The 71,898-nt window shown below is 46.6% G+C and overlaps 1 protein-coding gene across 1 annotated transcript; it reads left to right on the top strand.

Annotated features, from left to right (window-relative positions):
- Positions 1-31,741: 31,741 nt before the first annotated feature.
- Positions 31,742-54,908, top strand: CXCL12 (C-X-C motif chemokine ligand 12). Its single transcript, XM_050960391.1, has 4 exons — positions 31,742-31,853; positions 39,921-40,038; positions 43,170-43,256; positions 51,272-54,908. The coding sequence occupies exons 1-4, from the start codon at positions 31,793-31,795 to the stop codon at positions 51,285-51,287; spliced, it is 282 nt and encodes a 93-aa protein (XP_050816348.1). The 5' UTR covers positions 31,742-31,792; the 3' UTR covers positions 51,288-54,908.
- Positions 54,909-71,898: the final 16,990 nt, after the last annotated feature.

Raw genomic sequence — 71,898 nt, 5'->3', positions numbered from 1 at the left:
GTCAGTCCTGGCCTTTGTTCTTAGCAAGTGATACCAACTGATGCTCTTGGTTGCTGGCTGACGGGTCCAGGAGCCAGGCTTATGGAGGAACAAGACAGCAGAGGTTCAGGTGTTCTGGTCTGTATCAGATCCTGAAACATTTCAGCCTTGAGTTGCAGACAGTTTCCTATGATGTCTGGGAAGGAATCGTTCATGGTTTCTGGGCACTACCCCCTCTGGAATTACCAGGCTCCTCCCAGTGGAGTTCCCCGAGCCAGCTGGAATGAGAAATTGGCCCAGCTCATTCCTTGTGAGGACTATGGCAGCTTGCATGAGTGCTCTTTTCTGGGCTAACGGTTTCTGTCCTACAAAGTGTTCCACAGATTTTCCGCTCCCCTTTCTGCCCTGCCCTCCCCTCCTGTCCCTGTCTAGAGAACCAGGGTGAAGCTGAGCACATCATTTTTGTCATTCTGAATTTTCTGGGACATTTTTCATTTTTATGTCCCCCAGAATTAAAATCTCACCCAGCCCTAGCTGGGATGCTGCACGTGAAGGATGTGTAGGATCAACCCTTGAAGCAAAAGCCCCTAATTACCCCCAAACAATGCCTGTTTGAGTCACATCCCGCAGGCTCAGTAAGTCAGGCTGAACACCTGAAGTTTGACTGAACCCATCGCTACTCCCAAGGTGGCCCCTGTATGCCCTGCAGGGCCATAAAAGCCCCTTAGCCAGCTGTGAGACAATTCTCCTGGTGCGGCCATTGCATAGGGCAGTCACTCCCCTTCCCAGGCCTCCTCTCTGGTCCTGGAGGTGTTAGGAATAGGGTGTTCCTGTAGCCCACACGTCTGTGAGGATTCCTGGCTGCTGCAGCAGGATGCCCATGGATGACTGGGGCTGGGGAGCATCCTAAATTAGAGCAGTTCTTAGCAACACCTGGGGCTGCACTGGCCCATAGCAATGTAAAGCTGACAGAGCCACAGCACAAAATCTCAGCCAGTGGCTTTGCCAGAGTGTCTCCTGATTGGTGCTGGTGTAAATGGAGTGAGGATCGGGCACTCTGTGTGTCTTCAGTGAGTGCCCAGTGGCAGGCCACCATTGCAACGCCACGTGAATAAATACAAATGGAGAAAAAGGTCTGCAATTGACATGCCCAGCTCCCCTAGCTCAGACCTCAGAGGCCGTGTAACCCAGCTAGAAGCCATCGGCTGGGAACAGTGGTGCTGGGAGTCTGGTTAACATTTACAACAACTTATATGTGTGCGTTGTGGGAGATCTTTCCTTCCTGAACAAGTGCCCATGTCAAGGTCACCAACTTCCTGGGTCGTTGCTGTTTATCCCAAACATTAGAGGCCAAATTCTCTTCTCACTTACGCTGGTGTGCAAATTCAGCGTTAACGTCCTTGAGTTCAGGCAGGCTATTCTGGATTTACCCTGCTGTAACAGTGTGGGATTTTCTCCAGTGTCCCTGTTTCTGCTCTCACACTGGTGTAAATCAGAAGGGACACCAAATAAATTAGTGGAGCTACCCCAGTGTAAAATAGTTGTAAATGAGATCAAAGTTGGTACCTCAAACGTTTTCCTTGCACTGCCACAGATCATAGACGGGAGAGGTTGGAAGCAGACAAAATCTGACCGGAGGTTACTGGAACATCTGGAGTAAAAACAAATGCTTCTTATGTAGAATAACACTTAGCAAAGATGCCGAGGGAATGTAAAAACGGGTCCAATCCTGCTCCATGGAAATCAGTGACAATCTTTCCACTGGACTTCAGTAGGAGCTGGATTGTTCCCATCTGATGGTGATACAGTACAAATGTTGTGTCTCAATTATATCCCACAGCCATTAGAATTTTAAAAGCTTTCTCTGCGTCTTCCTGCTGGGTTGGCTTTGCCAAGCACTTGAAAATGGTTTTCGGACAGTCCCCGAATGACAGGCAGAGTTAGATGCACTATCATGCGGATTATTTAGGGGTCAGTTTTCAAAGGGACAGACAGCGCTTATGACAGTCAATGAGTGGGCGTTCAGGTCCTAACTTTCCATTGTGCCTTTGAAAATCTCCTCCTTGCAGCTTGTGATTTATACTGTACTACTCTTCTCTAGAGCCGTTCATCTGTGAATGCTGTGCCAGAGTGTAGGGAGGCCAACTTGCACACCAGCATAAGGCACGCCCACTCCATGTGGTGCTCTGTATCCCTTCAGTGGCCTTGAGCCACACCTTGAAGGGAGCCTGCTGCAGCCTGGGTGAACAGAGGTGGGTCTCTTAATTCAGACAGTAGCGACTTGTGCCCAGAGGTCCCAGGTTCAGTGCCTGCTGCCAGTGAGTGACTCAGGGTGAGCTGTACGCTAATGATACACAGAAGTTCTTGTGCAGAAACATGGCATCCGGACTGAGAAGACCCAAGGATCTTGGAGCCACTGAATGCTAAATCTGTGCATGTTGCACTGCTTTGCTGCTCACAAGGGTTTTCTGGCCAGCTGACACCCCACAGTGGCTTTCCCTGCTGCTACATCTGTGCTGAATTTGGCCCTACCCCTGGGTGCTTTAAGGAAGTTTCTATAATCCCATGGTTTGTTGGCTTGAGACAAGCAACCATCATCCCCATGTGGCTCAGTTATTTCATGATAGAAGCCACGTGTGGAGGCCAATAATCCCAAATATATTTTTGGTTTTGCTCCTTTTAAGGGTGTTGCCATTCATTGTGATGTACCTTACAGATTCCCTCTGTGAGAATCATCTGATGCGGAAATGCAGCCATCTCTGGGGTGGTGGGCAGTAGCAACACAGTGCAGAGCACGTCATGCAAGAATGGTGGGGAAGAGTAAATATGGTTAAGGTTATTGGGAAAGACCTGCTCCTACAAAAGCTGCTAAGTGACCTTTATGGTCCATGTAGGGCAGGGAAGACCTCAGTTTGAAGGTGCAAACTGCGCACAAGCAATCAACTTCATGCAATTCAGTTGATCTATCTCAGAAGGGTGAAGGGTAATGCTCATTCTGCTGGAATTCATACCCGAGATTCCAGAGAGCATAGCTATTTCAAACCGCCTCATAGGCCCTTTATGCAGCCCATTCCTGCTTTGCTACACCCATTTAGGTGCACAGATAATTACAAAACAGAGACAAGCTCCAGTTATGATATTTGGGCTGAGTTGAAGAGTGTTCTCTACTTGGATGTTCATTCAGCCCATTATTGTGGTGTATGCATCTGTTACGACCCGTTTTCTGAGTATGGCATCTTTAAAGGGAAGGAAGTCCCTAATTCGACCCCATTTTGTTTTCAGATGCAGCCTTCTCCAGAAGGGCCATGCACACATGGTGCTCTCCATCACTGGGCAATGGCTTTGCTTTGAAATCTGCTGATTATTAATCCCACAGAGAAGGGCCATTTGCCAACTTCGGCTCTGGACATGGGTCCAGATTGAGCTCTGGAGTAGCTGGATCTTGCATGAAGGGTTTCAGCTCCTCTCTGTTTACATGACTGGCAATTTTAAAGTGAAGATTGGATGTTTTCTAAAAGATCTGCTCTGGTTCAAAGAGAAAGTATTTTGGGGCAGTTCTCTGGCCTGTGTTATACAGGTAAGACTAGATGATCACAGTGATCCCTTGTGGCCTTAGAAACTATGAAAATATCTACAATTAAAGCCTAAGTAGGCTGAATAGGGAGTCGGCAGGATACACATGTTTTATACAATATGTGTCAGTCGCTAAGTGCTATTAAGTGCCTTGATTGGACACCCTGTAGCTCTCTGGTAGGTCTTTGCTAATAGCTCAGAATTAGTTTCCCCTTTGCATTGGAGATATTTCTCCGTTATTTATTTTTGCGTGAGAAAACATGTTTCCATTCCAATCCTCTAACTATTGCCTGAGCGACCCTTGACCTCTCCCTGCCGGCCCTGCCCCCGTGACTGACCAGATGAAGGAATGTGAATGAAGGAAGTGCTATAAAGGAGAAATATTGCTGCCTTGTAAATTCCCTGTAGCACAAAAAGAGATTTCAAAATAAACAGCTGCAGCCTAGGAAAGCATAACTCAGTCATGCAAAATTCATCACCAGCTAATACAGAGGAGAGAGGTTTGAAACTGACATGAAAGCTCCTAATTATTCCTTTTCTGCAGAGGCTCCTGTCAGAAAGCATGGCAATTGCTGCTGCCCAATTTAGGGTGACCAGATGTCCCGATTTTATAGGGACAGTCCCAATATTTGGGGCATTTTTTAAATGGATGCCTATTACCCCTCACCCCCTGTCCCGATTTTTCATGCTTGCTATCTGGTCACCCTAGCCCAAATCCTGGTGGCTGAGCTATTTTACACCCCGAAGTATGTTCCCTTTGGACTCTTTTGATACCTGTTTTCCAGCACTAGTGACCTGTTATTGACACCAGTGTTGCCCCTCTGCTGTGTAGGAGAAGATACACAAGTCAGTTTCCCAGTGGAGAAGAAATCAATGATATAAAGTCTAGGAATATTCCTGGGGTAACTTGCTTAATTTACAGTGTAGACACCAGTCCTGGAACAGACATGGCCATAAACAACATGCAGGAAATCCCATCGCTCAGGAATCTCAGGCCACCACCGCTGCCCAATTTCCAGCAAGCAACTCTGCTTAAAGAACTGACTCTCATTCAGAGAGGGAAAGGCAGAGTGCAAACCCTCCCACTGATGACCACAGTTCCCCCCAAAAGAATGTGCAGCAACACAGAATGTAAGCAAGTTTTTAGTCTTTGAAGAAGTGCTAAGAAAAAGAACTTGTGAGCCTGTGTAAAAGAGCCACGAGCTCACACCTGTCATAATAACATGATGCACACTGTATCCAAGGCCCTAACTTCTGCATCAAGACCCTTGGGTTTTGTGGCACTCTGATTACATAGTTTGTAACTTGACGATGTCCCTCCAAACTGAAGCTTGTGAATATAAAGGTCTCCCCTATCTATGTGTTTGAATGTGATTTCCATAGCAGCTGCAGAGCTTTGGGATCCCCTCCAACTCAGTTCAGCTTCATTTTAGCACTGGAATCAGAGAGACCCACCTTGCTCTGCCACAGGAGCCAAAAGAGCAAAGCGCCTGTTCCTGATCAGAGGCCTTTTCTGTCCCTTCCTGTGGGTGGTGAAAGGCCTTCACTTCACACTCAGGCTTACCTGTATGGAGCAGGACAGGTTAGGAGGCCTCCCAGAGACCTGAGAAAGAGTGGGGGGTTGGTGCACAGCAACGCATCTGGCTTGCTCCAGGCGCCACCCCACTGTCAGACCCTCCACGTAGCATGAGGCACTCTTTGGAGAGCCAGGGGGCTTTCTCCTAGTCTCAGACCTGGCCCCCCTGTGGAGGGGTCAGGCAATAAGGAGCTCTCTCCTTGTGCAGTCTCAGGCACTGAGTGTGGAGTGAGATCCCTCTTGTATGAAGCGACCCCATGGAGAGAGGCAGGTTTCATTGGGTTGACAGTCAGGTTTTATGACATGGCCTGGAGGGCCATTTTTCCCACCCCCAAAATGTTGCAGATTTGCACTGTCAAAGGCAAGACTGGAACATTCCCACTGGACTCCCCTGGAGGAGAAAACCCTTCCTGTGCTTTCTGTCAGCAGGGCTATCTGCAAGCAAGAAGGCCAGGGCCTCTAATCAATCAGACCCTCTCCCTGGCTCTCGTGCTTAGCCATGCAATTAGCTTCCCTGGTTTGTGGGGAGAGGGAGGGGTGAGAACGGAGCAGAGAGGCACAGCTGAGTACCCTGATGCTTTCAAAGAAGGCAGACACAGCCTCTGTGATCTCTCCTCCTGAGTCCCTCAGCTGGTCCCTTGTTCAGACACAAGCAACTGCCAAAGAACTTGGGTGACACATAGAATGGAGATCAATAGGGTATTTTAATCCCAAACTTCTCTTCCATGTCACACACATCACATGTATCTCTTCTATATAACATGCATCATCTAACATGACTGGCCACAGGTCCCTGCTTGTGGCTGGTAGGTATATTCATATTATTGATAATATTAATCATAAATATTTGGTTGAAAAATAGGAACAAATTTGATTTTTTTGGTTGAAATTTGAGGTTTAGAAATATTGCTGAACTTCAGAAAAAATATAATGAGCTCTAGAACTGTGTGGAAAATGGGGTTGGGTGGGAATTCATGGAACATTTTCCTTTTTGTTGATAACCTGTAAAACTATTATTGTTTTTATTAATTTTATTTTATTATTTTGATTTTGGGCTGAAAACGTTTGAATTTTAGTTTTTCAATGAAAAAATAAAAAATTTTCAAGGAAAGCTGACACTCCACAAAAATGTTTGGTTTGTCAAAACCCCAATTTTCCACTGAAAAAAAGTTTTAATGGATTTTTTTTTTAACCAGCCCTGTTGAAAAACTGGGCCCGGGGAGGCGGGAATCACTAAAATGTCTCATTGAAATTCACACAACAGAATCCCCTTGACATCAGGGATATCAGGTAGAAGTTGGGGATACGGGGGGTGGGGTGGGGGAGGAGATCCCTTAATATGAGTGCCTTCCTCTCATTACTCCTGAATTCTGCCAACCACTGCAAATTCTGAGCTTCCACTAAAACAAAAAGGATTTTCTCCACTGTGAAGCCAATGTAAAAGAATATGTTATTGTTGTCCTGTTAGCCCTGCTTTGCAGAAAATGAAGCAGCAACGAAGATGGGGACTTACTCCATATACCAAAATGAAGTGTAATCTTCCAGAGTTTCACTAGGATCATCTGGATGACCTCATAAGTGTAGTTGGACAATGAAGCTTGACTGTCAAAATTGCATCAAGGGGTCTTAGCTTATTGCCCCTCTGCGACGTCTATATTAGCTGTGCCTTTTTTACAAGTACAAAGCTGTTTGTAACTACTGATCCTGCAAAATCTCTTTGGGTTCTAAAACGCCAGCTATGTTTTTTCTGGCTCCCGTATCACAACCAGGATCCTGACTCAGCAGGGCACATTAGGATAGGCCTAAATTTAAGCACCCCGAACAGCTACACTTAAATTATTCTTAAATTAAGCACATGTTTAGAATCACTATCTCAAAGTACAAGCAAGTTCCCTTTTTCCCCTTCATTTCTTTAAATGAAATGATATCAAAACACTCAGAAGTGACGATTTTTACAATACTGTCAACGTGCCTGTATTTTGCATCCCATATATTTTAAGCTGGACATTTAGCCTCCTCAACAAAAATACCTAAAGCTGCACATTTAGTAAGAAAAAGACTCTTCCAGTGGTGCAGTGCGGCCAATGGAACCGTGTTCCAGCTGCTTTAACTTTGTTGCCTCCTGACACCTATTTATCTGCACAGCCTTAATACTGGACTGGCATGGGGGGGGTTATAAACTTTTTTCTCATGGGGACTGTGAGCGCGCCATGGAGAAGCTGAGAAGGTCTGATGCTCAAGCTGTGAATAGAGTGATGCTCTGGTAGGATGGGGAGGCTCCCAAAGATTGGACAGCACAGTGGGTGGAAAGCTCCTCCTTCACAACAGGAGTTGGCCATGTGGACAGATGGGCCCATGCTGTACGGGTGCAGGGTCATTGTACTGAGCCAAATGGGATGTAGTTGGCAGAATCCCATCAGAGGTCAGACTGTTCTTGGCCAAGGACAGCAATGCTACCTGCATGTGCCTGCCATGCCGTGGAGGGCCCAGTCTACTGGCAGGTGCCACCAGTGGAGTTTGGGTCACTGGGGGAAGAGAGACAATGCAGTGCCAGGTGTCTGACAGGCTCCAGGATGGGGAGGTGCAGAAGAGGAGTGAAAGGTGCAGGACAGGGTGAAAGAGGGAAAAGGAACAATAGAGCAAGACAGGACAGGAAGGAGAGGGAGAGGGGAAAAGGAGTGAAGGGGAGAACGGAGAGGTGTACAGGGCAGAAGAGGTGAAGGGAGAAGGAGAAGCAGAACAGAGGGAGTTTGAGTGAATGGGGGAGGAGAGAGACTGTGAGGAGGCAAGAGGCAAAGCAGGGGGAGGAGGCGGAGAGATGTGGAGGGAGGGTGGGTCAGGACAGCATCAGCGAGGGCCTGACCTTGTGAAGTGCTGAGCATCTCCTGTGAGATGCTGCAGGCTCTCAAACCCCACTGCAGTTGGTTGAAATCAAGGATCGCAGCACCAGGTGGCACCTGACGGCTCTGCTGCCCCATTTGTGTCTCTGTCCTCAAGCAGGGCCTTTTGTCACTGCTCTGAACCTGGTGTTACTCTCACAGCCTGAGGAGCAAACATGGCTGGAAAACTCCTATTCCTCTGACTCTGCAGCATCTGGTGTTAAGGCTGAGTACAGCCACTCTGGCTGGGAGGTTTTGGAAAGAAGTCATATTTTCACTGGGCCTTTAGCCAGTGAAATAATCCTTTTGACACTGACCCTGCTAGAGATGGCAGTCCCAGGCCACCAAGGATCTGCTAGCCTTGAACTCTTAATAGCTAGAGTTACATTCGATGCTTTAGAATTTTGATTTCTTCCCAGCATTTCCTTCCTAGACACCAGTGCACCCTGGGCAGTACAGACCCTGCAGTACAGCTATCTAGAAATAAAACAGCAATAAGTAACCACTGGAACTAGACAGCAATCAATATAAATTAGAAGTTATGAGGTGCAGAAAACTGATAAGGGAAACAAAAGATATCTGGGAAAAATTCATGGCTGGGATGCCTAAGGACAATAAGGAGTTTAAGTATATGAGGCAAAAAAGAAATCCTAGCAATGGTATAGGTCCATTACTACATGGTAAAATTATGAATAATGATGCAGGAGTGTTCAACAAATATTGCTTGTCGGTATTTGGAAAGAAGTAGCATGATGTTCTCATAGTACATAAGGATAATGAAGTACTTTCCAAGTCATTAGTAACTGAAGAGGATATAAGAGAAAGGGATAGTCATTTTTAAATTATCAAGCACAGATAACTTGCATCTAAGAGTCCTAAAAGAGTTGGCTAAGGAGAAATTTGGCCTAGTGCTGTTAATTTTTAATAAATATTGGAAGACCAGGGAAATTGCAGAAGACTGAGAGAGTGCTAATGTGCCACTCTTCCAAAAGGGCATGCAAGATGACCTGGGTAGCTATAGGTCTGTTAGCCTGACATCAATCCTGGGCAAAATAATTGAAGAACTGGCATGGGATTCAGTGGATAAAGAATTAAATGATGGAGATATAATGAATGCCGGTCAACAGGACTTTATGGAAAATAGGTCTTGTCAAAGAAACCTAGGAGAGTTCCTCACAGATTGGTTTTAGGACCAGTCTTATTCAATTTTCGAATTAATGCCCTTTGCACAAAGTAGGAGTATGCTAATGAAATTTGCTGATGATGCAAAGTTGGGATGCATCGTTAATACAAAGGAGATGATCAGAATGTTATACAGGAACATCTGGCTGATCTTGAAGACTGGAATGACAGAAATGAGATGAAATGCAATAGTACAAAGCACAAGGTCATGCATCTAGAGTTTAATAAGAAGAATTTCTGCTACAAGTTTGAGGTCTATAGGTTGGAAGTGACAGAGGAGGAGCGAGACCTCAGTGTGCAAGTCCTCACAAGATGATGATGAGCCACCATTGTGATGTGGCTGCAAAAAAGGCAAGTGCAATTGGTAAGACTGCAATACTGTATCTGGTTTTGGTGTCCACATTTTAAAAGGGTGTTGAAAAATCGGTAAAGGGGAGGATAACATACCTGAGAGCGAGAGACTTAAGGAGCTCAATCTCTTTAGCTCATCCAAAAGAAGACTGAGAGGTGATTAAGGTTGCCAGGTGTCCAGTTTTCGATGAGAATGCCTGGTCAAAAAGGGACCCTGGCTGCTCCAGTCAGCACCACTGACCAGGGCATTAAAAGTCTGGTCGTCAGTGCAGCAAGGCTAAGGAAGGCTCCCTGCCTGCCCTAGCTCTGCGCAGCTCCCGGAAGTGGTCAGTATTCCGGCTTCTAGGCACATGGGCAGCCAAGGAAGCTCTGCACACTACCCTCACCCCGAGTACTGGCTCTGCAGTTCCCATTGGCCAGGAACCATAACTAATGGGAGCTGTGGGGGTGGTGCTTGCAAGCGTGGAGCCACCAGGCTGCCCCTTGTAACTAGGAACCAGGCCAGACATGCTGACTGCTTCCAGGAGCCACACGGAGCCAGGGCAGTCAGGGGGCCTGCCTTAGCCCTGCTGTGCCACTGACTGGGAGCCACCTGAGGTAAGTGCTGCCTGGCTGGAGGCTGCACACCGAACTCCCTCCCACACTCCAACCACCGGCCCCAGGTCGGAACCTCTCCCACACTCTAAGTCCCTCCCAGAGCCCGCAACCCAAGACCCTGCCCCAGCCCTGATCCCCGTCCCAGATCCTGCACCCCGCACCTCCTCCAGCACCTCAACTCTCTTCCCCAGCCCTGAGCCCCCTCCTGCTCCCAAAATCCCTCCTGGAGCTCAGATCTCGAACCACATCCTGTACCCCAATCCCTTGCCTCCACCCCAGAGCCCACACCCCTAGCCGGAGTCCTCAATCCCTCCCGCACCCCAGCCCAGTGAAAGTGAGTGAGGGTGAGGAAAAGCGAGTGATGGAGGGATGGGGGATGGAGTGAGTGGGCGCAGGGCCTTTAAGGAGGGGTATGGCAGGAGCGTGGACTTGGGGAAGGGGTGGAGGAAGGGTGTTCAGTTTTGTGCAATTAGAAAGCTGGCAGTCCTAGGAGTGACTTGATTACAGTGTGAGTAACTTCATGGGAGAAAATACTGGGTACTAACGGGCTCTTTAATTTAGCACAGAAAGGCAGAACACATGGCTGGAAACTGAAGCCAGACATGTGCAAATTAGAAATAAGGCCCAAATGTTTACCAGTGAGGGTGACTAACCACTGGAACAACCCCCCTAGGGCACTGGTGGTTTCTCCATCTCTTTATGGCTTCAGATCCAGACTGGAGTCTTTCTGGAAGATGCTTTAGCCAGACACAAGTTACTGGGCTCAATACAGGGGGAGCTGGGTGAAATCCTCCGGCCTGTGCTATCCAGTTCAGACTAGGTGATGGAATGGACATTCTGGCCTTGAACTCTATGACTCCATACGTATTTGTCTGTATTTTCTCAATTAAAAGTATCATACAATCGTAATTGTATCATTCAAGACACATAATACTGTGCTATGTGGTTCAGCTACCATGAGTCATACAGTCACTGACTTGTCTAGTACTATCAGAATTTTAGCTTAGCACTGTGCAGCCAGGAGGAAATTGTAAGTGCAGTGTGTGTGTAATGTCTAAAGCACACTGCTGTTAAATGTTGTTTGCTGTGCTGTGTTGTATGTGTGTGCAGGGCCGGTGCAACCATTTAGGCAAACTAGGCGGTCGCCTAGGGCGCTAGGATTTAGGGGGCGGCATTTTCTTTGGCAGCGACCGTGGCGGCCGGATCTTTGGTTGCCCCAGTCGCTGCTGGCATTTAGGTGGAGGGAGCTGGGGCAGGGGAGCACAGGGAGGGCTGCCTGCAGCAAGTAAGGGGGGGGGGCGGCACGCAGGGGAACTCCCCCTCCAGCTCACCCCTGCTCCGCCTCCTCCCCGAGCACGCTGTCGCCCTGAGGCACCCTCCCCCAGCTCACCCCTGCTCTGCCTCCTTCCCGAGCACCAATCAGTTTAGGCGCTGCAAGCCTGGGAGGCAGGAGAAGCGGAGCAGCGACCGGGGTGGAGGTGGAGCAGGGGTGAGCTGGGGGAGGGTGCCTCAGAGCAGAGGGTGGGGAGCTGCCACGGGGGGGACACCTCAGGGTGGAGGGGGGGAGCTGCCGTGGAGGGGGTGTCTCAGGGCTGGGGCTCGGGAACCGGGGAGGGCGCAAGATGGAAGTTTCGGCTAGGGCACGAAACATCCTTGCACTGGCCCTGTGTGTGTATGCAGTGTGCACTACACTTAAATGCATAGCACAGCATGTCTGTATGTGTGCATTCATGTATTGTGCAGTGTATTTGTGTGTGTGCACGTCCTGTGCAGTATGTGTGTACATGCATGTACTGTGCTGAGTGTGTGTGCAATGTGCTGAGTGTGTGTCTGCACATGTATGTACTATGCAGTGTGTGTGTGCTATGTGCTGTGTGTCCATGCACATGTATGTACTGTGCAGTGTGTGTGTATGTAATGTGCTGAGAGCACACACGTGTGCATGTATGCACTGTGTAGTGAGTGTGTGTATGTGTGTGTGTGAACATGCAGTGTCATTTGAAGTATCTCAAGCCCTGGACCCTCACAAGGGGTAAGTTCCATACTGGAGGGGGTGTGAAGATGGTCTAGTCTGGTGGTTTTCAATTTTTTTTCATTTGCGGACACCTAAAAATGTCAAATGAAGGTGCAGACCTCCTTGGAAATCAAGACATAGTCTGCGAGCCCCTAGGAGTCTGCAGACCACAGTGGTAAAGGAGGTGGGCTTCCATGCCTTGGAAGTGAGGTCTAGCCTGGCCTTTGCCACAGACTTTCTGGGTAACGCTGGGTGAGTCACTTAAACCAAAATTTCCACAAGTGGCCAGTAGTGCTGTGTTCCTTGTTTCTTTGAGAGTCCTGGAGCTTGTTTTCATTCACACTTGGAACTGGGGTCCGTGGAAACTATGGGTGCTCAGCCTCTCTGAAAAGTCAGGCCCTGGGTCACTCAAGCTGGGCACCCAGAATTAGCGGACAGTTTTGCAAATTTTGTCCTCAGTGCCTCAGTTGCCCATCTGTGCAATGGGGAATAATAACCCTGCCTCCCAGGGGCGTGTGAGGATAAATATATGGATATCCATGAAGAGCTCAGACCCTGCAGGTACAATCCTGATAGAACCAGTCAGGTGGACATGAAAAATTACATATTTTGTGCCGGGTGCAGACGGTGGGTGGTGAATGAGGCAGGGGCTGCACAATGGAGGAGGAGGAGGATATAAAAAGCAACATTGAGCAGCTGCTGTATCCCTGAGCACCATCCATTCTGTGCACTGAATGAAGCAAGGCCCTGTGGAGTGAATAGTATGTAATCAGGTCATTAAAGGCATGGTATATGCACAGACTGAAGGTTGTATGGTGGTGGTAGCCATGGGAGCATCTAACCAGATATCTGTCCAAGAATGAACCCAGTGATTAGCCACACATTAAAAACAGGGCTCAGGTTCTTTTGCTGCCATGTTATATCAATCTTCGCTGGGCCCAGGCTACTCGACTTCTCCCACCTCTGGAGCTGCCCAGGTGAAGCACTATTCATCTGGTTTTGTGCTAGCGTAGACAAGCCCTGAGTGGGTTTGATTCAGCTCTCACTTACCAGGGCCGACTCCAGCTTTTTTGCCACCCCAAGCAGCGGAAAAAAACAAAGAAACAAAAATGGTTGAGCTCTCGCCGAAGTGCTGCAGAAGAAGAAGAGATGGAGTGAAGGATCCACCGCTGAACTGCCACCGAAGACCCGGAAGTGCCGCCCCAATACCGGACGGAGTGCTGCCCCTTTCTGTTGACCACCCCAGGCACCTGCTTCCTTCACTGGTGCCTGGAGCTGGTCCTGTCACATACACACGTCAGTGGGGAAAGCATCTGCCACCTGCTTTGTTTGCAAGTGAAGACGAGACCTGATGGATTTTTATGACCTTTAAAACAATCATTCTATCCCCTGCATCCCAGCTGCAGGCAGCTCACCTGGCCAAGGTATTTGCATTAAAGGAACAAACTACCTTCCGAGGGAGATCTAAAAGGCTTTTGTTTCACTGCTTCCACTCAAGGTCACCTGTTTGACAGCATCTGAGAACTGGCAAAGAGAATGATATGTCCCCACAGACCCGACGAGGCTGTAAATCATGTCAACGAAGACCTTACCCTGGCGTTTATGAGGCCATCATATACTTGCCTCCCTTGTGCAAAACGGACCAGTACAAACACATCCCTAATAACACCGGCGCATGGAGCTTTTGCAGTGTGGCTGCTCTGAGAACATGTCCTGCAAGGGAACAAAATAGAGCACAACAGTGACTCTCTGGTGAGCCCCAGTGCATTCTTCTTGACAGATGAGTGGAAAAAGGCTTCTCAGATATACTCTGTCCTGGGCACAGAGGGATTTGGCCTAAAACTATTTTGCATTCTGGGCCCAATCCTGCAACCCAGCCTTTCCAGGCTGTCATATGTTTGCCTTTCTATTAAATTTTAACCTTCATTCTGAATTTCATAAGTTTCTGACACTTGCCTTTTTAATAACTACCACCAGCATGTAAGGGTCTATACCCAGAAGTGACTCATGCACTCTCAGCCTTACTTCTGGCTTAGCAAAGGTTGTGTTTTGTTTTGTTTTTCCTGGCGCTATTATAGCAGGATCCTGTTATAACTAAGGTTGCAAATCAGGCTTCATTATAACGTTAGACCATCACAGTTTTCGGAAGCCCCTAACTTTCCAAGCTGTTCACCCTTAGGGTTGAAATTTTTGGTGCTGCATTTCCGCCTAGCTTCATTTCACAGAAGTCTGACCCTTCTGCTGTTTTGGAGCTGGGAGGGGTGGGAAAAGGGGTTTTTTACACTGGGACAAAAATAATCGCCCTCCTCGGAAGTGTTTCTTTTCCCAGGGGGATAGCACAGAAACAAAAGGAGCTTTAAGGATTAGATTCTCTGCCTCGTGCAACTTCTGTTGGGGGAAGAGGGTACAGGAGAGGCAATCATAGCTCCTAGATCATAGGAGTTGCTGTCATGTATGTTGGCGGGTTACATTCCCCAAATGGCCATCCACCAGCCTGAAACAGCCGGAGCATGGCATGCTCCGGCCACACCCCCTCCCTGACCTTGACACACCCCCTATGCTGGGAATCACAGCAGGGTGATATGGACACTCGCTATACTACCTCTACGCTTGCCATGCACTCCTCCACCCTTGGGCATTCCCAGCTGCATCTAAGATCTAAGAAACTTCTGCCCTCTTTGTGCTTCAGGAACTGCACAAAGGGGCTAGAGCGGGCCAAGCAGCTGGCCCTAAATCTTCGCAGTCCTTTTTGTACAGCATGTGCTTCGCTAAGTTTTAAAAAATCAATTGCAAATCAACTGAGATATAAATGTTGGGAAAAGCGCTGATAATTATATACAATGGAAAATTGTGAATGGGACATAGCTGGGAAATACGCCAGTTTTAAACACCTACTCCACTAATTCACTGCCACTGGGTTGATGTTCTTTAAACATGACTTAATGTTTAGATGAAGAAACTAGATTAGTTTAAAGTTTCTAGCCGGAGCAGTCTGGCACTTTTTTGACTGCAAACATTCTGAGTTAAGTACCTTTTCTGAGAACATGCCAAAGAAATGTAAACTTGCAGAACCCCAGCCAATATTCTTCAAACACACTTTATGTTTAGATCTCGACAAGTTTCACAAAACAAGCCATGTCTGAGGTTTCTAATACAGCAGGCATGTCATAATGTGAATGCAGATTTTCTGAGTGAAACAACTTTTAGCTGACCAAAGCCCCTAAAATTAAGCTTGCAAAGCAGATTCCATTCTAACTCCCTCTTTTCAGACGTTCATAAATTCCTAAAACTTTAATCTTTGGGGATGCATTTTCCATGCTTGTTTTGCTGCCCAAAGGTGATTTTTTTTCTAGCAAACTTTGAACAAAATCCCTCTGTCAATTTTGGAATTTTACACGGTGGGGAAAAAAACTCTCACTTTTCCCACTGAAAAAACAAAAGACCTCAAAAAGTTGTATGGTCATATTTCATTCTGGATTCTTAACATGAAATTTATCATGGATTAGTTCTTCGTGTGCAGGATGTGCTTTGCCAAATTAAAAAGTAAAAACAACAAAAACCTGATGGGTGGGGGAATATTTTGTATAGGCCCAACTTCTGTTGGTGAGAGAGATAAGCTTCTGAGCTTCACAGAGCTCTTCTTCAGGTCTGGGAAAAGTACTCAGGCTTTGGGTTTGGCTACACTTGCAGCCATACAGCGATACCGCGGGAGCGCTCTCGCGGCAGCGCATTGAAGTGCGACTGTGTTCGCAGCGCCAGCACTGGGAGAGAGCTCTCCCAGCGCTGCAGGTACTCCACCTCCCCATGAGGATTAGCTTGCAGCGCTGGGAGCGCAATCCCAGGGCTGGAGCAGTATTTACATTGGTGATTTGCAGCGCTGTAACTTTCTGCGCTCAGGGGTGTGTTTTTTCAGATCCCTGAGCGAGAAAGTTGCAGAGCTGTAAAGCGCCAGTGTAGCCAAGGCCTTTGTCTACGCTGGCACTGACCAATGGAAGTTTCTCCAACAAAAGTGCTGGAGTGGACAGCGCTATGACAGCGGGAGATGCTCTCCTGCTAACAAAGCTACTGCTGCTCATTGGGGGTAGTTTAATTATGCCAGTGGGAGCGCTCTCTCCTGCTTGCGTAGAGTGGCTAGATGGGAAATCTTACATTGTACAGTGGTGCCGCGCTAAGCTCCGTAGTGTAGACATAGCCTAAATACAAGGTCGAACAGATAGTTTAGCATAAGTAGTTAGCACATATTCTAAAGGACCATTGACGGTGAAGTGACCCATTAACACCCCTGCAGTCATAGGACAAAAAGGGGCGTTAGTGGGTTACACATTGTTGTAATGAGCCATAAATCCAGTGTCTTTATTAAGACCAGGATTTTTAGCATCTAGGAAAGTTATGAATCCACTGCACTAAATGCCCCAATAGCAACAATGGGGGTGAAACCAGACAATCCCTATGCTCTGGAATGAACTCACACCAGGAAATGATAAAAGACAAAAACACCCCATCACCTGTGGGTGATTACTTCTCACAGAGACCACTCTAGATCATTGAATCGTAGGACTCGAAGGGACCCCAAGAGGTCTTCTAGTCTGTCCCCTGCACTCATGGCAGGGCTAAGTATTAGCTAGACCATCCATGACAGATCTTAGTGAGATAGACAATCAGTTCTCAGCCTCAAAGGAAACCTGCACAACGCTTTCAAAAGACGAGCCTGGGAGCTTCAATTCATAACTCTGCTAGATGCTAAAACTCATGGACTGAACAGAGACACTGGATTTATGGATTATTACAACAATCTGTAACCCACTAACCCCCTTTTTGTCCTATGACTACGGGGTGTTAACAGGCCACTTCACCTTGAATGGTCTCAGACTATGGGCTAACTCCTTACGTTAAACTATCTGTTCACCCTTGTATTTAGCTGTGACACTCTGAGACCTTTCCCAGACCCGAAGAAGAGTTTTGTGTAGCTCAAAAGCATCTCTCCTTCATCCCAAGAAAGTTGGGCCAATAAAAGATTTTACCTCACCCACCTTGTGTCTCTCATATCCTGGGATTGACCCGACTATAACAACACTGCAAACTAAAACCTGATGATCAGGTAACCTCGTTATGAACTCTAGAAATGGTCTGTCCATGTTTGTACGCTGAGACACAGCAGGAACAATACCAATTGTTGGGGGCTGGCTGGAGGGAGTGACCTAATAGGGAAACGAAATGACTGATACATCTATAGCTCAGCTGAGTGGTTCCTAAGGTGAAACACAAAAGTCCAGGGAGAGGAATTATTAGGGTAGGGTAGTTAGGAGTAACGGAATCAAATGAATAGAGGGAAAATTAGGTTGAGTATAAGGACAACCTTCGTGACAGTGAGCTCTGCTGAACTGTGGAATAGCACTGCATGGAAGAGGGAGAAGCCAAGTGTCCCGAGACATTTTAAACCAGCCTGGACAAAACAGTAATGAATCTTCACTAGGGAACTAACCTGTATGCCAAAGAAATGCACTAGATGACCTCACCATTCTTCTCCATCTCCAGGGGTCTGTGACTGAGTGACTTTTTGGGGTACTTTTCTGTTGGTTTCAGTTTTGTAAGGGGTTTGGGCTGCAGAGGGTTACAAGATGCTGTATAACTATACAGTGTTATTACCCATTTTGATTTTACTACTATTTGAATTTGTAACCATTAGTACGAATAGACAGTATAAGTAGAGTGGCCTACGATTGATCATCAGATGCAATTTTTGGAGAAATTAGGAAGAGATGCTACAGCATAAAGGAAAGCTGCTCAGTACTGTGACCATTGTCACTCCACTGACAGAGCTACACACTGATCTATCCCAGATGAGCAGTTGGCCTTCTGTTTTCATGCCCTTTGGAATAATGTATTCCTGTCTTTGTACTTCTCAGCCTTATCTCTATGCAGAATTGCCCCCAGGCCATGCAAAATTTCAGGAGCTGATCTAACTCATGCAAATAGTCATTAGTTACATCAGCAAGTCAACTGGGTTACTTATGTGAGTAGAGATTACTTTTGTGGGTAAGAGGATGGCAGGCTTTGGCCCTTGCTACTCCATACCCAATGAACTCAATGCTATCCTGCAGCTATCCCTCGATGCAAGGATGAGTTCTGCCAAGGGGGTTCACTGGTGGGCAATGCTATAAGACACGTATGTAACTAGTGTACGACTGACTTGAATGTAAAGTGATGTTAATAATAGTTTATTGAAAAGGAAACATTTCTACCATCTGGCAACTTTGGCTGACAGATGTCAGAACATTTCCAGCAGATGAAATATTTCTACCCCAGTAAACAAACTATTGTCCCGATCCTGCGTCAGTCTGAGATTCATACAGCTGCTTGCAGTCTTGACCACAAGTTTTGCTGAAAGTGATTTAAAAAATAGATCATATTTATATTGTCTGCCTCATTGGTCCCTCCGGTACCTAGTGTATACAATACACTGGTGCTAATTCCTTTCTCCTGGCATATAACATACGTAACACAGCCCTGTACTTAGATTTAGCTAATGTGAATAGAGGAGCAACCGCTGGGAGTAATAATGCTTTCCCTCTCCCCAGAGATGTGATCCCCTCCCTATGGCTAGTGGGAGAGGAAAGAGAAAGGAGTCTTCTCTCTTTCTCCAAGACAAGCCCTCACCATATTCTCCATTCTGTGCTACTCTAGCCTAGAGCTGGGGGAAGCACAGAATTTTTCAGTTCTTTGGCAGTTTTGAAAAAAAAGTGTGCTGGGTTGGACAGAGACAAAAAATGTGGAAATTTTCAGTGAACCAAAAACTTGGGGAGGGGGGGCAGGAATGGGGGAAATTCATTCCAGGTGGAATGACCTGTTTCATTCTGACAAAACGGAAGTGTTATCTTTCCTATGTTGGTGGGTTTTAATGGTTTTGAATTTTTTTTAAATAAAATTCCAGGACATTTTGAACCGAAAGGTCATTTCAACCCCATCAGATGGAAGTTTCATAGTGGAAACGTTGAAGTGAAATATTCCAGTATTTTCCCCCCACGATGAACAAATTGGTGAAATCGACATGAAATCTGTGAAGGGTTTTGATGTCACTGAAGCTGCTTTGTTTTGCTTAAAAATCTCACTCCACTCTATTCTGGCCTGAACCATTCTTTGTCTCTTCCCTGCCGTACCTCCTGTTGGTGTCAGCTGGCTCTGGGCTGCTGTACCTGGCAGAGACTGTGGTCCAGGGAGGGCATAGACAATGCAGCATTTCCTCCCACCCTGCAAGAGGCTCCACTCCTCCCCAGGGGATACTGGGTACACTGAGCACAGGATAGCTGTGAGAAGACAAGGACTCAGTGCAAAGGAGGATGCTGGCAGGAGACAGAGCACAGGGGAGACAAGATGACACTGAACACAAAACTCGCAAACTCACCTTTCTTGGGCATTAATCAAATTTTGAAATTCAGCCTAGGTTTGTCATAAGTCCAGGGAGGTTTGGGGCTGTGTGAATGAACCTGGGCTGCTGTCAGGCCCATCCCAGTCTGGGGAATTTGCACAGCATCAACTAGAGATGGGCTCCAACGAAAGCCCTGGATCCAAACCACCACTCCTGAGCTGCAGGAAACGTCACGCCCATGGCCAAACTTTGCAGCTGGCCCCTGTGCCCCTAACCAGTGCAGCTGAGTTCCCAGAGCCAAACACCCCGGTGTCTGGGAAAACTCAGAGCTAGTTCTGCACTTTATGGCTCTGGCCGACCTCTGGATTCATGAGTTTTGTTCAGAATCTGGGGCCTCTGGCTCTAGAGATGGGATATGTGTCTGTGTGGGGTCACAGTGTCACCCTCTGTGAATTGAAACACCTAGTCTGACACACACGGCGCTGCAGGAAATGGGACACCTCCACCCCTCAACCACAAGCTCTCAACTCCCCAGAGATGAGACGCAGAAAGGGTTCCCTATCCTGCTTCTAGAGGGAGCCAGCAACTCCCCTCATTCCTTCTGTCTCTCTCAGGTACTAACTGCCTTGTGCAGACACCGGTTGCTGGGTACAGTACATGCAGGCAGCACTGAGAAGTGACTCAGGCCTTCTGGCTCTAGGAACATGTCTCCAGCACTAGAGCTGAAGGAAAATCTCTATTAGCTTTTAACTGCTGATGGCCTTTCGCACAGGGATCAGTTCTTGACCCTACGCTAGTCAACGCTTTATCCGTGACCTGGAAGAAAACATAAAGTCATCATTGATCCAGTTTACAGATGACAGAAAAATTGGAGGAGTGGTCAATAACGAAGAGGACAGGTCACTTATACAGAGCGATCTGGGCGGCTTGGTAAACTGGACGCAAGCAAACAATATGTGTTTGAGTATGGCTAAATGTAAATATGCACATCTGGGAACACAGAACACAGGCCAAATTTACAGGCTGGGGGACTCTATCCTGGGAAGCAGTGACTCTGACAAGGATTTAGGGGTCATGGGGGTTAATCAGCTGAACATGAGCTCCCAGCGTGACATTGTGGCCAAAAGGGCTAATGCAGTGCTGGGATGCACAAAAAGGGGATACTTGAGTCAGAGTAAAAATGTGATTTTTACCTCAGTATTTGGCACTGGGGCCACTGCTGCTGGAATCTTGTGTCCAGTTCTGGTGCCCACAGTTCAAGAAGGATAATGATAAATTGGAGAGGGTTCAGAGAAAAGCCATGAGAATGCCTTGAGGATTAGAAAACCTGCCTGATCGTGATAGATTCAAAGTGCTTAATCTGTTTACCTTAATAAAGAGAAGGTTAAGGGGTGACTTGATTACAGTTTATAAGTGTCACGGAGTCCCTGGGCAATGCTCTGGAACTGCTCCCCACCAAGCCAGGCAGGACTCTGGGAGCCTCCTCTCCCTTGGAGCAGACTTGTTCAGGGCAAGAAGCTCACACAGCTTCACCTCCTGGGTCTCTCCTTGGAGCATTTAGCATCCTCTGCCCCTCCGTGCGCTTCCCACAGCGAGTCCACCCCAGCGGGGTCCTGGGGAAGCCACCGGGTCCTGCACCCCCACTTTGCAGTCAGACGTGACTCTCAGCCAGCCAGTAAAACAGAGGTTTATTCGATGACAGGAACAGGGTCTAAAACAGAGCTTGTAGATACAGCGAACCGGACCCCTCAGCTGGGTCCATTCTGGGGGGCAGTGAGCCAGACCCCCAGGTCTGCCCTCCACCCTTGACCCCAGCCAGCTCCAGACTAACCACCCCTCCCAGCCCCTCCTCTCTCCTCAGCCCCTTTCCCGGGCCAGGAGGTCACCTGATCCCTTTGTCTCCAACATCTTCAGCTGGCACCTTTGCAGGAGAGGGGCCCAGGCCATCAGTTGCTAGGAGACAGAGTGTCAGGCATTTAGGTGCACTGGCCCTTTGCTCTGCCAGATACTTAAGAACTGCCATGGGGACACTGAGGCACCAACACAGTATTCAGAGAAAACATTAAGAACTTTCCCAGTTCGTCACAATAAGTATATACATGGACAAAAAATATTTAATAATAGGCTCTTTTATCTAGTGGAGAAAGGTCTAACATGATCCAATGGCTGAAAATTGAATCTAGACAAATTCAGAGTGGAAAAAAGATGTAAATTTATAACAGTGAGAGTAATTAACCACTGGAACAATTTACCAAGCATCATGGTGGGCTCTCAATTGCTGACAATTTTACAATTGAAATTGGATGTTTTTGTAAAAGATCTGTTCCAGGAATTATTGTGGGGAAGTTCTCCAGCCTGTGTTATGTAGGAGGTCAGACCAGGAGCTCCAACTAGATGATCACAATGGTCCCTTCTGGTCTTGGAATCTATGAAATAATAACTACTGGAGATATACCTATCTCATAGAACTGGAAGGGACCCCAAAAGAGTCATCAAGTCCATCCCCCTGCCTTCTCTAGTAGGACCAAGTATTGACTTTCCCCCAGATCTCTAAGTGGCCCCCTCAACAATTGAACTCACAGTCCTAGGTTTTGTAGGCTAATGATCAAACCACTGAGCTATCTATCCTTCCCTTGTGCCTGCTAAGCCAGGGGTTGTGAGTTTGATCCTTGAGGGGGCCACTTAGGGATCTTGGGCAAAATCAGTACTTGGTCTAGCTAGTGAAGGCAGGGGGCTGGACTCGATGACCTTTTGGGGTGTCTTCCAGTTCTAGGAGATAGGCATATCTCCATATATTATATTAAATGGTCAAACATTTTCATTTGAAAAACATTTTTACTGAAATTGGGCAATTTATTTTTAACAGAGACATTTTCATGAATGATTTTCTCAGTTGTTTCCATTTTTTAACAAAAATGACTTTTCATTTTTTCTTCTCTGGTTGTTTCCCCATTTTCAGTTGTTGCACTGCAGGTATTTGTTTTGTTTGTTCCTTTTAGTTTTTTCCCCATTGGCAATTTTGGCTGGGCAGGTTAGTTACATGGAATTTTTTTCAAAAATGAACACTTTTTATTTCAAAATGTTAATAATATTCTTAAAACATTTCAATTTTCATAAATAAAATAAAAACCTGAAAACTTCTGAGTAACAAAAATGAGAAACCTTTTAAACCCCAGTGGAATGGGCTGGTTGCCTCTCCAGAATTATACATATTTTTGTGAGCAGCAACGTGGGTGAGTTAATATTTTTTCCTGGACCAACTTCTTTTGGAAGAAGGGACAGGCTTTCAAGCTTCACGGAGCTCTTGGTCTGGGGAAGACAACCAGAGCAATTTGTCCCTGCCCCCAACAGAAGTTGGTCCAATAAAAGATATTACCTCCCCCACCTTGTCTCTCTCACATCCAGGGACTGACACGGCTTTGACAACACTATAAATAGTGGAATATATTTTTGTGACATTTTTTCAAACATAAATTCAAGCTTCTCTAGTCTCCGGTCACTAGAGGGCAGTAGGACACATACAGACTGGCCAGTGTATTACATCTTCACTTGCTGGTCTGCTGATAATACATCTGGAAGATGGCTGGGAAGTTTGTTTCTGGCTCTGAATTCCCCTACCATGTGCAGGGGTTTGGGCTGCAGCTTTGGTGCATGTCCATTTCCAGACTCCAGCGGAGGCAGTGCAGCACTGCCCCCAGCCATGAGCTTGACAAGAGACCAAAGAAAAAGTATGCATCAGATGACACGGAACAAGCTAGAGTGCTTTGGAGCCCCATTGTCTTGTCTCAAACACAGGTTCTCAGATCTCCAGTCCAATACTCTGCTCTCTTTCCATAGGATATCAAGGTTGGAAAGGACCTCAGGAGGTCATCTAGTCCAACCCCCCTGCTCAAAGCAGGACCAATCACCAGACAGATTTTTACCCCAATTCCCTAAATGTCCCCTTCAAGGATTGAACTCCTAACCCTGGGTTTAGCAGGCCAGTGCTCAAACCACTGAGCTATTCCTCATGCCTGGCTCTCCCCTTGGGGCCACTGAGCTTAGCACTGTGGCCTTTACTGATGGGCAGGCCTCGACTTGCCGGATCCAGTACTACAAATAGTACACACCTTCCCACTGCTGTAACAAAGGAAGCAGAGGTCCTGGAAACAGTCTCCATCACAACACAACCTTGATTATCCCCAAAGTCCGTCTGTCCTGTACACTGAATGAGGGAGAGCCCTGTCGGGAGAAAAATATAGTATGTGCAAACCTGGCTGGTTTCTGTTTGCATAGGGGCTAATCAACCTTTTTTTCTAGTTTTGGTCCATTGCAGAAGCCTGAAAACTCAATAGCCCTGAAACCCCAAAGCGAAACCCACGCAGAGCCAAAGCCAAGGTTTTGCACGGTTTGGCTCACAGCTATAAATCCTTCCTAGACGCTGGCTTTCTGGCGGAAATAAGCCGCTTGTGCATACTTGGCTGGGATTCTCTGAAAAGCTTTCCTCAAGCCTGGTCCAGGATCTAGGTGTGGAACAAAACTTGAAAGCCGGCAAATTTGACCTAGTGTAGGGATTTTTTTGGCGAAAGGTTAGCTCAGCTGAGGAGGAGAGTCTCTGTGAGGAAAGGGGAATTCAGCCCCATAGGACCCATCTTGCCTCCACTGAAATCAGTTGCAATCCTGCCAGCGAAGCAAGCGTAAACCTTAAAATATTGTACTGAAAAACCACAACCATCATTCTCTGTCACTCTAATTAACCATCTACAAACAGTTATGCACTTGACCTTCGGTTGATCTCTTGCCCTGCCCCCTCTAAGGAATCTTGATATATACATGAAAACAGGAATCTATTTTGCTGTAATGGGAATAGACTTCTTGGAATAGCATCTGAAACCCAGTTGTTTTGCCCAGCGTAAAGCAGGCAAATTAAAAAAACAGACATGCTTTTGTTAGGGTGTATTGCTTTAATGACAAATAAGTAATATTGAATATCGGGCTTACTACTTTTTCCAAAGGCTAGGGGGTTGTTTTACAGTTTTTAAGTTAAAAAAAATATCAAGAAAGGGGGTTGGGGAAAATTTAGCCCAATAATAATTAAAACGTATTTTGGGTTGTTTTGCCGTTTGTCAGTATGTTGCTCAGTTCTGCAGGGCAGGACTTGTCTATTTCTTGTTGCTTTAAAATTCATAGACTTGTGTATTATGTAAATAATAACAACAACGAATATACAATTCTTAGAAAAAATGCATTAAGATGGATTTAAGTATGATAGCATGTGTCAGTACCCTAAGAGTAAAAACCATTACAGGGATGTTGTAATTATATCCAAAACAAACATTATGAATCAAGGAAATTCAGAGTCAAGGTTAAACTTTGAAGGAAACCGAACATGTCAGGGTATGGAAATGCATAGATAAGGCACCTAAACAACCTAAACTTTGCCCTATAATGATGCCATTCAATACTTACCTAATTATGATTACAATATGTTAGTGTGGGGTCCTAGTTCTGATTAATCTGATTTTTAAAGAGAAAGAAGTTTTTCATTTATTTCACATGGTGGCATCATAAGGGATGAAAAGATACAGGTGAGGCATGCAAACAACCTTAACTCTGTCCTATAGTGATGTCAGTAGAGAGAGAAAAAAGAACATCTTTAAAAATCAATTTAGTCTAGCATGGAAACAGATACATACAAATGCTTTAATCATAATGGTCTGATTATTTCATGGTGTCACTACAGGGTAGAGTTAAGGTTGTTTGTATGCCTTAATGGTGCATTTCCACCCCGCAGTATGTTTGGATTTCTTAAATTTTATTAACATTAACTCTGAATTTCCTGGGATTATAAAACTTAGTTTGGGGATAATTATAATTTTCCTGCAATGTATTTTATTTTACATTGGAATTAAGATTGACATTTAATAACAGTAGTTTAACATAGTTTTTATTTGTCAATTTTATCAGCTCAGTACATGTCCCTGACATTAGCACATGGATAAAAAAGCCATGAAATATTGGGAACTATTATTGAATAAATTAAAACAATATGAAATCACAGCTAAAATTTTCCCAGTCTGAGAAGAGAACTTTTTAAAAATTCTTACCTCCCATAATTAATGGAGATTTGCATGTTTCTGATTTTGCTTCATTTAGGCAAAATCTAAGGAGTATTTTTTTTAAAAAAAACTTTACATAATAAAATGTTTAAGGTTTTGATGATGGCAGTCTTGTCATCTAAAGATCCACAAAACAGATTTTTTTCCATGTTGAATAAATCCATTATATGTAAAAATTAAATATTATTCTATGACAGAAACTACAGCACATCACAATATTTATCAGAAATACTGATCGTAATATAACAATGATTGTATTATCCACCATTAAAAGTAGGCTGTCTTAAATGTTGTTAGAAGCTAGGAGTGAGTCAATTTTCACCTCTCACAGTTCAGCCTTGCTTTGCCAGTGCACTGAAAAAAAATTAAAATCTCCAAAACACAGTGGAAGATTCAATTGCAGTTTCATAGCTATATTGAGTTTTGCATTTAAAGTAGGGATTGAACCATTCTGTTATATTTGAAAAATACATGTTATCATCCCCAGAATGACCACACGTTTTGACTACAGAATAGATTACTTAGTTGGGAATTAAAACGAATTAAGAATCAACTTTTCTAAGAAATGTAACACTTACTGTCAGTTAATTTATATATATATATATATATATATATATATATTTCCTAGGTTTGTAATACTACGGTTTAGGAGTGATTAAACACCCCTGTGATGTTTTTAAAATCTCAACCTTAACTTCTGTTTAGCAGTTTTTTAGCTGAGTATAATCTACTTTTCTTGTTTAGCTACCATAAGAAAACATTTACATTTTGGCAAAATGCAGTTTCCTTCTTGCTGACTTTTCTGTCCTAATGTTATTACAAGGAAGTACTTGCAAGGTAGTTAGTTCAACACAGTAGATAAAAACATGGTTTTCTGTAGATTACATCTTTATGGTATTTATAGAATCCTCCTTTTCTGTCTACTAAATCTTTAAAAAATTCTTCCAACCATCTTCTAATTGCAGGTTGTTTTAGCTCTGTGCAGAGGATAGAAGTTCAATAGGGGGAAAGATCTCAAAATGAGATGTTGCAATTTGGCTGTGTTCTGAGCTGAAGGGTAACACAAAACTTTCAAAAGTCCCCAGGAAGGAAAATTTAAAAAAATATAATTTGGTTTTGATCAAAACATTTATTGAGACAAAAATGTTATGAAACATTGTTTTGATTTTTTTGACTTTACATTTTCGATGCCATTATTATGCAAAATAAACAATTCCAAAAGGAAAAGTTAATTCAGACTGTACAATTGAAATGTTTCATTCTGAACATGGTGGCACGAGACCTTTTGACATTTTCAGAAAGTTGGACTTTTTCCTGGTTTTCTCTTAAATGAACTTTCAGTGACGCCAACATAATTCCCTGAAGCCTTTCGATGGCACTGCATTCTCTGGTGGCAAATGGTTCTGTTCCAGTGACCAGGTCGGAGTATAGGGCACGGTTAAAACATAGCACTTGTATCTAAAGAAACAACCCATCCATCTTCACATGCTCAGAGCAGCACATGCGCTGATATGCTGGGACTTTCCCTGCACTGCGGCCGGGCGATGCTCGAGGTCTGGACTGGAGAATGCACCTCTGGCAGTTTCTCACACGAGGGAGCCAGTGTGCTCATACCAGAGTAGCCAGCTGAGGGATGATTGACATTAGAGTAGGCTTGGACCGAGGAGACATCGAGAAAGAGCCAATCTAGTGTTTTGTGAGGTGCAGTAGTGCAGAGTTTTATAACTTGATCTACTTTCTCTCTTGTTCTCCGTACTTGGTTCTGAATCATGCTCCCAGGAGCTGCTGTTCAGATGATTTCTTTTTCTCTTGTGTGATACTTTTACTGCATTAATTTTTTCATGGTGAATGACATTTGAATATCTCTAGATGATGTGCTAAGGGCTGGTCTGCATACAAAGGAGCAATCAACAAAAATGGCATCAGTTTTAATTCACACTTTCATTCCTCTGGTGCAAGTCTGTGTCTGGATACTCTAATTTCAGATGCTAATGATCATGGTAGCACCCAGGAGCCCCAGTCATGGCCCAGTACCCCATGGTGCTGGGTGCTGTACAACCCCAGAACACAAAGGCAGCCTCACTCTTTCCCAAAGAGTTTACAGTCTAAGGGTACGTCTACACTAGGGGATTATTCCCATTTTACATAAACCAGTTTTATAAAACAGATTGTATAAAGTCGAGTGCATGCGGCCACACTAATCACATTAATTCGGCAGTGTGCCTCCATGGTCCGAGGCTAGCATTGATTTCCGGAGCGTTGCACTGTGGGTAGCTATTCCATAGCTATCCCATAGTTCCTGCAGTCTCCCCCACCCCTTGGAATTCTGGGTTGAGAGCCCAGTGGCTGATGGGGCAAAAATCATTGTCGTGGGTGGTTCTGGGTAAATGTCGTCAGTCATTCCTTTCTCCGGGAAAGCAACGGCAGACAATCATTTTGCACCCTTTTCCCCTGGATTGACCTGGCAGAGACCATAGCACGGCAACCATGGAGCCTGTTCAGCTTTTTTTTTTTTTTACAGTCACCATATGTGTACTGGATGCCGCGGGCAGAGGCGATACTCTAGCGCTACACAGCAGCATTCATTTGCTTTTGCATGATAGCAGAGACGGTTTACCAGTTGTTCTGTATCGTCTGCTGCCAGAGTAATTTGGCAATGAGATGATGGTTATCTGTCCTTCTGTGCTGTCTGCTGCTATCATGGGTGCCCCTGGCTGAGATCAGCCGGAGGTGCAAAAGCAAAACTGGGAATGACTCCCGGAGTCAATCCCTCCTTTATGGTTTCTAAAAGTAGAGTCAGTCCTGCCTAGAATATGGAGCAAATGTACTAGAGAACCAGTGTATCAGAGAGCACAGCTGCTCTGTGTCAGATCCCACAGAAATGATGAGCTACATGCCATTCACGGGGGGTGCCCCTGCAACAACCCCACCCGTTGCTTCCCTCCTACCTCAACCTTCCTGCGCTACCGTGGCAGTGTCCCCCCCATTTGTGTCATGAAGTTATAAAGAATGCAGGAATAAGAAACAATGACTTTTTAGTGAGATAAAATGAGGAGGAGGCAGCCTCCCTGTGCTATGACAGTCCAGGCAGGACATTAAGCAGTGCGGGGAGAGGAGCCCAGCATGCCGCTGCTATGATAGTCCAGGCAGGACAGAATCTTTTCTTTATACAGGAAAGGGAGGGGACTGATGGAGCTCAGCCCCCAGTGGCTATGATGAAGATGGTTACCAGCCGTTCTGTACCATCTACTGGGAATGACCAGGAATCATTCCTATTTTTACCCAGGCGCCTCTGAGGCCAGCCAGGGGTATTCAGCAGTTATCAAGCATGTACCGTCTGCCACCGGGGAGGGAAGAGGAGCGGATACTGCTCTTTACTGCCGCAGCATCACGTCTACTAGCAGCATTCAGTAGACATAGGGTGACATTAAAAAAAGTCAAGAAACAATTTTTTCCCTTTTCTTTCACGTGGTGGGGGGGCGGAAGGGGTACATTGACGAGCTATTCCCTGAACCACGCCGGACAATGTGTTTGAACCTACAGGCATTGGGAGCTCAGCCAAGAATGCAAATACTTTTCGGAGACTGCTGTGGACTGTGGGATAGCTGGAGTCCTCAGTACCCCCTCCCTTCTTCCGTGAGCGTCCATTTGAGTCTCTGGCTTCCCGTTACGCTTGTCACGCAGCACTGTGTAGCTTGTAGATTTTTTTTTCAAACGCTTTGGCATTTTGTCTTCTGTAACGGAGCTCTGATGGAACAATTTGTTTCCCCATACAGTGATCAGATCCAGTATCTCCCGTACGGTCCATGCTGGAGCTCTTTTTGGATTTGGGACTGCATCGCCACCCGTGCTGATCAGAGCTCCACGCTGGGCAAACAGGAAATGAAAATCAAAATTTCGCAGACCTTTTCCTGTTTACCTGGCCACTGCATCCCAGTTGAGATTGCTGTCCAGAACGGTCACAGTGGTGCACTGTGGGATACCACCCGGAGGCCAATACCGTCGATTTGCGGCCACACTAACTCTAATCCGATATGGTAATACCAATTTTAGCGCTACTCCTCTCATCGGGGAGGAGTACAGAAACAGATTTAAAGAGCCTTTTATATCGATATAAAGGGCCTCGTAGTGTGGACAGGTACAGCATTAAATTGGTTTAACGCTGCTAAAATCGGTTTAAATGCGTAGTGTAGACCAGGCCTTAGGGTTGTATTTTCCTTCCGCTGATGTCAATATGCAAAATCGCAATAGAATTCTGTTATTCAGAAATAAACGTCCTCACAGAGAAATAAGGAGAGCTGTGAAGTAAAACCGATGTAGTTATTTCCATACAATTTTGTGTTCACATCTGCCCTAGATTCACCAGCAGCTTCACTAGGGTTTGACACATTTCTTTTCCTTTGTTTACTGTGCAGAATGCTGCACTTTTCAGCATGCTTACTGTACTTAATACTCGAACATTAGAGAGGAGTGAAGTTGTTGCTGTTATGTTGTTTCATTGTTGTTTTCTGTGTGGGTAGTAATGGGAAAATAAAGACAACTTCTTAAAAAAAAAGTTGTACAAATTTCCATAGGATACAAATGTATTATGGTTCCAAAAGGTCTAATTGACTTAGGAGCCCAAGTTGTGTTGGCTTTCAATGGGACTTGGGCTCCAAAAATCTCATAGGTCCTTTTGAAAATATAATAAGAATAGTTAATTTGGTTTATACTACTGCTCAGATACCAGCAGTGCTGGGAGATTGGATAGACAGAATGGTGTGTATGGAATAGATCTATGGATCCATCTGTCTGTCTCATCTCACTGGCCTCCAGATCCAGGGCCCCATTGTGCTGAGCACTATTGGGGTCTTTCCATTGACTTCAAGGGAGTGTGGGTGAGGCCCTGGAGGCAGACCTGCCCACTGCATTGGTAAGGGAGTTGGCACCCTTTGGCCCTTTATTACCAGCTCAAAGATGTCTAATAGCGCCATGATCTTTGGGCAGGTAAAGAAAAGGAGCCTGGAGCTAAAGAAATGAGCTAGCTTGGTGTACCTGCTTCGGTGTAAGCCCCCTCTTGTATCACCCTGATCAGCACCTTCATTGCCCACCCCTGCCAGCCCAGCATTGCCATTATAAACTGGCTTGCCTCCTCCCCTGGCCTCCCATGCGGGTGCCTCTAAAAAGCAGCCCCTGAGCTTAACTCAAACCCTCAATGTTTATTTAAAGGATTGAATGGCAACAAACAGGCCCCGTGGGCTTGGATCAGAGACAGTGAGGACATGCTCAAGTCAATTACACTTGACAATGCTGTAATGGCCCATGGTAAGTGGCCCCATTTGCCCGCCAGGCTCTGCATGGCTATGAGGCCTTTTCAGGGGAGGTGCCGGCTAACCCAGCGGTATCTGCAAGACAAAGGAGCAGAGATGGGCCTGAAGATGTGGAACTGGGCTCAGCTCACGAGCGAATGCTGTTGTTTAGACGCAAGGAAAAGCATCCCCGATGCCAAGACATCGAGGGCCTGCGGCTGCTGTCAGGCTGGCGGGTGTAAATCGCTGGAGGGAAGGGGGCAGCGGGTTACCCTAGTGTCAATGCATGGCAGCCAGGAGATTTACTCTGGACTCTGGTCCAGCGCCAAGTGGGTTCCGGATCAGTGTGACTGGGGTGCCCAGAAGCGATCCACATCCCATGTGGGCAGCCCGCCCAGTTTAGTGAGTGCCGCTTTAATCTTAATTTCTGCCTGCCTGCTTTACCCGGGTTCGGCCAGCCCCTCCTTGCAGGCCCGCGGGTGAGAGGCGCTAATCCCTCCCCACCTCGCTCGACAAGTGCATTGAGAGGACATGGCCTGTCTCCTAAGCCTGCCTACCCCCTTCTCCTGCAGCCTCCCCGGGGCAGCGAGGCATCGATTCTGCAGCTGGCGATCCTCTAGGGTCCCCGGGCTCCGCAGCTAGCTCCGATCCCAGCCTCGCCGGGCGCAGGCTGCGAGCGACTGGCTGTTTGGTTAGGTTCCAGCAATAGGAGCAGAGGAAGGATGTAATAACATGCCACGGGCAATAAATCATCGCTGGCTACCCCCCTCCCCCTCGCCCCGCATCGCCGCCCCCCTCTATAGAGGGGAGGGGACCAGGCATTTCAGCAGAGCTCAGCCGGCAGCAGCAGCCTCCGGACTTTCACTCCCAGCTCGCCCCCCTCGCCAGCATGGACGGGAAAGCCCTGGCGCTGCTCACTTGTCTGCTGCTCTCCCTCTCCCTCTCGGAGGGTAAGTGCGATGGCTCCACTCCAGCCCCCCGGGTCGCGGCGGCCTTTCCCCCCCAGTGCATTGCAGCCGTCTGCCCAGGCATTGTGGGGCTGGAGCTCAGATCGGGGCATGGGCCGGGCGGGAGGGGCGCTCTCAGCCCACCAGAGGGAAACTGCAGAAGTCCCGGCACGCTTGCAGCTCGTTTCCCCGGCGTCTGGGTGGTGCGTGTCTGTGGGGCTGGCCTGTCCCCAGCGACTGCTGAGCCAAGGTTTCCCTTGGAAAGGAGAAACCAGCAACGCGGAGGTTGGGAGCGATCCCCACGGGCGGATCTCGCCACGGCTGGGACTTGGCGTCGCCGCCCGTGGGCATTTGCTCGCGTGTCCTTGCCCAGCGGTGTCCAGTTCTGTGCAAAGCTCGCTGGCCCGGCCAGTCCCCAGCCCCCCTGTGCGCCTTCTCTCTCCCGTGCGCCGCAGCGACCCCTGAGCAGGGACCAGTAGCCCCGGCAGGGCTCGGGGAACCGGGGTGCCAGCGGGGCGATCTGCTGGGGCAGGCTGCCCAGGGGGTTCTGAGTGCAAAGCGAGAGCCGCCCTAGCTGTGTATGTAGTTACACAACAGCGACACCTTGTCCTCCAGCTAGCGGAGCGCAGCTCCAGGCTACCCCTCAGCAGCTGCGGAGCTCTGGCTCTGCTCCCAGCCAGCCCCAGGCTGCCACTTGTCCGTGGGACTCTTCCCCTAGAGCAGAGGGACCAAACCTCCCTCCTCTGGACAGCAGCGAGAGAAAAAAGAAAATGACTCGGCGCTTGGCCGCTCCAGGCCGGGCAGCTGGCGGCCCCCCAGATCTGCTGTGGGTTGGATCTTGGGGGCTAGTAGGGGCTGGCAAGCGCTGCCGGCCTGGGTGCGCGCGGCTGAGCCGGGGTAGCTGGAGGGTGGCACGTGTGTTGAGTGTCTCTGGGTCTGGGTGTGTCTCTGGGTCTGCTGATTGGGGGTAGGGGTGTCTTGTGGAGCTCCAGAGAGCCCTGAGACCCGGGCGCCTGCGAACCTGTGCTGATCCCGGTGCCTCAGATCAGATGCGGTTAGATTGCAAATGCGAACTAATCGCTGCTGAGTTCATGGGACGTTTTCCATGACAAAAGCCCTCCTAGAAATAGCCCCTGCCCTTGGGAAACAAGCGAAACACCGGCATCCTTGATACCCCCACCCCCAACAAAAGTGCACCGCTCCCCTGGCTTGTGGGGAGCTGGTCCTTCGAGCGATTAGATCCTTTCAGAAATAAGCCCGCGAATGTTTGTATTGGGAGAGGAGAACTCCTGAGCTCAATCGTGGCAGGTAACTAACTCTCTGTGCACGATACGTCGGGAATGTGCTTTTTACAAAATCTATCTGGCGTACAAATGAATCCGATGTATAAAGATAACACCCTACCTGGGATAAATTCGGATTCTCTTAACTGAGCACCAGAGGCGTTTAGAGACTGGCTGATCAACATTTTGGAGGCGCGAAATTGTATTTAAGAAGGAGAAAATGTAAACACGGGCTGGTCTCAAATGTAGATGAATAAAATATCCCCGTCTCCCCAAGGCAGAAGGTGAAGGGAGTTTTTGCTCACTGTGCATTAGCCTTTGCTACCCCATGGGATCTCTCTCTAGGTCAGGGGTAGGCAACCTATGGCATGCATGCCAAAGGCGGCACACCAGCTGATTTTCAGTGTCACTCAGACTGCGTGGGTCCTGGCCAAAGTTCCGGGAGGGCTCTGCATTTTAATTTAATTTTAAATGAAGCTTCTTAAACATTTTAAAAACCTTATTTACTTTACATACAACAATAGTTTAGTTATATATTATAGACTTATAGAAAGAGACATTCTAAAAACGTTAAAATGTATTACTGGCACCTGAAACCTTAACTTAGAGTGAATAAATGAAGACTTGGCACAACACTTCTGAAAGGTTGCTGACCCCTGCTCTAGGCAGACGGATTGCTGATCACACCTGCGTTTCCCACTCCTTTGGCCATGAAGTCCCTTCTCTAGGCTGGGATATGTTCCAGCAAGCGGCTCCTTGTAACTTGCACTATCACTGCCCAAGGTCTCCCTGCAGGAATTCACCCCATCGGTTTCCTCCGGGGAACTAGAAAGAAAACCCAAAGGGAGGTGGAGATTTCAGCTGTGTTAGTTTCACTCCCAAGATATTGACAAAGGGCCCGATCCTGTTGCCTCCAATGGCAAAAATCCCACTGCCTCGAAGGGTGCAGGATTGGGCCCTAGCTGCCCCTGGACTCGCTTACATGTGCGTGCCCCCCTCTGTTTAGGCATTGGGAGGCAGAGATTTTAGCTGTCCCACTATTTCACCTCTCTTGCCCCCACCCCCAATCGGGACTGTAACTCCTGGGCAGATGGTAGCTGGCTGCAGCCTGGGTAAACTGAGCATGGGGTGGTGACCATCTGAACCCGTCTCACTGTTCCTGTGGGCATGGCTTCACAGCGGCACAGTCCTGCCTACAGTCCAGCTGCCTTGGCTGCGGTGGGCTCCTGCACCCCTCGGCCCTGGCACACCTGGGTGGGAAGGAGGGGATGCTGCTTTCCTTTAGGGGCCTCGCTGCTCCAGCAGCAGCTCCAGGCAGACTCCTAGCAGGGGCTGAGTTCTCCAGGTGACTCACAGTTTGTGGGTTTAGAGACTAAGGGGTGTGTGTGTGTCAGGAATTGCATGAATAAATAAAGGAAACACTGAGCTAGGAGCAGACCTTCAACCCCCAATCTCACTTTATAAAAGTGGAGCAATTTCATCATGATGTGAAACTGCTGAATACAGCAATATTCAACAACTCCCCCCGCAAAACCTTCTATACAGGAGTGATGTCCCAAGCCCCCAGGACCTGCAGGAGCCCAGGGAAGCACTTGTGAGTGGTGCTGGGGGGAGAGGGGGGAGAGAAATGCCTAATGAAGGAGTCTCAGGGACTCCTCCTTGCAATGGAAGTGGAGAGTGATTGCCCTCTCCGCATTCAGCCTGCCACGGTGGCTTTCTTGGTTGGTTTCTGATCTGTGATGGAAAGCTGGCTACATTAGTCAGTGTCCTGGTAAAATAGCCCCTTTGGATTAACCCCTGCTATCCTTACCCAGGCAAAACTCCCCATCATCCATTGCCTAAGCAGACGTGGTGGGCTCAGCAGGTGCTGTTTTCTTCCTCTACACAGAGGTGTGTTTGTAGGGCAGGATAGGTAAGGTGTCAGGGCTTGGCTACATGGGGAAATGATAGACTCAGGTGGGAATTTAAACTGCTGTAACCCTCTGTGGACACCCTCATTCCAGTATAAGAGGCCTTTTGGGGGATGTTATCTTGTAGATGTTTGAAAGAGATTTAAGCCCTTTCAGGATAGGGGGAAGAGCCCCCTATCCTGAAATAAAAATATCCACATGGAGGGCTAGATGAGTTTAATGATATGTGTGTGATTGTGCTGGTGTAACTGGTACAGCTGTCCCATATAGACAAGCCTTTGGCTTTCCTGCTGTAAAAACACAATGGTGTGGAGACTCTGTTTTACTGCAGGATAAGCCAGGTGTGGCCAGCCCCAGGGGTATTATCCTGGACTCACCTGGCCATCTACGGGGCTTGCCTCCGCTCAGGATTTTACAAGGAGATAACAAGGGGTGGAGCTGGAAGGGGTAAATTCCAGCCCCAGTGGGACTCGCACCAGCTCTGATCTGCTAGCGGGCTTAGAACAGAGGCGCCCTAATGATGGGCTCGGTGGCTTGTGCTGCTCCACCTCCATCCTGCTTTTAGCCTTCTAGATGGATCAGAGCAGATATGGGGGCGGGGAGTTATACCTCCAGCTCCAGCTGGAGAGGCACCCTGTGGGTCAGAGCCCGGTGCTGGGGTTCTACTGAGATCACTGAAGTGCTGTAGCTATCCTGGTAAAATGCTAACCGCCTCAGTGATCACCTGGGAGAGACCTGCCTTCTTCTCAGTGGAGACATAGCCGTAGCGTGTGTCCGTCTGACCTGGGGAGGGGCAGCTCTGGGGAAGTCATTGCCTCCCTAGGCTGGAGCACTAGAAAAGCAGCTGCAAGCAGAGATCCCCTGGCTTCCCAGGCTGACGCTGAGAGCTGACCTGATGCACATGGTGCCCACTCCCCGGTGCTCTTTGCAGTGCCCACTGTAATGAGATACTGCCTGTGCAAAAAGAGCACAGTTTTAAGACCTGTGCAGCCTCACTTTGATATGTATGTTGCTTGGGTTATAAAATGACTAGTCCGTAGATAATCATGTCTAGCCCAGGAGAATGCCCCGATTCACTCTGTGGGACAAACACTGTGGATACTGGCCAACAGTCCTTACACACCAGCCTCCATGGTCGTTATGCACAGCCCAGATTCTGACCACCAGAGTAAAACTGGAAGATTCTGCTGAGGTCAGTGGTTACTCTGCGTTTCTTTCCTGCAGCTGCAATTGCTCTGCAGTGGGGATCAGACACTGGCTCACACAATCTTTCATAAAGGTTGCTGGTGATAAGGATTTTCCTGTAATTTCCTTCTTGAAGGAACAGTGCATCCTCCAGCACTGTGCCCCAGGGTATGTTTGAGGGTAACTGGAGACGAACATCAGTCAGTGTCTAGTGTTTGCAGATCAGGTGCAGTTTTACTGGCTGCCTCTTTTTTGACCTTCCCAGACAGCAGTTTAAGGAGCTTGCAGCTTGCGTGGAATTCAAAGTCCCTTTCTGTTCCATAGCCTTTGAGGGCAGCTTTGTTTGGATACTGGGCTCTGCTCTGTAGCAAAACGAACAGAGACGTGGGAGGCAACACTGGATCCAAAACTCCTTCAGGCATTGTGCTGGGGAATTTGGATCTGAACCCAGACCTGTGCCAAACTTAATGGATCAGCTTCCCTCAAAGAGCTCACAACCAGCAACTGAACAACTGTCCAATGGGAAACGATTTGAAATCCTATGGAAGTCCCAAGGCGAGTCCTGCAAGCCCCAGAGATGCTGCCCCCAACTCTGTTATACTGTGCAGACGTTTCAGGAAGGAGTCACAATTTCAGCTGTGTACACACTGGAGGCTGGATAATGCAGTCCCTCCAGACCTCAGTGGGGACTCAGCCTGGGGACAGAGGTCAGGATCAGCCCCAAGAGTGAGCCGAGCTGTCCTGCATACACATCCCCTCCAGAATTTTAAGTTCAGGGCCTCGATATGGTCCTGCCCCCATTGAAGCTGATGGCAAACTACCCATTGATTTTAAGCAGTATGGAAACGGGCTATGTAGCACATGGAATGACTCATGACTGGGTGTCCTGAATGGCTGTGATTGTGGGTACGTCTACACTACAGGATTATTCCGATTTTACATAAACCGGTTTTGTAAAACAGATTGTATAAAGTCGAGTGCATGTGGCCACACTAAGCACGTTAATTTGGTGGTGTGCGTCCATGGTCTGAGGCTACCGTCGATTGCCGGAGCGTTGCACTGTGGGTAGCTATCCCGTAGCTATCCCATAGTTCCCGCAGTCTCCCCCGCCCATTGGAATTCTGGGTTGAGATCCCAGTGGCTGATGGGGCAAAAACAGTGTTGTGGGTGATTCTGGGTAAATGTCATCACTCATTCCTTCCTCCGTGAAAGCAGCAGTAGACAATCATTTCGCACCCTTTTTCCCTGGATTGCCCTGGCAGATGCCATAGCATGGCAACCATTGAGCCAATTTTGCCTTTTGTCACTGTCACCGTATGTGTACTGAAAGCCGCTGACAGAGGCGGTATTGCAGCGCTACACAGCAGCATTCATTTGCCTTTGCAAGGTAGCAGAGATAGTTACCAGTCGTTCTGTACCGTCTGCTGTGCCATTGTAAATTGGCCATGAGATGATGGTTATCAGTCGTTCTGTACCGTCTGCTGCTGTCATGGGTGCTCCTGGCTGACCTTCGCTGAGGTCGGCTGGGGGCACAAAGACAAAAATGGGAATGACCCCCGGGCTCATTCCCTCCTTTATGTTGTATCTAAAAATAGAGTCAGTCCTGCCTAGAATATGGGGCAAGTGTACTAGAGAACCAGAGAGCACAGCTGCTCCATGTCAGATCCCACAGAAATGATGAGCTGCATGCCATTCTAGGGGGTGTCCGTGCAACAACTCCACTTGTTGCTTCCCTCTTCCCCCAACCCTTCTGGGCTACCATTGCAGGGTCCCCCCATTTGTGTGATGAAATAATAAAGAATGCAGGAATAAGCAACACTAACTTTTTAGTGAGATAAAATGAGGGGGAGGCAGCCTCCAGCTGCTATGACAGTCCAGGCAGGACATTAAACGGTGGAGGGGAGAGGAGCGCAGCATCCCGCTGCTATGATAGTCCAGGCAGTACAAAATCTTTTCTTTAGACATGAAAGGCGGGGGCGGGGGGGGCTGATGGAGTTCAGCCCCCAGTTGCTATGATGAGGATGGTTATCAACTGTTCTGTACCATCTGTCGGGAATAACCGGGAGTCATTCCTATTTTTACCCAGGTGCCCCCAGCCGACCTCATCTGAGGCCAGCCAGGAGTACTCACGAGTTGATGACGAGGACGGTTACCAGTCCTACTGCACTGTACCATCTGCCACCGGGGAAGGGAGGGGAGAGGATGCTGCTGTTCATTGCCCCACCACCGTGTCTACCAGCAGCATGCAGTAGACATATGGTGACACTGAAAAAAGTCAACAAACGATTTTTATCTCTTTTCTTTCACAATGGGGGGAGGGGCAGTAAATTGACGAGATATACCCTGAACCACCCTGGACAACGTGTTTGACCCTACAGGCATTGGGAGCTCAGCCAAGAAAGCAAAAGCTTTTCGGGGACTGTGGGATAGCTGGAGTCCTCAGTCCCCTCTCCCTTCCTCCATGAGCATCCATTTGATTCTTTGGCTTTCCGTTATGCTTGTCACACAGCACTGTGCTGTGGACTCTGTATCATAGCCTGGAGATTTTTTTCAAATGCTTTGGCATTTCGTCTTCTGTAGCAGAGCTCTGATAGAACAGATTTGTCTCCCCATACAGCGATCAGATCCAGTATCTCCCGTACGATCCATGCTGGAGCTCTTTTTGGATTTGGGACTGCATTGCCACCCGTGCTGATCAGAGCTCCACGCTGGGCAAACAGGAAAAGAAAATCAAAATTTCGCAGGGCTTTTCCTGTCTACCTGGCCAGTGCATCCGAGTTCAGATTGCTTTCCAGAGCGGTCACAGTGGTGCACTGTGGGATACCTCCCGGAGGCCAATACCGTCGATTTGTGGCCACTCTAACCCTAATCTGATATGGTAATACCAATTTCAGTGCTACTCCTCTCGTCGGGGAGGAGTACAGAAACCAGTTTAAAGAGCCCTTTATATCGATATAAAGGGCCTTATTGTGTGGACGGATGCAGCGTTAAATTGGTTTAACGCTGCTAAAATCAGTATAAACGTGTAGTGTAGACCAGGCCTGTGTCATCTGCAGGAAGATCAGAAGGCTCCGAATCCACACTGTTGATGCCCTGTCTCCCGCTGCAGAGTGCCTACTCTGGGAGAAGCCCCCTGCCAGCAGGCACTCGGCATTGTGAGTGCAGGCCAGGCCGTACAACAGGACCCTGGGAAAGCTCCCAAAGGCCCTGGCATACGCTGCTTCAGATCAGTTCCCAGCCAGGAGCTTGCACCTGAGCAGAGCCCTTTGTTTTGATTTGGACTCCTTGGAATTCCTGGCTTTCTGCTGCCTACCTTCTAATCTGGCCTCAGGTCAAAATCATTTGGCAAGAATAACAGAGCAGACAAGTGCCTCACTCTTCTATCCTTTATCTCATCTAATTACCAGCAGCAACTCAGGACAATTGAGTGGCTCCTTATTCTAAGCTCTTCTCCATTTCTTAGGGTCCAGTTTCTCACCCCTTCCTTTGTCTTCTAAAATCACAAGCAGCAGGATTAGAAGGCCCCGATGGGAACAGGAGAGGGTTTTGACACACTGCTACAAGGCCACAGGTGCTCTCTTCATCTATATGTTTTCTTCATGTCTATCTAAGAGAGGAACTGGGCTGCAGGTTGGCACCACTGCCAAGAAGGAATGAGTAATGTGTGTCCTCTCTATTTCTGCATCCCACAGAGAAACCCGTCAGCCTGACCTACCGATGCCCCTGCAGGTTCTATGAGAGCAATGTGGCTAAAGCCAACATCAAGCACCTCAAAATCCTGACCACCCCGAATTGCTCGCTGCAGATTGTGTAAGTTTCCGGGTGCTTTTTAAAGCTTTCCTTGGCCTCAGACGGTAAGCTGGGCAAGGAAGGGAGCTGAAGGATTTCGCCAACCTCTGTAAAAGGTGCCGCAGCCTCTATGCACTGCCCCAGCCTGGGTTTGAATTTGCATGGGGCCCAGCGCCTTCTGCAAGGTACGGAGCAGAGCAAGTAGAATAGTTTCAGTCAGCACATTTCCTTGGCGAAAAATGGCTTTTTAACAGTTTTCAGAAAAAAAGAATTCATTTTTATTGAGGAGGATAGGGGCGTTTTCAGGAAAAAAACCAATGGAAATTTGAGGGTTTTCATCAAACATCCCAAATCCAAAAAAGAACAAAGACAAATTTCAACTCTAAAAACGTAAACATAAAAAAATAATAATTTTTGTTGAAAATTTTCATGGGGAAAAAAATCATTTCTCTAGCAGCCCTAGTGCTGAGTAGCCTCAACTCTTGTGGGAGGCATGATTATCAGGTCTTATCCTCTAAAACTCTCCAGTATTGCATGCCAAAAACCTGTGAGGTTTCATGTGATTTCTCAAAAATCCACATATTTAGTCAGATTTATTTTCAAGTAAAAATATATATATTTTAAAAAATATCCTACCCACACAGTTTCCTGCATGTGCCCTGCCTTTCATTTTGGTGAAGGACAATGGACAATTCAGTCCAAACTAAGAAATAATTTTCTCTTTCTGAAAATGGCATAAACATGATGTGTTGTGTGTTTCACCAGCTCTGATTGCTACTTGATGGAATGGAGAGGCATGCATCTAAACAGCTAAAGTACATGGATTTGTGCTCTTCTGGGAATGCCTAATACACATCGTGAGAGTCAAGAGAAACCCACTGGGAAGGCTTTGAAGGGATTTGGAATGATCTGAAGTAGTTTAAACATAATGACAGAAATCTGAGATTTGATGCGATATGCATTTTTCTCTTGATTAATATGAGAGCGAAGTAATTAGAGATGGCAAAGACCATGACGTATTGAAATGAAAAAAACCTGTTTTCTTTCCCCCTGACATGGTCTGAATATGTTTATTGTTTGCAGTGTATTTTAGTGTCTACAGAACAGATGATCCAACCCCACCCCCCTTGTTTAAAATTTGACATAAAAGAGATGTACTCGAAATGGACCTAAATTCAAACGCCACAGAATGTTGGGGAATTCTGCCCCTTGGACCCAACAGAAATTAAAAAACAAAACAAATGCTAACTTCTAAAAATCCCATTTTAGCAGATTGTATCCAAACATTGAATTCAGTTGCTATGTGGCATGATGTGTTCTGGATGGTGCATGTGAGGACTTTAAATAAGTAATCAAAGCTGTTTGCTTTGAAATCCATCATTTTTTAGGACTGAAACATCTAATTGGAACCCCACATTATGGATTTATAAAGTGATCCTGTGGGTTTTTTTCCCCAAGCCAAATTCCCTTTGAAGTCAAGGGCAATTTTGCCCAAGCAAATTGTATAGAAGCTGGTCTTTATCTTTAAATACTCTGTGCATGGAGAGTGGTTGTTTGTGCTTTCAGTTTGTTACGCTCCCGTATAAGGCCAATTCTGCAGTTCCCATGTGAAGACAGTGAGTCTGACTTTGCTGAATTTGGTTTACACTGGCATAAGGGATTTACACTGATTTACGCTGGCATAAGTGAGATCAGAACCAGGCCCAATGGAAACCCTATTGGTGGAGGGACTGCAGGATTGGGTCCGCAACAGTACGACCAGTACATGAGTATTCACACGACTGCAGAACTAGCAACATTTCAGATCCCCCTGCTTTTATTGGCTTCCTTTTTATTAGACATTAAGGGCTCAGTCTTGAAGGCGTGGAGCACTTTGGCTTCAATCCAAGATAGCTAAGCAGGTGCTTTACTTAAGCAGCTAAGCAGTCTGACCCAGGTCAATGAGACTCGGGTGCTTCAAGTTAAGCGTGTGCTTAAGTGCTTTGTTGGATCAAGGCCAAAGTGCTCAGTATCAGACAGGATTGTGTCCGTAATGAAGAGCAGAATTTGGCCTGTCTACATCAATGCATAGTAAGAGGTGGTAATTCCTTTACAACATATTGCCAACGCTGTTAGTGTGGCATTGATGGGCCTGATCCTGCAAGATGCTGAGCAACTCCTGCAGATGCCAGGTGCCCTCAACTCCCACCATGCTCAGCTGGAGGTGCGGGACCTCAGCACTCAGAACTGGTACTTAGCACTTTGAAGGATCAGTGCCTGGCTTTACAGAGCTTTAAATTTTCTGAATAAAGTGCTGTATATCTTGTTTCCCATTGAACCCAGAAGCCAGTGACAGATGAATATCCAGAGGCTGGATGGAGTTGAGTTCAGATAAGCATCCAGAAGATTGGATCTTTATCTGTAACGTATGTAATCTAAATCTCCTGAGTCTGTAAATCTGGGCTGGAAATTTCATGAGAACAGGCCTTCTCAAGAGATTTCTGGAACTTCCGTTTCCGGGGCTGATTGGAAAACACATGAGAGACTGTTCCTCTCTGGCAACTTAACCTTTCCAATTCTTTCCCTGTCTGGAGACCAGAAGTGCAAACCCCTATGAGAATAAAAAAAAAGAAAAAAAGAAAGAGAAGAATCTTTTGGATCCTCTTGAAAGTCCAGTTGGTTTCTGTTCTAAAACTGGGTGAAAGTTCAGAGTTGGGCTGAGTATCAGGCAATGTTCAGAGGTGTTTATTAATTAATCTGTTGCACAGACTGTGTATGCTCATCAGTTCTTTCCAAATGAAATGCAGCTCACACATGCCTGGCACTGACAGCAACGCGGATGCTAATAATAAAATCTGGAGAATCAATTTATTTTCTCATTGATGCCCATGCAACCCAACAGCTGCCAACAAATGAGATTCAGATGAGGGGCTGAATTATGCTAGCCCTTAAACTGGTGTAAATCCAGAGCATTTCCCGTGAAGTTAGTGAGGTTACCCCAGACTCACCCTTGTGAAGCTGAGGGCAGAATTTGACATCTGGTGTAAGCTTGTGCAGTTCCATTGTCTTCACTAGAAGTGTGCAGGTAGGATGGAGGGCAGACTTCAGCCCAGGCCTTTTGTGCAATGGTATCCCTTGTCTTCACACCACAACTCTTCTCTTTCTTTTGACAGTGCAAGGCTGAAGAACAACAGTAAGCAAGTGTGCATTGATCCCAAGTTAAAGTGGATTCAGGAATATCTGGAAAAAGCTTTAAACAAGTAAGGCAAGAAACATGCGGACTTACAGATAACACACCTGAGAACTTAAAGGGTAGGATGTTTAGGGCTGGCTTTAATCATGTGGACCAAGTACTCAGTGAAATCAGGCATTGTTATGAAGATGGGTCTGAGTTTACCCAGTGTATATTAAAACAGTGGCTTACAGTATTTTTTATACTTTATATTAAGAGATTTGTCAGTATTTGAGGCAAGAGGTATCCTAGCAAGTCGAAAATGGGCTTCCCTCTTTCTAAAAGAGCAGTTCTCCCAAGGAAAATGCTTCCTTTATTCCCTTCCCCCACACAGTCCACAATTATCTCAGAGTCTTTGTTAGTAAAGTATCTCTGGAGCCCCTTCTCCTCTTTGTGCTGGGAGTCTGTGTGCACCGGCAGCTGACGGCTAGTGGGGGTTGGCAGGCAGAAATCATGCCTTTGCCATTAAAATTTGCCAAGGCAACATCCATTGCTAACAAACCTTCTCCATTCCTGCCAGATGGTGTTCAGCCACACCTGGCGCGTTAGCCGGCCTGTTTTTCCTCATGGCATTGCTATGGGGCTCTCCCGCTGAGGGTCCCACACCTGTCAGCCTGGCTCATTAGAATCCAGGTCAATTGGCTGCCGTTGTGAGTGAGCGCAGAACAGAGACCGTCAGTCATTTCTGTGCAAACAGGTCTTTGCAGCCTGCCTCAGATGGGAAATAAATCAAGAGAAGAGGGGAGGAGGGAGCTTCTTGCTTGGGAAGGGCTCAGCCAAAGGACCAGCCAGCAGTGGCCTTTGGAGCAGCGAAGACCCCTGTGCACGCAGAACCCCTCACCCCTTTCTGCACCTCATTCAGCCATGCTGAATCCTACCCCAGCTGCTGCTTTTTTCACTGTGTGAGGCAGGGCTGGAATCCAGACATTTGCAGAGGGGAAGAGACACCTCAAGGAGGGAGGGGTCAGGGGCATCAGAGAGGAAAAGGAGGTTGGGTAGGCTGGTGCATTGCTGACACTCCATCCTCTGCTTTTCTGAAGCACTTTCAGGAGCCAGGGGTAAGAATTCTTCCGGGCAGGGGGGCTTCTCAATAGCCAGGGATGGGGACATCCTCCCCCAGATGCAGTCAAATCCCTTTGGGACTAGGGTGAGGCTACAGAGAGTAGGGTGCATGGAAACCACTATGCAAATCACTAGCGATTCCAGCCCTGCCCTGCTCTCTGCCTTCCTTTGCCCCCGGTGTGCCATCCCGTTGTCCTTGGGACAACTCTAGTCCATGTGGACAGAGCTTGTCTGCACTGGAGCGGCACTGGAGTTCGGCACAGGTGATGCTAAGAGCAGAATGTGGCCTTTCACATACAGGTAGCTCCTCCTGCTGTCAAGCGGCGTTGTGCTGCATTAAGGGCCGAGTTCAGCATGGTACTCAAGCATCTGTCTAATTTGGAATGCATGAGTAGCCCCTTAAAGACAGACAAGAGCTTAAGTACCTTGCTGTGAACCTGCAGAGTAATGGCCCTGGGTCACCTTCTGCTCTCACATCAGTGGAGACCTGGGCCTGCTCCATTGAGAACAAAGGGCCTGATTCTGGTCTCAGGTCTGATTCTGATCTTACTTACCCTACTGTAATCCTGAAGCTGCTCTCCTGAATTCAGTAGATTTACTCCAGATTTACACCAGGGTAACAGATGAGAATTTGGTTCAGTTAAAGCATATGTTTGTGTCCACTAAGCCTACAATTGTGGCATGATCTTCATGTTCCAATCAGAAATGCTGGCACCCATGAAATTTCCATGCTCCAAGATCATCCATAGATGATTTGGTCTCTCTCTGGGGCATGTTTTTGATATATTTTAGTGCACAGCTTTGACTTTTTCAATTACATGTATTTCAGAATATATTTATAGTTCATTAAAGAAGTCATATATTTGAATTGGAGCCATGCAGACGCTGGTAGTTCAAAAACCGATATCCCTCCAAACTACTAACAGCTTGTAAAATAAATAATTATAGATCTATAAATGTTAATGTAACGTATCAATTTCAATAAGCCATATATTATATTTTTTCACTTGTATTGAAATTGTATCAAATGTGACATTACCCTCTATGCACCAGCAATAAAAATGGCTAATTGTTTCATGATACAGCCCCCCAACTATGTGGGAATTTATTTTTCTGGAAAAAAATTAATACATTTTATAGAAGGGTTTCTTGCAAATTGCTTAAAGTTTACTTTGTTTTCTTATGTGTCAAGCTTACTCTATGCTGGTGCTTAAATGCTTAGGTCTCTTCTGCGCTATGATCCTGCAGCTATGGGGGACGGAAGGTGTTTCGAATACAGTAGTCTAATACTTGATTTGAAAAATGAATGGGTTTGATTTGCTAGTGAATATCAAGGATGGTTTTCAGTAGAAAAGCATTTTGCTCACTAATTCTGCTTACCCTTATTACTGCACCTTCATGTAATATACACAATTATATGACATCAGTAGAATATATTAACATTAGGGCTGTCAAGCGATTAAAAAAATTAATCGTGATTAATTGCACTCTTAAACAATAATAGAATACCATTTATTTAAATATTTTTGGATGTTTTCTATATTTTCAAATATATTGATTTCAATTACAACATAATACAAAGTGTACAATGCTCACTTTATATTTATTTTTGATTACAGGTATTTACACTGTAAAAAAAACAAAAGAAATAATATTTTTCAATTAACCTAATAGAAATACTGTGGTGCAATCTCTGTATCATGGAAGTTGAACTTACAAATGTAAAATTATGTACAAAAATAACTGCATTCAAAAATAAAACAATGTAAAATTTTAGAGCCTGCAAGTCCACTCTGTCTTACTTCTTGTTCAGCCAGTGGCTCAGACAAACAAGTTTGGTTACAATTTGCAAGAGATAATCCTGCCTGCTTCTTGTCTACAATGTCACCTAAAAGTGAGAACAGACATTCTCATGGCACTGCTGTAGCTGGCATCACAAGATATTTACGTGCCAGATGTGCTAAAGATTCATATGTCCCTTCATGCTTCAGCCACCATTCTAGGGAACATGTGTCCATGCTGGTGACGGGTTCTGCTGGATAGCAATACAAAGCAGTGTCGATCGACGTGTGTTCATTTTCGTTATCTGAGTCAAATGCCATGAGGTTGATTTTCTTTTTTGGTGGTTCGTGTTCTGTAGTTTCTTCATCAGAGTGTTGTTCCACACCCTGTCCCAATCAGATTTTGGAAGGCACTTCAGATTCTTAAACCTTAGGTTGAGTGCTGTAGCTATCTTTAGAAATCTCACATTGGTACCTTCTTTGCGTTTTATCAAATCTGCAGTGAAAGTATTCTTAAAATGAACAACGTGCTGGGTCACCATCTGAGACAGCTATAACATGAAATATATGGCAGAATGTGATTAAAACACAGAGCAGGAGACATACAATTGTCTCCCAAGGTGTTCAGTCACAAATTTAATTAGCGCATTATTTTTTTTAACAAGTGTCATCAGCATGGAAGCATGTCCTCTGGAATGTTGTCCGAAGCATGGAAGAGGCATATGAATGTTTTGCATACCTGGCATGTAAACACCTTGCAATGCTAGCTACAAAAGTGCTATGCAAATACCTGTTCTCACTTTCTGGTGACATCGTAAATAAGAAGCGGGCAGTATTATCTCCTGTAAATGTAAACAAACTTGTTTGTCTTAGAGATCGGCTGAACAAGAAAAGGACTGAGTGGACTTGTAGGCTCGGACATTTTACATTGTTTTGTTTTTAAGTGCAGTTATGTAACAAACAAAAAAAATCTACATTTGTAAGTTGCTCTGTCATGACAAAGAGATTGCATTATTGTACTTGTATCAGGTGAATTGAAAAATACTATTTCTTTTGTTTATCATTTTTACAGTGCAAATATTTGTAATAAAACATAATATACACTTTGATTTCAATTACAAAACAGAATACAAGATATATATGAAAATGTAAAAAAACATCCAAAACATTTAATACATTTCAATTAGTATTCTATTGTTTAACAGTGCAATTAATTGACAGCCCTAATTAACATTATTGGGAATTGGGAGGTCAGATCTTCTATCTGGCTTTAAAGACTACTGCGTAACCATGCTAGTCGATATTATTAATCTCACATCCATTTTGATTGGCACAGGGCAAGTTAGATCTTTCTTGAAACTGCTAACTACCCATAATTCCCTTCACGTAATAATTTACAGCCCAACCCTGATAATCCTCCTTCCTCACTCGAATAAAGATTTGAAAATGGGGCCCTTTAGGAGTTAGCAGATCGAAGAAGAAAGAGAGGTCAGAGTATGCACCTTGCCTATCCATCTAGCATTAGTGTAGCCCAGACTCCAACCCTTCCTTAAGCCTCAGATGTTGGAGCTTGCTAAGCTCAGCTGGCTGCTCTGGTACAAACAGGAAAGCTGGTGGGTCTGGAAAGGAGAGGAAAGTAAAATAGAAAAAGATTCCGCTTGAGTCTTCTGGGGGAAATAAGGAAACTTCTAACTCTTCAGTGGCCGGCTGCAATCTTAGTTCTAGCACTTGTCAATCAATTAGTGGCAGCTCTTCCTCCTTTGTAAATAACGACTAAGGATAAAAAGTCACGGTCCATATCTCCTGATGTTCTGCAAAGCCCTTCTAGTGTTTGTGTCACATACTGGGCCTTTGCTGCCGCCTTTCAGTGTGACCACGGGTAAGCCACTGATGGCCTGATTCTCAGCTGTGCTGAGTGCCCACAGATCATTGACTTCAGCAGGCACTGTGTATGGGAAGTTAGATGACTGAGCCCCCCATGCCTCAGTTTCCCCAGAGGTAATATGGGGGTAATGATGCTTCTCAGCCTCCTAGGCGTGTTGGGAGACTCACACTACATCTCTGCTGCATGCTGCTTTCAGTGGTTCATTGTGTATGCACTTGCATAGCTCCCTAGCCTGGGTTTAAGTAGCAGTGTAGCTGGGAGGCCAGCTTAGGTGCGTAGCGTACCGACACGCTGCAGGGTGTAGAACATATGCGAGTACATACCCAGCACAGCTCTGTACAAGCCGTGCCTTCTTGTCTACACTGCTGTTTTTATCAGCATCATATCCCACTGCCTCCCAGCTGCTGGAGCCTTTCTCTGCTGCAGGAAAAGACTCCTGTCAGGGAGAGGCTCAGCCTTTCCCCATTGACTGCCCCAGCCTTTCACGGGCATATGCAGCTACACGCTGGGGTGTGGACGCAGTCTGCTTTTCACTGCAGCATGCAGCTGCATGTACCCTACACACTGCCGAACGAGGTGTGTAGTGTAGCCAGCCCCATTAATTGGTACTTGTACATTGCTTTGAGAGCCTTATTTGCCAGATGCTGTAGAAATATTCTGATGGAGATTATTTAGTATGTGGAAATGGCTTATCACTGGGACACTTTGGGCCTGGTTCTGGTTTACACTAAGGCTCCTTTACACCACTTTGGCAGTGAGGGCCGAGAAGTGGGTGTTACTGTAATTTATACCATCTTGAAGGCCACTTAACCTTGCCAGAGTGGTGTAAATGGGTCTTGGTGTCAATGCAAATCAGTCCGTTTGCATCTCGCCAATTTCTATGGCTGTCTTTCTCTATTTTTCTTTAGAGTTAGACCACTTCCTGACCCTTATAAAATAAATAGCAGCACCAAGAGACACTTGGCCCAATTCAACTCCATGGTTGGTGTCAGTTCCCAGAGGGCAAGGATGGCCCTTGGGTAGAGTGTTAGTCTGGGAGAGACCCAGGTTCAATTCCTGCTTCATTGCAGCCTTCCTCTGTGACCTTGTGCAAGTCACTGAGTCTGCGTGCCCTGCCTAATGGGGATAAGAGCACTCCCTGCCTGCCAGCGGGGTTGCAAGGGTACATACAGTAAAAGATTGTCAGGGTCTCAGAAATTATAGTAATGTTGGGGCCGGTCAGTGGTGTTACGCCAGGGATCGGGTTGGGCCAACAGACTAGATTTTAGAGACTGTCAGAGCATGGTCAAAAAGGACTCATTTTCACATTCTTAAAATGGCCTTGTTGCATTTACACTGATTAGAGTCATGCATTTTCTTCAGTTCAAAAACTGCTTAAAGAACCCAGCTTGAAAGTCACAAGGCGGATTTGTCTGACTATTCCCCACTCTGTCGTGGGTGCTAAGAAAGGCCTGTGTATGCTGTGTATTAGCATCTGCTTATGATAGCACTTGCCAGCAGGAGGGGGTGGGGATTTCATGCTATTAAAAAGAGACCCACCTTTATGTAATGTTGTATTCTAAAAACACAGGCCATGTGTTGGTGAAATAATAGCACCACCAGTGAGCCTCCAATGGACAATCACACTGTCTGGGCTTGCTAATTAACACTGCACACAAAGATGTGAAATACCATATTTCAGCTTTGTTATTTAAAAAATGCAAAATCTTTTAATGTCCTGTAGTGTGTTTCATCCCACTTAAAACATCCAACAGAGGAAAATACCTAGTGCTTCATATTTCCAACCCCTCCTATGGACATTAGCTGCTTCATTCCCAGAATAAGTGTGGAGGTCGTTAGGTGGAGAAAGTATTATCATCGCATTTCACAGATGGGGAAACTGAGGCACACTGAGCCCTGCAGCAAGCCAGAATTGGAGGCAGGCTAAGGATTCAGCTACTTGTGGCTCCCTGTCTTGAGCTTAGTTTTGTCCTTCTAATAACTAAGTGACAGAGATAAATAACAAGCAACATCTGTAGATATGTTATTGATGTTTTAAATGACAAAAGCAGAATGCAGGTGTGCAGTGCAGACTGTTACATTGGCCATCATTTCTGGGTATTAAGGAAAGCCACCTGTTTTCTTGGGACTATTAGATTAGACTGAGTGATTAGCTACATTTTGGCAGAGGATTGTACATGTCGTGATGCAGATGGGCAACATTCTCCTCTCCCTTGTGGATGGTGGATCTTGGCTCCCATATTTTGTTCTCTCCGCATGCACAGACCTGAGATCTCCTGTGCTAGGGAGAGCAGGGTATGGGACTTAAGATCTTCTGTGTCTTTCTGAGAGAAGAAAATTGCTTAACTTTTAGTAACTGTCATGGTTCAAACAAGTGTCCGAGACTACTGATTGCAGCGAGTTGAGAGCAGCTCTTGTCACTGGGGCTCACCACACACCTCATCACACACAGGCTGATCTGCTCAGATGGATAACGGCAAGGGACAGAATGTGCTTCTGCACAGCTGGCTGGGGTAGGGTTGGTCTGAAGCTTTTTTAATAGCCTGATATTAATCCACAGCCATTTGCAAAGCTGATTCTCCTCAGACACACCAAAGAAAGGGCACAGTGAGCTCCTGGGATCTGAGGGACCAGGCTGTAATGGACCGCCTCTGCTTGAGCAAATAACCCCAAGCAAATGGTCACTCCCAGCTAACTCCAGGGGAAGGCAGACACCTGTCTGCCACCCTCTCTGACGTCCAAGGGGAGCTGAACAGAGCAGGGCTTGGCCTGTCCTCTTTCAGAGCTAGATTCCGCCCAGTGGCTCAGAGATGAGGGAATGGTGATGTACGTCCGTGCAGCACAAGAGCAGTGTGACATGGCTGTACTGTCTTTGCTCCTTGCTCTCTGCACCATCCCTCTTTGCAGAGCTGTCCTAGTTCCATGCATTTTGCTCCCTGGGCCAGTTCTGATCATGTTTTAACCCCATACTATCCTCACTCCCCCCCATTTGTTTTTGCTGCATCTCTGTGCGCAGCAGTGTTCCTTGCTCAGGCTTCAAGGTCCAGAATGAGCCTCCTAGCCAGCCCTTCTCCTGCTTAGCGCTGGACACTTTACTAACTATGATCAGCATTACCTGCAAAAATAACCACCAATGCTGGGCTCAGGCTTCAGGGCCCCAAGAGCTCCTCCTTCAGGCACCATGCAGCCGAACTGCCTTTGCTTTTGTCTTGACACACAACGTAGTGGCAACCCTTATGTGACTAGGCCTGATAACTAAGCTCTTTTCCACTGAAAGAAACCTTAATAGTATTTCACTTTGTTCTTCATCAACAGGAGGTTCAAGATGTAAGAGGCAAGCATTGTAAGCCGTCTACAGGATTTCTTACTGTAGGACCCAGAGAGCAGATAACCAGTATTAGGGAATGAAAGCATTTCACTGTTATCATGCAGCACAAAGGCAAGGCTTCATGCATTTCCAAAGGCTTTTTTTTTTTTTTTTTTTTTTTTTTTGCACAAATTGGCTTGCTTTCACAATACAATTTTATGGAGTAATGTGTTTGTTTTTTTAAAAAACAATCTTTTTGTAGTTTGGTTTATCATCTAGCACTGGTGGCAGCGATGAATTTAGACTAACCCTACAGTATAATATTGTTTTCCTTGCCTGTATTATTTAGCAATCGCTGTTAAGTTCATGCCAGCATCCAAGAGTTTTTACCTAGCAGGACATGAGCTGTGAGGTGCAATTCGATCATGTAATTCCTATGTTCCTATGCTCCCAATGACTCAGCATAAAAAGCAATGCATTTTCCCATTCCTGTAACCAGAGCTTGTCTGCAGCCCTACCTGAGACAGGACACAGGGCAGGAGAGTAACACTGGGGCTGGCCCAAGTCTGCACAGTAGAGTGTGATTTTGCGAGTGTGCGTGCGGGCAAATGTTTCCAGTTCCCAGGCGGAGATGCCTCTGTCTGTCGGTGAAACGAACTAGTGTCCAGAGCTCCATTTGCAACAAGGTATCACTCAGGAGACACCTGCCACCTCCGGCAACCCTGCAGGCCTGTCATTTCTTCCTCTTGATTCCCAGCTCTGTAACCACGTATAAGGACGTATGAAATAGGAAACGTAGAGGAAAGGTATCTCAGCGACAGGGCAGTCTCTTTGTTACACTGTGCACTGAGAAATGGGGAAAATCCCGAGCAGCAAAATATCTGTGTGATACCCAACATTGTGTAGTGGGTGGGGTTTCTTCAGAAGGAATCTTCTCCTTTATGTGGAGCTTGTATTCTGGGCATGCAAGGGCTACTATACTAAGCACTCTCTTCTGTTGCAAGTAACTTACATGCCAAAGGACTGTTCTGTCTGTCCCAGGGAGGTCTTATTTTCCACTTTGGTCACTGTGGCAAACTAAGTTTTCTCCTCCCTATAGGATGTGCTTCTGTGGGCACCATGTCGCCCCATCAGCTTTGAAGCAGAAACCACTGAAAACAGTGCGTGTGATTTGGCCCATTGTTTTTTTCCTGCAATGTTGGTGCTTTCATGTCTTGTGCACCCTCTTTTGTAGGCATTTGGGGAGTAGGGATCCAACACCACTGACATCAATGGCAGTTTTACAGCTGATTTCAATTGGAGCAAGATCAGACCCTCTGTCATTTGTGTAAAGTCAAAAAGAGCTTCCATGACCAAGAAAACCATAGACCAGTACATCTTCCATATTGTGTGTTTTGTCACCTAGGGGCCAGATTCCCTCCTGATATAGGTGTCTGCAGTTGCCAGTGACTTGGCTGGAAAGTATATTCCTGCATCAGAGGTAGGAGTCACTCCCAGATTTTTAAAGACGCCCTGGAGAAAGTGCCTACGAATTTCTATTCTACTACAGAATGATAATCTGCTGGACAGTGACTCCTCACGCATGTTGTGTGAACTGGGCACCAGCTCAGATCCTGCTCCCATTGAAGCCAGTTTAGACTGAAATCTTGCTTTCTGACTGGGTGCATTTGCCACAACAGCAGCCCTTTAAAACCCAAAACCATGTTCTGCCTTCCATGACGAACCTCTTTAAACAGCCCTTAGTGTGAGGACTGACCTCCTGGGTGACAGAGCCAACCTTAGTGGGTCAGTGCTCAGAGCACTGCATTTGGTCTCCCTGTGTCAGCCATCATAACTGCTGCAAACCTTAGTGTAGACAGGCAAAGCCACTGTAAGCCATGCATGGCACTGGTGCAATTCCCCCTGATGGAGACAAAGACAGCCAGCAAGGCTGGTGCAACAGCACCGATCACACTGATGGAAGGGCACTGGTCATTTGGAGAACATCTACACTACCCGCCGGATTGGCAGGTAGCGATCAATCTATCAGGGATCAATTTATCATGTGTAGTGTAGACGTGATAAATCGATCCCCGATCACTCTGCCGTGGACTGCTGAACTCCAGCTCAGTGAGAGGCGGAAGCGGAGTTGACGGGGGAGGATGCGAGGTAAGTCGAACTAAGATACGTCGACTTCAGCTATGCTATTCTTGTAGCCGAAGTTGCATATCTTAGGTCGATCCCTCCCCCTAGTGTAGACGAGGCCTTGGAGGGCTGTCCCAGTCACATAGGGAAGTAGATGCTTTGTGGGAGAAGGGAACATTAATGACCTTTTTTATGGGCTATGGGCAAGTGACTCGCTGGGATCTCTGAGGGTTCTGTTGTTTGCTTCAGAAGTGTTAGTAGTATTTGCATCAGAAGTGTTAATCAGGAAACAGAAATGACAAGATAGGCAATTTACACTAGAGAAATCAATCCCTGTACAATTGAAAGCTTCTTGCACTAATACTTGAATTGTGCTCCACTTCTAGCTAATCCTTAGTCCTGCCATGAGTGCAGAGGACTGGACTAGATGACCTCTCGAGGTCCTTTCCAGGCCTATGATTCTATAATTTTATGATTCCTGTGGCCCTCTGCGATGTTAGCAAGTTGCAGTGCATCGGTTTCATAAATCTGGTTCCACGGACATGAATCCGTGGTAAGTTTTGCTTTCTACATTTGGCTGTTGACCAAAGACAAATTCAGGGGAAGGAAGCAAGGGCATACAGGAGTAATGCCCTGGCTGTCTACACATGAATGTGAAGAGGAAGAAAAAAAAATAACACTGAAACAGTGCCAAAAGAGCAATTTCCACAAATGTGAAATGTTCACGAGTAGCTATTTTCTAAGTGACAGCCAAAGAATCCCAGGTTTAAAGATCACAAAGGAAAGAAAATGTGATATTTATCACTGTGCCAATACTCATGTTTATATGAGCTTTACAACTGTAGTAGATTTAGATGTTGATGTCTTATTTGAGTCCTGCTTGAGAAAGTGTGAAGGGTGAATTTTCAATGTGTTATTAACTGGTGTGGTATTTGAGCAAGGGTGACTGTGGTTGGTCTTTTCTAACGGAGGCTGTATTCCGAGTTGAATGTACACATTTGATTGAATATGCAGTTCCTATATAATTTCTTGTTGCTATTTTGCCTTTATTGGGATCTTGACGATCCCGTCTTCTCTGAAAACTTGTACTGCTCTATGGCCATTACGGCATATAGGCACTTGTCAGTGCTCATATCCAAAATACAAACTTAACCTTTACCACCATCCAATCACATAATAGCCTTGTTTGCAAATCCAGATCTTCACTGAACCCAGAGAAGAAGGCATCTACATCACCATGGAAGGGCTGCATGCATCCTCCAACCTCTGATCATTGAGAAATCAGGGTTGTAAGAATGTGGCGAATACTGTATTTTGTATTGTTATTGAGGAAAAGAAACACTTCCCAGATAATGTGAAAAAGTTTTTCTGAAAGGCAGCTTTATGGAGATATTATATACATTTGTGCTTTTTAAAATAATTCCTTTTCATACAGTATTTTGAAAATAAACACTTTTTATATCTATATCATGTCTTTTGGTAACTGTGTATGCACTTATAATTTTCTTAATAAAATTTATACCCAAATGAAATTTGCATTTGTTTCAAATTAGTAAATGGTATGTTTTTCCCCCACACACAAACAGTCAGAAGGGAATTTACATTGGTTCTTTCTTGTTCTGTTAATTTCCCAGTCTCAAATTAAGTTTCCCTGAGCTCACTCAGACTCAGACTGAACTCAACATGAGATGGCTGCCTGACCCTGCAGACAGAAGAATGCCGAGAGATTTTAAAGCATCATTATTCTTCTGGATCTGCACTTCTCTAAGGTGTGGGGAGTTTAGATCTGAGGCTAGGCCCCTCTCAATCCAGGTCCCTTTACTTTTATTCATTCACAGGATGTTTAAAAGAACAACAAACATATACAGGCAAATTATTCTCTGCCTGGGAAACATGTTGTCTAATGTCAGGGTGCCAGATACAAGACATGCTATCAGCACATGGGAATGCCAAGGGCCAGGACGACATTCACTGCTCTCTGGACATGGAGGTAATGCCTGCTGTTCCAATGGAGTCAGTTAAGGCATCAAAATCAATGTCTCCACACATCCAATGTCTCCTGGCAGTGCCGCTATGTGGACTGGACAGGGAGGGATTCGTCTTGCAATGTAGGCAAGGATTTTTAAAGGACCTTGAGGGAGTTAGGCACATGACTTCCTTGGGTCCCTTTGAAAATCCTAGCTGCTACCGCCTACTGCTGTACATATGGGCAGGATGTAAGCTGCCGGCTGGATACACCTGGACTGGGTGCACCGCAGAGTCATGATGAGCCTTCTGCAGGTGAATTCACTGAGAGTGCTGTAGGCCTGGTCCAGCTCTCAAGTTGTGTGCCAGTAAATTCCCATAGAGTGAGTCCTGTTCCACAAGTCAGCTGTGCGTGGAATCCTGTTTGTAGTGATGGGAGCGCTGGCAGAGTTGGGCTTGTAGGATCAGACTTGGGGAGACACTGGGAGAAATCCTATCTCTAGCCAAGTCAATTGGAGATTTGCCATTGACTTCAATGCAGTCAGGGTTGTAACAGCTAATCTAGACCCGTATCATATTGTATGTATAGTTGGGATTATGTTTTCCAATGAGCGATACTTCGCAATTATCAACACTGAATTTCATCTGCCATTTTGTTGCCCAGTCACCCAGTTTTGTGAGATCCCTTTGGAACTCTTCACAGTCTGTTTTGGACTTAACTACCTTGAATAATTTTGTATCATCTGCAAACTTTGCCACCTCACTGTTTACCTCTTTTTCCAAATAATTTATGATGTTCCAAAGCAGTGGAGTGGTCCAGGAGGGTGGGGACAAGGTATAGGCCCTGAGAGGGAGGAGCTCTTTAGAGACCTGCGTGAAAGGGTTAATAAGATGTAAAGGGAAGATGTCATCCTGGACTCAGTATCTAAGCTGGTCACTAAGTGGGGAGAATGTGGTAAGGAATGGGAAGGGGGTGAAAGACACAAATAGATAAGGAAGCGACCAAGCCTGGGCCTGTGGGGGCTGGGGCTGGAAGTGGGGTTGGAAATTCCAGTCAGGATCCACAGCCTGGCTCTGCAGCTGAGCCCAGCTCAAAACCTGGGAACTTTTCCAGAATTTATACTATTCCCTTATTTCACCTCCCCCGCCTGTGAGCTGCTCCAGATTTTAGATGAGACCCAGTGTATGCTGGGAGTTTTAGTTAATGCTCTGCAGACATGTGGATGGATGGCATGTGTTCTATAAAGCTGCTATCTATTTATTTGACTGGTGCTTCTTAATGCACTGAGGCAAGAGCCTGCAGCACTGTTGTTAGTGACTACAAATCACACGAGCCCCGATATAAATTACTGCACAAATCTTGTGTGTTTCCTTTCCAGCCTTCAGGAGGTCAGCACCCACCACTGGAAGGACGGTGGGGTCGTTCAGGGGACGCTCACCATGTCTGGCCAAGCCATGTAGGAATAAAGAACCCAGTGCAGGGACAAGACTGAGTGCAGAAGGGAGTCAGAGCCATAGGGGAACAGGCGTTGTTGTCTGTGGGTGGCGTGTCAGCCCAGTCCCCTCCAGCACTGCCATCCTGCTTGTGCTGGTCTGTGCCAAAGGGGGCGTTTCCCCTTGCATGCTGGTAACACAGGGACAGCTGGCAAAGCCTCACAGAACTGAAAGGAACTTAGCCCACCCCCCAGAGGGAGCCTAGTCAGTCGCTCTCATACAGGGACTGTGTTTAACACCCCTCCCCCCACATAGAGGTTTTAACTACCCCCCACCACACACACACACCCCTCATACAAATCTTCCCTGGCCCCTCATTACTTCAGTATCTGAGCTCTCCCCAATGCTCAGGGCACTGGTCGGCAAACACCTCAGAGAGGTAGGACAGTGTTATTACCCCCATTGTACAGAGAGGAAACTGAGGCCCAGATCTTCAGAGGTAAGTAGGTGCCTAATTCCCATTGACATCATTGGCGTAAGGTGCCTAAATCTCTTGGAGAAGCTGGACCAGAGATACTAAGTGCTTGTCCCAGGTCACACAGGAAGTCTGGGAGAAAGCAGGGACACAGACCCAAATCTCTGGCTAGTGCCCTAACCACTGAGTTGTCCTGCCTATCCCCAGTGTCGTGGTTAATTTCTCCAGTCCAGGATTGCTTTTATGTATCCACCCACATACTTAGATATTTGTACATGCACCCTGGACGCAGTTCAGGGTGTTATGCTCCCTCCCATATAGGTAGGCTTTCTGTACTCCCCCGCTCCTAATACTGGGATTCTGTCACTTCCCCCCATATTTGGGTACCCCTCCATACCAAGAAGGTTATTTTAAACAACCCAAGCCAAGCCCCATATTTTCACATCCCATAAATATGTTTTTTTAATAAACTCCCACTCAGTTTTGGTTTTCTTTTTATTCTCCCTGCTGACATATTAGTGTGGCTCTTTGGTAATGTACATTGGTAAATTCTGGTTGCTTCTCAGGCTCAGGTTGGTCACCCTTGCTCTGCAACCATGAGGGAGAGAAACTGATGAGGGGAGTTAATGAAAGCTGAGATTTTTCCCTTAATCACATGATTCCCAGAGCTGGGGCTTTAAGAAAAACACCAAATATTGCAAGGCTCAGAATAAAACTGGCAACACTGTGACAGACATCAGAGGAGAGTTTGTCTTTTTCTCACTTGTATACCTCATTGAACTGAATAATTGAAATACTTCCCCCTCTGCTCTGGCTCAGCTTTGCTAAACTGTGCACTCCCCAGCCCTCCCCTCCAGTTCTATGCCTACCAGCTCAGGGCATGGAGTTCATGCAACACCTGCTTACTTCTGCATACCCAGAGCCAAGGTGAGGGGCTGGGGTCTTACTTCTCTTGGCATCTGTAGCAGGGTGATCACCCGCTCCTACCCAGAAAGGCTTAAAACAGCCCTTACAGTGGGCTGTGGCAGGGGAAAAGCTGGGCTGATCGAGGGAAAACAGCCTCAGCTGTGGCCACACCGCAGACAGACTCAGCTGGCCCTATAAAGGCCTGGGAAGCCAGGAGTAAACATACTCTCTTTCTGCCTTTAGAGGGAGAAGGGCCTGGCTGCTGGGGAGTGTACCTGGGTAGCTAAGGTGGAGCAGGGCTAGGGGAAGGCAAGAGGAGTTGGGGAGCTCTGGCCTGGAAACCCCCCTGGCTGCAGGCCTAGGGTAAGGCCAACTGGGTCTTGGGGTTACAAAGGGGCAGCCCACGGGTAGGCAGAGGCAGCAGGTCCAAACCTCTTTGCCTGTGATGAGTGGCTGATACACTGCAGTCTGCCCCAGTGAATGGGGGCTAAGTGGTGACTGGCAGTAGCCAAGACTGAGTTGAAGTGGGGATAGTGGGTGGGGGTTCCCCGGAAGGGGGAGACCCAGAAATGTGGAGTACTGCCAGGGGGCAGCACCCCAGATAATGGGGCACCGGCTCCTGGGAGGGACATGGGAACCAGCGGTAAGGCGGATCATCAGACTGCAGCGGGGGCTCCAGGACACTGGAAGAGTTAATTCCCATGGATGACCAGCAGGAGGCACCACAGGGGTAATGCCACACCCTTACAGCACACCTGTCAGGCTGTGTAGTCCAGGGCATAATCTATGGGAAATGGGACTACATAGGTGTTACTAAGTGCAGAATTAGGTCTGCAGAACCTTTTTTTACTGGCAATGACAGATGTGAAGGAATGAACCCATCTTGACTCTCAGATCCTTGTCTAACCCCAACCCCCACTAACAATGTGGCTCTTGGGACCCCCTCTACTGGCTAATCCTCATGTAGCTTTATGAGTCTGCCTTACAGCTACGGAAGCCAAGAGCTCAGCTCAGCAATAAAGACGCATACTTTTAGATGCAGAGATCCTGCAGTCAGTCTCTGCAGTGCTGCTTTACAAACCATAAGCGAGTTTGCTAGACTGGCAGCTAACAAACAAACATCTTTCTTTTTGTCCACTAGCACATTTGTTCTGGAGAGGCCATAATGGTGGCATTTTCAAGGTAAGATGTGCCAGTGTTACGTGTAATGCATGATGATAATCATAATACCCGGCTGGCATGTAGCTGAGAAAGCAAATGCCAGCTGCTTCAATGCTCTGGGTCCTTATGCTTTTTGCTTACTCCATACCCAGGGGCTGGCTTTCCACCCAAACTGGTTTCCATTACAACTGCAATTTAAACATGATTCAAAATAATCAAAGTGCAAACAAAACAACCTCTGGACGCTTGAAAGGCTCCAAAGTTTGCCATTCTCCTGGATTCCATGGCAGCCTTTCACTTCAGCTCAGGGAATTCTTTGTTAATATTGATACCAAACACAAATAGGCCAATAGGCTCCATCCCACTGAAACTATTCAGTCCAGTTCCAAGCAAAGCCTGTTCTCCTTCCAAGGGAAAATGGTCAAGGCCCCAGGGCAGCAGTCACCCAGATAGATCCTTGCAGAAGCACTCACTCTGCTGAGAGCAATGTAAGCTCCACCCTGCTGCGGTTTCTCCTATTGCAAAGGGACATGCACAAAACAGCATGTTCAAAATTGGCTGCTACTAACATGAGCGTGGGTTTGGGCTCAGAACATCTGCAGGATCATGGGTGTCTTTATCTGGAGAGTTGCTTTGTTCTGAGATCTGAAAGTAAGTTGGAAGCAAAAAGCTTTAACACAATGTTAAGTTTTCTTCTGTGGCTCTGTTCATTGGAGGGTCTCAAAGCACTGTACAAATATTGAGGAATTCAGTCTGTGCAGAAGCTGTTATGTCCATATTATGGCCAGAGAAACTGAGGCACAGAGACATTAGGAGACTTGCCCGAACAGTGGTAGAACTGAGAATAGAAACCAGGAGCCTCCCCTGCCCCCAACCACTCAATCACAGGCATGTCCCCCACCCCCACAGTCAGGAATTAAACTAATGAGTTTTGACTCCAACACTCCCTGTTCTAACAACTAGAGTAGAACTACAGGCTAACCACCCCAATAGAACCCAGGCATCCAAGCTCCCAGTCCTCCCTGTGCTAACCACTATATATCACTCCTCTTCCAGAGCTGGGAAACCTGCTTCCTACCTTCCTCTGCTCTAGCTACAACTTCCCACAATCCTCCCAGAGCCAGGAATGGAACCCAGGAATCCCAACTCCCAGCCCCTCTGCTCTAATCTCTTTTCATGGAAAAACAATTCTACAATGCCACTGCTTTCTCTTTGTGGTGTATGCCCCATCCTATGACCACTGAAATCAACAGAAAATCTTCCTTTGATTTCAATAAGTGCTGCATCAGGCCCTTTGATTAGATGTCCCTTATGGCCTGTGTCCATCTTGTTTTGCATTCTGGCCAAGTCTGACAAGCCCACGGGGCACAGATGGGTGAGTTCTTGAATGGGAGGCCTCCAGCAAATTCTTCTGCAAGTCAGGAAGTCGTGCTGGTGATTCACTATCAGGCAGACCCCCAGCCTAGTGCTCTACTAAACTTCTGTTGCTTTGTATCCAGGGGTGGCTCTAGGGATTTTGCTGTCCCAAGCACGGCAGGCAGGCAGCCTCCGGCAGTTTGCCTGCGGAGGAGCCACTGGTCCCGTGGCTTCGGCGGACCCTCCGCAGGCACGCCTATGGAAGGTCCACCGAAGCCGCAGGTCCAGCGGACCCTCCACAGGCACACCTCCAAAGGCACCCTGCCTGCTGCTCTTGCGGTGCCGGCAGAGCGCCCCCCGTGGCTTGCCGCCCCAAGCACGCACTTGGCGTGCTGTGGCCTGGAGCCGCCCCTGTTTGTATCATTGCTAAACAGGAGCCTTAGACAGGCTGCTGGGTTTGCTTGGTGGATTAAATGATCCAACAAGGCTTAATTGATGTTTGTAAAGTGCTGAAGGATCCTAAAATGAAGGATGCCAGGGGAATGGCTTACTCTACGGGGGAGCTGAGAATCCTTTACTTTTGTCTACCCAGGAGAAACTGACTGTGCTAAGAACCCTTTGATCTCTCTGATCCACCCATACACAGACGTTCTCCAGCTGGTTTGCAGGCATCCTGAGAGTAAAGAGGCTTCCAGCCAATATGGAGGGCAAAAAGAGGCCAAGCAGGCCACACTTTACCTGCACAAATAGCAGCTGCACCCCTTAGTACACTCCAGCCATGAGCTACATCCACAGCAGCCAACCTCTGCTTTGCCTGCTTTGCTCTCTCCACTGTGCGTTAGAGAGAACCAAGTTGCCAGTTGGCCACAGGCTGATGGCTGGGTCCTGGTCTCAACTGCAGGGGAGGCTCTAGGTATTTTGCCACCCCAAGCACAGCAGGCAGGCTGCCTTCGGCGGCTTGCCAGCGGGAAGTCCTCTGGTTCCGCAGCTTCAGCATACCCGCCGCCGAATTGCCGCCGAAACCGCAGGACCGGTGGACCTCCTACAGGCACAGCGACTGGCAGGGTGCCTCCCGCGGCTTGTCGCCCCAGGCACACGCTTGGCGTGCTGGTGCATGGAGCCGCCCCTGCTCAACTGGGGCCAAGGCAGAAATCCAGAGGCAGTTGGGAACCACAGTATGAAACAACGAGTCCATGTCCCTAGGTCAGAGAGCCTGGCAGAGCTCAGAATAACCCAGGACCCCATCCATGCTGGGCTGAAATTAAAAACCTCCAAGTGCAACATAACAAAGGCAAAGAAAACAGCAAGGCATCTGTGCCTGGAGGGAAGAGCTGAGAGCCTGGTAGGATCCTGCAGTGCTCTGCCCAAGGTTCTCTGGCACAGAAGCAAAGGACAAGGCAACAAGATTGTCCAAAGAGGAGTAGGACGACATCATTGCCAGTTGGAAAGAACAGGTGGTGAGAATCTGGACTAGCCCTTAAGTCATCCATAGGATCTTCCAGACAAAAAAGCAGGATATTTCCAATCTTTAACCTAGCAGAGAAAAGCAAACCAAGAACCAATAGCTGGAAGTTCAAGCCAGACCTTTCAAATTGGAAATAAGGTATAGATTTTTCCCAGTAAGGGTGATTAATCATTGGACAAGGGAAGTGGTGGATTTGCCATCTCTTGGTGTCTTCAGAGCCTTTCTGGAAGATGCTTTAGTCAAAGACAGGTTATTGAGCTCAGTGTAGGAGTAACTGGGTGACGTCTCTAGCCTGTATTATACAGGCAGTCAGACTAGGTGATTGAAGTGGTCCCACCTGGCCTTAAAATCTGTGATTCAATGTAAAAACAAGCAGAATTTAACAAATACTTTTTAAAAATACCACCCGTCAGGGCTTTCTTGTGCAGGAGAAAAGAGGACCAAACTTTTCTTATTCCTTTGCAGATCACCTTTAGGAAAAAATAATCCCAGTTCCAGATGAGCATTCCTTATCTTGCCCAGGATTACTACCATGAGCAAGTCAAAGGGCCCAGAGAGGCTTGGCATGAGGCTGTTGCTGCTGCTTCTGTGTGGCTGGAGACAGTTCTCTGGGGGGCTGAGCTAAAAGGGCCCCAGCACACGGTTAGCCAGATGAGGGAGGCTGAGGTCACCTTGGAAAGGGAGAGACATGGCAGAGAGCTGGGGAAGGATTAAAATCCTGGCCTTGTCATTCCCCCGTGTCTCTAGGAGACGGCGGAGTCTCTTCAGAACTTGGATCAGCCTGATGATGTCGACTTCCCTTGTATGAACTGCCTGAGCTCCTACTTCCTCCTTTTCTGCCCACATCCCAGATTTGTCTCACATTCTTTCCTTCAAACCTAGCAGACCCACGTCCTCTCCTCAGGCCCTTTCTTCTCTCCATGAGCTGACTCAGACAGACCTCAGCGCCCCCACACAACTTGGAGTCATCCCAAGGCTCATCAGAGGTCTTGGACGCTCATAGCTGTGTCTCATTGTGGGCCATTTCCCTATTTTCCCATTTCAGTCTGTGTTTGTTAGTTAGGGTCACTTCATTTGTGGTCCCTGAGGGGAACAGGCTCTCTAGGGGAATTGTTAGAGAGCAAAGGGAGACAAAGAACATGAGGGAGCTGTCTGCAGGAGACTTGAAGCCTGCAGCAGGCTTGCTAAATGAGCTAACCAGGACACTTGCTGTGGGGACGTTCCCTATCTCCAGCAGCTGGTTCTTATAATGGAGCTGGAGCAGTTGTTTGATAGGGCTGACTGTAGGAAGTCAGCTCTGAGCAGGACAGCTGCAAGTCAAACCCCAGGGTGGGTCATTTCTGAACAGGACTCTGGGAAGGAATCCTTTTGCTTACCTAGACTCTGAGGGGAGAGCCATGCCTGGGGACAGATTTTTGGGACTTTGAGTTTCCCTTTTGAGTTATTTGTCTGAATAAACCCAGACTCCAGTCAGTGTGGTGACTGGGTGAACAGGTGTGTGGAGTCTCTGTAAATGGGCCTGGAAGAGGGAGAATGAAGGGTGAGACACCCCAGCCACGAGAGGGCACACGGAGGTGGCCAACTCATTTACATTTGGCACCTGAACAGAGATGTGAACCTCTCTGCCTCCAAGAGGGGCCCATGGAGGAAATCTTCAGCTCTAGAAGGCCTTCCTGGCCACTGAGCAACACATGTAGGAGGCCTAGCTAGCTGAATGTGGATGGAATCTGCAGTTCCAGGCTGAGGCAGCCAGGCGGTTTGCACAAGTCTTGCTGAGCACTCCCACAAAGATTTTCGTAGGCCCACCCTAACCGAACTAACTCACTCTGATCAGGGGCAGCTCTAGGCATTTTGCCGCCCCAAGCACAGCAGGCAGGCTGCCTTTGGTGGCTTGCCTGCGGAGGGTCCGCTGGTTCCGTGGCTTCGGTGGACCTCCCGCAGGCGTGCCTGTGGAGGGTCCGCTGGTCCGCCGAAGTCTACCAGTGGACCATCCGCAGGCAAGCCACCAAAGGCTGCCTGCCTGCCACCCCTGTGGCGACCGGCAGAGCGCCCCCTGCAGCTTGTCGCCCCAAGCACACACTTGGCATGCTGGAGCCGCCCCTCACCCTGATAACCTCAAAGCCTTCTTACAACATTTGAGTGAGTGGTGGCCACCAGCAGCTGGAAGAGGATCTCCTGTGCCAACTGGTAATTCAAAGCTTGTTGTAGCTGGGCTGGGTTTTGGGGCCCCCAGAACAAGAAGGCACTCACAGTCCTGGGTCCCCTTGAGGGACATAATCCCTATCTCCCCAGGGATATCAAGGGCCCAGCACTCCAAGGAATCAGGCTCCGTGGGGACCTTTGTCAACCATGCCAGAGGGATCAACCCTATGTTATCATTGTGGTCAGCCGGGACATGTGTGGCAAGAGTGTCCCATGATGGAGTGTGATTGTCTTGGGTCTCACTTCATCCAATGGGATAAGACCTCAAACCCACTAAAGCAGGAAGCCATAAGACCCTTCCTAGTTCCCATCAAGACAGGACCACACCAGGTAGTAGGATTAATGGACTCTGGCTGTGGCCAAAAGTTCCTATACTGAGACTTGCTCCCACCCAAAGTCCTTGCACCCAACTGAATGGTCCAAATTTCCTGCATACATGGGGAAAGACGTACTTATCCAGCCACCTCTATTATTTTACAAGTAGCCAACCAGGTGGGGCGTCTCAGGGTGAGGGTGGCAGAGCACCTTCTTTGGTCCGTAATCCTGTTCAGGATTGGAAGCACCTCCTCATGCTCCTGAATAGACACTCTGTGTCTCTCACCCCAGGCAATGCTCAAGGGTTGAGTCAGTTTTGGGCCTGTGCTGCGGCTCCCCCATCAGGCCTGGAAAGACTCTGTCCCAAGAAGCGGACCCCCTGGAAGGCACCTCCTGAAAGGTCCCCTATTAACCTCCACTCACGAGAGATGAAGACCCTTCCTACCCTGGGCTACCATCCTTTAGATGACACCTTTGATCTCATCACTCCCCAGCATGAGGATCAGACCATCCAAGAATGTTTTAACCAGGTAGCATAATTTGGGAACCCCATTGCTGCAAATCCATCCATTCTGTCCTGCACATTTCAAGACTGTGACTCTCAGCATAGCAGGGCGTGATTAATGACTCTCACAGTGGATTTTCCAACTTCAAAGTGGTTTCCCACTGACTGATAACAATCTGGTGTTGCAATTTTCCATCGTGGGTTGCCACTCGCTTCTCCACTGTCAGTGCTGCTGTCATTTTGGTATTTCTGCGCTGGGTGGGGATGAGCTTGGCACACAGACCTAGGAACTTAACCTCGTGGATCCAAAAGTTCTGCAACCACTGTTTGTCATCCCAAGCCTGCACTGCAACATGATCCCACCAGTCACTGCTTATTTCTCAGGGTCAGAAGTGTGGCTCCCCCATCTGCAGAGGCTCTGTAAATCCCAACAACAATCTTGAATGGGCTCTCACTATGTCCCACAGCAACCAGCTCACCAGAAAGTCATCATGCTCCACCTGACTCTTCATGAGGCTCTACCAGTACCAGAGGATCAGGCTTTCCTGTGCTTGCAACGCTCGTGACAATAGCACAGAGCTGTGCAGGCTCCATGCTTCTGTCAGAGAGAGTGGATGGCACCAAGTCCCACATGGGTTCATGGAATTTTCAGAATAGGTGCAAAAATTATGGGATGGAGATGGCGTCATAGGGAGGAGAAAGTAGCATGCGAGTAGTCACCCCTGCTCAACTCATTTTTGCCCCACCGTGAATTGCCAAAACTTCCCAAATAGTGCACTGGATGGTGGCCAATTGCACACTGAGAGACCTACCCATGGTGTATTGTGAATTGAAACAAGCACTCTCGGTCAGTATGCACAGCGCTGATGCACATGCACAGGTGATATATTAACAGCGGCTGCTTCTTGCCAATGTGACTTGTGTCCATTTGTAGTGCAGGCATGACCTAAGGAGAAATCCTCTGGCTACTGGTCAGTGTAAGTAACCCATACTCTCCAGCCCCTGCCACACCCAGGAAAATGATTTCCAAGCTCCTTTACACCTGGAACTGTGCCAGTCCATAAATCTGATATAAATGTCATTTCCAGCACTGTCTGATTTTGACAAAAAGTTTCCTGGGTTTCACTGAAAAGCAAAAACTTTTGAAGAAAAATTTAAACTAAAACTTTTTAGTTTTTGTCAAAAACTTTCACAAAAACAAGAAATATTGACTACTACTGAGATTACAAAGCCCTTTTTTCTCCTGAATAGCCCACAGAGAGGATCTGAAAGGTGGATTATTTTGGGGGGAGGTTATATTAGATATTTACATCCATCCTAACACCACTTAACCTGGAAGACTCCATGGTCTAATGGAGCCCTAATGGGTCTATGACACCACAGACACCAAGGAAGTGAAGCCTGAGCAATTGAGAAGGGATAGGAATATGAAACGGTTTGTTTTTCTTAACACTTGTTTCACACAAAGGTCTGAATAAGCAAATTCAAGAAGCGCTGCCTTTTAATGGTTAAGAACCCTCCCCCTTTAAGTCAGAAACCCAGACCTGTCAAGGTATGGAAATATACCTAAACAACCTTAACTCTGCCCTGTAGTAATGTCATGAGGGGAAAACTATAAAATTTTATTCTAAAATCAGTTTGAACTAAAGTGGAAGTCATAACTATAAGGTTATTGCATCTCACCACAAAGGGAAGAATATGAATTAACCATGTATTTCCATCTCTTAACATGCTTGGACTACTTTAAAATTTAATTTTAACTCTGGATTTTCTGCTTATACAATCATTGGCTTGGGGATAATTACAACATATAGTGTTTTAAATCCAGAAGTTATTGTGGTGGAGCCTAGAAGCCCTTTCCATGAATCAGGACCCTCATGGTGCTAGGTGCTGTACAAACACAGAACCAAAAAGATGGTCCCTCCCCAAAGAGTAGTCGGACTAAATTCATTCTTGTTTTGCTGGTCTCTGAATCTAAAATCAAGGTTACAGTGAGTGTAACTGTCTGTCTATTCTCTGTGCCTGAAAAGGATAACACTAGACATGGTACCATTTGCCAAGCTAGTAAAAAATATGAATCATCTTATTTTACTTTCCCTCCTTTTCCCATATTCAGATTTTGGTTGAGGGGAAATATTTCGGTCTCAGCTGGACTAAGGGATTGGAGAACTAATGAGCTACCAGAGGAGACTGCGGAGCAGTGATGAGATGGGTGCTATTTTGGTCACCTGACAACAAGGGATGAATCAGAAGGATGGGAGGTGCTGCATCTGGGAAGTCTTGCTTTGTTGCAGTTTGCTGGCTGCCCTTCCCATGTGGCATGCTCTCTCCTTGACCTAGCTCATCCTCTGTATCAATAATCCCAAGTGCCTGGCCATTCTGGCTCCTCTTCTCCACCACTTTTCCCTGATCTAGGACTTCTCTCTTTGTTGCTGCCATGTTATTTGTTGCTGACTTTGTGATTCTTTATCACCTTTCTCCAGGCTTCCCAGAATTGACATGCTGGATGCCTGCTTGGCCAGCCTTTTTCTTTGTCTGTACAAAAACAAAATAATTATGTTCTCTGAGAAAATTGTGACTTCAGGTCTCTCTCAGTGCCAAAACCTAATCACAACACATGGAAGTGCCAGATAAGTCACTGTCATTGCTTTGAGAGCCTGATCCTGGTCTCACCGCACCTTGACACCAGTGTAATTCAGTGGAGTTACTCCTGATTTACGGCAGGGTAACTGAGAACGCAGTCTGGCCCTCAGTAACATAACTGCTTTAGAAAATAAGATGTAAAAGCAGCATAACACTCTAGGCTCTGTCATGATCTGGTTTCTCTCAACCTTAATGAATAAAGGGTCAGCTGACTGCCAGCTACACCTGTGCAATTTTCTGGAAACCCATGAGAAGCAGGGAAGCATCTGGTGGAACTTTTCCACCATCATTTTGGCTCTCCTCAAACCCTGTAGAGATCACTGCTGTGTAACAGAAACCACAGAGTGGTTTATGGATCGGGGCTTAGGGGTCAGGGAGTAGGGCTCACGTGTCTGTGTATGTCTGCACAGCTTTGTTTGACATAGAACTGCATCTGCCTGATCTACCAAGGTGACTTATGGGTGCTGTGGTTGTAGGACAGCCTCATGCCTTTTATGGGCCAGGCTCTCAGTCTGAAATACATTTCCCATGATGCATCAGTGTCATCGATTCACAGCAGCGGTTTAAATAGAGAGAAAACCACAGTGCATCATGGAAGATGTAGACCTGCCAAGGAGTCTAGTCCATAGAAGAGAATTGGGGAAATGAACCACCTGAGCTACAACTCCCATGAGCTGCGTGGCAGCTCAGGCAGACACAGATTAATGTCAGACTGACCAGAAATGAAATGATGCCATTTCCCCAATGGTTAATTCAAAACTTTCTGCAAAATCAGAATTTTCTTGGGGAAAACTTAATTTTTCAGAAGCTGCATTTTCTGTTGAATAAACATTTTGGCAGAAAATTCTCAACCAGCTCTAAGTGTATCACACAGTGTAGCAGGGGTGTTTCAATGGCTGGTATTTAATTCCATAAATCCCACCCATTACCTTTGGGTGGAGACCCCTCCTACAGCCTTTGTGGGGGACAGGAATTTACCCAGGAATCACTCTGTCAGGACCAGGATGTGGGCAGTCTGACCTAGCGTTCGAGCTGGAGACAAGCAACTGGAGACAGGGCCATAGGTCAAACCAGGAATCAGGAACCAGGAAGAAAATCCAGGGTCAGAGCTGAAGTCAGAAGCAGGGCAATGGAGCAGGGTTGGAGCAGGACAGGAGCATGGCGAGGAACAAGGCCAGCACAGGAGCAATTGCAGCTGCACGTGTAAGCATTGAGCAGCCAGACCTGTTGGCTCCTTTCAGCTCATCAGTTGATTCTGCCTGAAGGCTCAACTGGCTACCCCCAGGCTCAGCTGAGAGAACTCAACCCCATGGTTCCTGGCACACTCCAGTGTTATCAGCAACAGTCACCTTGATCAGCAAACACAGTCCCAGTGCCTGCAGCATCCATCCCTCGGTCACTTATCGAGGGTCCTCTTCCTTTTGGGGTCTGGCCAATCCTCATGTGCAGGTTCCTTGGGGCCACAGAGAAAGGCAGCCTTGGTGCCTGTCTCCCAGCTCAGCGCTCAGACATTTGGCTGCCTTGTCCCAGCAGCAGCTGCACATGCCTTTTCTGCCAGCCCAGGCAGTCCCTTCTCAAAAGGTGAATCCCATTCTCCAATTGGAAGAGAACTGGCAGCAGGAAGTAGGGATGGATTTCCTTCCTGCGCTCCAGCTAGTAGAACTGAATGAAAAAATTTTGCAGAACACTTTTCAGTTGCAAAAAAAGGCAGTTTTGCCCAGATCAAAACATTTTGTTGGCGCATGTCAACTTCAGAGAAATTGACAACAGGAAAGTCAGAAAGATTAGTTGCAACTTTCTGGTTTCATTTTGATAATTTCAAGATGTTTCATTTTGTCAAGGTAAAAACATTTCCTTTTGACTTGCATATTTCATTTCATTTTGTTTAGATTTTAACATTATAAGATTCATTATGATATTGTGTATTATATGATTATGCTAATATTCTATTAAATCTAGACAATATTTATATATGTAAATATATAAAACATTATAATGTTTCAGCATTGAAAAGAAATGTTTTTATGTTATTAGAACAAGACATTTTGCTGTTTCCAAATCACGGTTTGGATCACAGATTTCTTTTCTTTCAGGAGATGATTAAATTTCAGCGTTTTGTTCTGATTCAGACCAAAAACAAATTTCAAAATGGCAGAATTTCCCACGCGAAGGAAATTCTGTTTTCTGACCTGCTCTACTAGCCAACCAAGGCTTGGGAGCAACCTTCTCCTGTCTGCTCCTCCCTAGTCAATCAGGGTTCTGGGAACAAGGTTCCCCTTCATATCACTGCTGCTGATCTGTAGAGAGGGGACTCCATACACCCTATACCTGCATTACTCAAGTGGGAATAATGTGTGGGACATTAAGGGGGTATGAAGGGGAAAACCATTCCCACTTAGTGCATGAGTGCATGGCACTACTGCTTTGACAGCAGGAGGGCCTGAAAGCGGTGGTAGCCAAGGGAAGTTTCTGAGATGGGCTAGGATTAGGTACAAGTTATGGATCTATACAATGTGACATTTTGTGTCTGTTTTATATTAAGCCATTGCAATCCGTTTCTTTCTCTTTCGGATCTTAGCAGATGTGCAGTGCACAGTATTTTTTTTGTCCTGTCTCAGCTCTATTTGAAAGAGAGAGTGTAAAATAGGAGGATAAAAAAAAAGAAGAGAGAGAGAAAGAGAGAGAAGAATTTGTTGCTCTACCATGATTCTCTGAGGTGCCTCTGGTTCAGTTATTAGCACAACACAACATCTGTGTATAAGTGATGGGTGAATCTCAAGAACCGCAGAGGTTAAGCTCAGAGGAGCAGCCAGAGTTTCAGGTGTGATTCCAGATCTCGTCTGCACTAGAGATGGGCAAGAGCTTCAAAGTCCATAGCTAGCAGGGGATCCAAACTTTGGTAGTGTTCAGCTCTGAGTTTTCTCTCAAGTCTGTGCAGTAATATCGGTACCTCCAGTTCCATTGGTCTCTAAAATCAGACCTTGAGAGAACAGGCATTCATATGAGATGTCCCGGGATAATTTTTTCTTAGGAATGCCACCAGAATAGCCTGCTTTGAGCACAACTTTTTCACATTTCTGCTTTGACAAAACCAAGGAGTGCAGAAAATATATAAAAGAAAGAAATACAAAATAACCCAGATTTGTTCAAAACTGAAACATGGTTCATCTGCTCTGAACCGCATCCCTTGTACCATATATCTTTAAAACTCTGAAATGTACAGGGCAAAAGGAAACATTCCAGCAAAAACAAGCAGGATAAGACCTTTTTTCTCCCCTCTCTCATGTCAGCTATACACTGTTACAACTGCACTGGAGTTACTTCTTATTTACACTAGTTTCAGTGAGCTCAGAATCATGACCTAGATTTATCTGAAAAGTTACAGATCTGCTGATCAATCTGCCCATGAACCAAACCCATGGGGCTGACTGATTTCAGGTACACAGATACAAGCACAAAGTAACTCTACTGAAAGCAGTGGTGTTTCTCTGGCTAACTGAGATCAGGACTTGGTCTAATACCTTCCCCTGGGACTTTTCATACTGGTTACTCAGGACTCACAAATCTGAGCTGCTGTTTGAACATTTGTCATCACAAGAATTAATTAGATTAACTTTCATCTTCCCATCGCAGTTTCTTAGACTTTGGCTGGAATCCTGTTGAAAAGGATTTGCCATTCGGCCCAAGACACATCTCACCATAGGCTTTCCTGCTCAAGGACACAGAGAAAAGTTTCCTTCTGAGGTCAACCATATGTTCAATGTTTGTTAACAAATAAAACACAAGCGAGAGCATTACACCATGCAGAGATTGTCATTTGTAACTAAACAAGCCTTTAGAGCTGGAAATCATATAGCTTCCCAAAGGAATGCAGCAGCATCAACACTAAAAGCAGAGTTGGTTGAAATGTAAAATTTAATTTTTGTGCAACTTTTTGGAAGGAAACAAAAATATTTAATTTTCTTAGAAATTAGAATTTTCTTTACTTTCCTGCCCTCTTTTTTCCAGTAGGAAAAGTGTGGGTGGGGGAGAGGGAAGTGGGGAGAGAGATAGAGGAGGACAGAAAGGAGAAAAGAGTCCAGTG

This window comes from Gopherus flavomarginatus, chromosome 6, assembly GCF_025201925.1.
Source record: "Gopherus flavomarginatus isolate rGopFla2 chromosome 6, rGopFla2.mat.asm, whole genome shotgun sequence".
In the NCBI taxonomy this organism is placed as follows: Eukaryota; Metazoa; Chordata; order Testudines; family Testudinidae; genus Gopherus; species Gopherus flavomarginatus.
This window is presented reverse-complemented; position numbering and strand designations above follow the sequence as displayed.

Coding starts and splice junctions, on each gene's coding strand:
- CXCL12 (XM_050960391.1), top strand. CDS start 31,793: ATGGACGGGAAAGCCCTGGCGCTGCTCACTTGTCTGCTGCTCTCCCTC. Junction 31,854..39,920: donor CTCCCTCTCCCTCTCGGAGG/GTAAGTGCGATG, acceptor TGCATCCCACAG/AGAAACCCGTCAGCCTGACC. Junction 40,039..43,169: donor AATTGCTCGCTGCAGATTGT/GTAAGTTTCCGG, acceptor TTCTTTTGACAG/TGCAAGGCTGAAGAACAACA.